This window comes from Macrotis lagotis, chromosome X, assembly GCF_037893015.1.
Source record: "Macrotis lagotis isolate mMagLag1 chromosome X, bilby.v1.9.chrom.fasta, whole genome shotgun sequence".
Classification (NCBI taxonomy): domain Eukaryota; kingdom Metazoa; phylum Chordata; class Mammalia; order Peramelemorphia; family Peramelidae; genus Macrotis; species Macrotis lagotis.
This window is the reverse complement of record NC_133666.1, coordinates 83,863,351-83,935,439: the sequence shown is the minus strand read 5'-3', so window position 1 is coordinate 83,935,439 and position 72,089 is coordinate 83,863,351.

The following is a 72,089-nucleotide window of genomic DNA, read 5'->3' as shown; positions in this document are numbered from 1 at the left end:
TTTTTTTGCAAGGCAATGGGGTTAAGTGGCTTGCCCAAGGCCACATAGCCAGGTAATAGTTAAGTGTCTGAGGCCGGATTTGAACCCACATACTCCTGATTCCAGGGCCGGTGCTCTATCCACTGCACCACCTAGCTGCCCACCTGCTCAATTCACTCTAGCAGGGCTAGAGCCTGGTTGGCCATTAGAAAGCAACCAGCACCCCCAACTGGCCGACTGGAGAGATTACACTCAGTGAGCCAAACCTCTAGCACCACCTACTGGCCAGCTGGAGATGTTGCACTCATTGAATAAAGCCTCTAGGGATCCCAGTACCAAACCTCTGTGAACCAGCCCCTCCCCAACACAAAGTCTTAGGAGAATTAAGAAAGGTCAGAGAAAGGGAGGAGGAGAAAAAGTGGAACTAACGGAAGGAAGGGAAGGATAAAGAGGAAAATGGGAGGGGGTGCATATAGGGGGGCAAACACACTGAAGGTGGCAGTATTCAGAAACAAAATACTAAGGAATATGGATAATGTGAAAAGGGGGGGAAATACAATCAGAGGGAAGATAGCACGGAGGTATGATTTCTCATCACATTCAATTTGGATCAATGTATACCATGGAAACAATGTAAAGACTGGCAAATTGCCTTCTGTGGGGGTGGGGGAGGGAAGGAAGATTAGGGGAGAAATTGTAAAACTCAAAATAAATAAAATCTTTAAAAAATAATACTCTTCAGTTGGGGAATGTTGAACAAACAATGGTTTGTGAATATTATTGGGTACTATTGCTCGGTAAGAAATCATGAGTAGTTTGTTTTCAGAAAAGCTTGGAAAATCTTCCATGAACTGATGCTAAGTGAAGAGAACAGAACCAGAAGTACATTATGCACATTACCAGCAACATTGTGAGCAGATCAACTACTATGGAAGCAACTTCTCTCGGCAGTTCAGTAATTAGGGACAATCCTGAGAGACCTGTCAAGGAAAATGACATGTACATTCCAAGAAGAAACTAGGGATTCTGAATGCAGAACAAAGCCAACTATGTTCATTTTTTAAAACTTCTTTTATGTTTTTTTCTTTTCCTCCTCAGGGTTTTTTTCCTTAGTTCTCATTCTTCTTAAACAACACTGTATGTATGGAAATATCTTAAAAATGATTGTTAACTGCTTTGGAGAAAGAGGAGGGAAGGGATAGTGGTAGAAAAATGTGGAACTCAAAATCTTGCAAAAGAATGAATGTTGAAAACTGAATGTAATTGGAAAATTTTAAAAAAGTGAACATAGGATTGATTCTTTGGTCTACATTCTACTTCTTCTGAATGAGGATGACATTTCCATCTCAAGTCTTTTAGAATTGCCTTTGATCCTTGTCCTACTGAGAGGAGCCAAGTCCAGCATAGGGGATCATCACACAGTGTTCCTCTCAATGTGCTCATTGTCTCCTGGTCCGGCTCACTTCATTCTGAGGACACTTTTAACCCTTCATTCCATCTAGACCTACATACCCATTGAGTCTACCGCCATATCTGTAGCCCTTCCAATGTTAGCAAACTAGACTCCAATCTACCCTCACCCCAATCTGAGATATCCCTGCTAGTCCAATGCTTTCCCTTTGGGCAGCCCCCGTAGTTCTCTCTTTATTCTCACACTAAAAGTTGAGGATTGGTCTGCTGAGAGAACCTCCCCCCACCACTTGCAACACACCCTGACCTGGGAACTAAACTGGGGAAGGGGAGGATAGACAGATCGATCTGTTGTGACCCAGGGTGACAGGGACCCTCCATGGGCAGGAGGCCTGGGCCTGGCCTGGGGCTGAGGATTTCTAGTTTCTTGTCTTCCTTGATCTGGAGCCTCATAGTGTGTGTGTGTGTGGGGGGGGGGGGTTAGGCTGGTTCTCTGACCTCTCTTCCCTCCCAGACATACACCCCCCCCAACCCTGAGGGTCTTCACATAGCCAACAGCCAATGGGAGCTGAGTTTGTATGAGTTGGACCTCGGTCCCTGAAACCCCCTCCCGCTGAGGGAAGATACGTAGTGATGTCAGCATCCACTCTGATGAGGCAGGAGCCTCCCAACCTCCCCTGCCACACCCCTCCTCCCCAGTTCTGGCAGCTTCTAGGGGCTTCAGCTCCCAGGACGATTCCCGATTGTGGCCATTTGGGAGCTGGGCAGGATGGGGGGAAATGACTCCAGGGTCCAGAGCCTGACATCCAGAGATCCCTTGCTGTCTGCCCAGAACTCCCTCTGTGCCCCTTCCTGAGCCACCCTTACCCCCTAGCCTCTACCCCCTACCTTCCCCTATAGCTTTGTGTATGCATTCTGATCAATAACAGCTAAAATATTTCCTCTGCATATTCATGGAAGAAAAGAAGTCTCCTTTCCCTCCCTCTTCCTTTATGTGACTACTGAATAACTCTCTTTACATTGAAATAGATATTTATATAGAGGAGAGATCTCAGTCTCATTAATTTTTATATATTTTCTTCATTCATCCAAGTGTATTTTTATACATCACTACAATCTCTTTCCTTAAAATTTGTACTTTATATTATACATTTATACTAATCCCGATGAATATATAGAGAATATATGACAATTTACATATAGGAAGACAGTATATATTCACATATATAAACATTCATGTTCTTTCTTTTCATTCCTAGGTATGAATACTGATTGATTCTTTCATAAATTCATGTATATGACATAGAGAAATCTCATCATAAACATTGCAATTATTTCCTCTATTCTTAGTATGAGTCCTCCCATATGTACTCTCTGAGTAGCCAAATTCCCTCTGTCTCTGTCTGTCTCTTTCTCTGTCTCTGTCTCTATCTCCATAGATGTTTACAAATATGTAAAAATCTTTGTTTGAATGTGCTTACATTCTCTGGCTTTGTTCACTGATGTGTTCTCCTACATGCACTCTGTATTTCTAAAAGTTTCCCCTGTATTTCTCCCTATGAGAGAACAGATGGAGACACCAGTCTATGTACACACAAAGTCTATCAGCATTATTATATAGGACCACATAGAGGAATCTGGATTAAATCAGTACTCATGAACGAATTACTCATTATAGGAATATAGAAAGACTTTATGGAAGTTCATATAGGCTAACATGAAGTGAGAATATAAGAATAATCTTATGTATGAGTCACAAGAGACAACATAGCATATTTATATGCACTGAATAAATTGTAACTCCTAAAACAGATGCACGTGACTACCTAGAGTGTATGGTGGGACCTATGTATATGTATATATATATATATATATATAATATGCATTTATATAGGTATATATGTATATGCATATATACATATATATATTCTTTTATATGGGAGGGACCATGTGCATTAAAACATAAACAGGAAGGGAGTATGGAGAAATATTCACTCATGAATCCATAAAGAGAACATATAAATACTCAGATTGTGGATATAGAGAAGAAGAGAGGAGGTGATTCCTCATACATGTGAAAATACACATGGAAGATAGGAATGGTCAACTCTGAGGAGATGTGTCCAGATCTTCCAACATCCCTTTCCATGAGATTGTCATTAGGAATTCTTCTTTTCAGCCTGCTTTGTCTTTGACCAACCTCTCCACTGCCTAAGTCAGTCAAACCTTTCTGCAGCCACTCTTTTGTCTTCTCGCCATGATTACTAATTGAAATCAACTAAACATTTTTAAAGGAATGATTGTACTAGAGTGTGCATAAGTATAGGAGTGTGTGTGTCTCTCTGTGTATTTTTCTGCCTTAACTGCCTTCTCACCCACTGTTGGATCATTGCAAACCCCTTAAAATCAGATTGGAATATGTTTAATGGAGACTACATTGTTCTGCCTTGTGTCTTCCTTTAGTTTCTATTAACTACAGTATTTGCTCTGCTCAGCTTGAACCTGTTGAAGAAGACTTCTTGATCTCCTGTAGAACTTGCTCTCCTCTATTTCTGGACAAACAGGTCGATTTGGCTCCTGCTTCTGGCCTCCTCAGGCTACTTGGAGAAGCAAGACCATCTGTGGGATAGAAGGGCACCAGGCTGATCTGTGCAGGTTGGGGGACAAGACATCTTTCCCTGGTGAATGGAGTTCCACTGACCTGCCCAGGGTGGGAAAGGAAAGGAAAGGGCACTTGAGCTTTGGTCAGGCCTTATTTGTACCTCCTTTTCCACTCTGGATAGCCCAAGCATGTCCCTGTGCACAACTGAAAATCTCCACTTCTGATCTCTGGATAATTTGTACCTTCCTGCCCCTCACTGAAATCTATTTCAACCAGCCCTTTTTTGATAACCCTCCATCCTCATCCCTCAAATATTAGAATAAGAACAATAGAGGAAATTATAGTGATCTAGAAAACATAAGGTGAGTTCTGCATTCTAGCTTATTTCATAAGAAAATACCCCTTTCAGAAACACAGCGTAATGGGAAGCAAGAAGGAATACTTTTCCCTTTCCTCAATGAAAGTAGAGAACACAGAGGTTACCATTCTCAACTACCTTTTAGCAAGATTGGGTGTGGTTGGGGTTCAGAAACTTCCGAAGCACCTAGCAAAGGCCCCATCCAATAAATCACTCCTCAGAGTAGTCAACCCTTTTCCTTTTGAATGTTCCAAATGTTTTCCTTTAGTATCAGAAACTCAGATTTGAAAGACTATTCAGAGGTGTGAAGAGGTTCAGTGTCCCCAGCCATCCTCTTTATCACCAGTAAGGGGTCAATCCAGGATGGACCTGGTGCCATTCAGTCTTGAAGCAATGAAAGTTCATTTCTTGTCATGACCTTGGCTCTCCATTGTTAATGACAAAGTCTTCCTGATCCTGCAAAAGGCCTTCACTCAGAACTTCTACCTCCACTAAATCATGTCCAATATCACTTTGGCTCTTTGTAGCTTATCTCTTTGAAAAGATTACCTACTGTCAGAGGGACCTCCACTTTCTCTCCTTTCACTCTCTTCTTTACTCCTTTCAATCTGAATTCAAACCTCATCATTCCATTGAAGCAATTATCTCCATTGTTACTCATGATTTCTTATTTCAAATCTTAGTTCACAAAGGGTGCTTTTTCTACACCCTTTCCCAATTTGCATTCTCTTTGACCCCTATGCAGTCTTTGACCACTATTGTTCACTTTCTGATCTTTCATATTCTCTTCTCTCTAGATTTTTAGACCACACCTTGCTCTCTCAACTGGTATTCATCTGACCTCTCTGACTTGTCCTGTTTCCTTTGCTGAATCTTCCTGCAGCTCACATCCTCCAACTGCAGGGGTCCTTCAAGAGCTGCCCTAGACCTTCTTCTCTTCTACCCTTTACTTCTTCATTTGCTAATCTCATCAACTCACATGGATTAAATAATCACCTCTATCATAATCATCCAATTTGTCTGTCATCCTCCAAAGTCACATCTTCTACTGCCGTTTAGACATCTCAGACTGATTTCCAGTACATATGTGAAGCTCAACCTGTTTACAACAGAATTCCTTATGTTTCCCCTAGCATGCCCTTCTTCTCTTTTATTGTTTAGGGCAGTATCATACTTCCAGTTCCTCACATTCACAACTTTGGAGTCGTCCTGGATCTCTCACACTTTCTCAAACCCTATATCCAATCCAATGCCAAGGCCTGGCAATTTTACCTTAGAGATTTCTCTCACACATTTCCCCCTCTCCCCTCTACTATAGGTCATCATCATCTCATACCTGGACTACACTTGCAGCAATCTGTTGATGGCCCCAAGTCCCTCAAGCCCCACTCCAAGTCACTCTCCCTTCAACCACCAAAGGGAATTTTCTAAAGCATAGGTATGATCATGTCAGGCATACTAAATAAACTCCAGTTGCTCCATATTTCTTCCAGGTTCAAATATAAAGTGTTCTGTCTGGCATTCTGAGCCCTTCATAACCTACCCCACTCTCCCTTTCACATATTATTTCACCTTACAGGTATTCTTCCATCCAGGGTCCCTAGCCTTTTCACTATTCCAGGTCTGGAGATTATCTCTGGCTGTGACCCATGGCTGAAATCTCACTTCTCCTCTCTAACTACTGAACTCCCTGGGTTTCCCTTCTGTTTCAAAATTCTAACCAATCTCCCTTCATTCTAGTACCTTCCCTCTTTCAATTATTTCCTATTTATTCTGTACATTTGTGTTTTGTGTATATTGGTTTTGTTTTCATGTAGTCTTTCCATTAGAGTGGAAGCTCTGTGAGAGAGAACTTGATTGATAATGAGGCCCCAGACTTGCTCCCTGATCTAGTTTCATTCAGGAGCTACAATTTTCTCCCTGCTCCACATTCGAGTCCCTTCTTGGAGGATCAGGGTCCCTTGTTTGAGAGTCTACTGTCCCAGGGCCCATCAACTTCAAGTAGTGCCTCATGGAAATGCCCAGCAGGTTGAAGAAATCAAGTCATCTTTCCCAAGAATTGAAACAAGTCCCCTGAGTCCAAAGGCTGGGGAAGGGGGAAGTGTGACCCCCATGGCTCGCTTTGCAGAAACAGTAACTGTGGACCCAAGACAGGCTCCACCAGGTGTCTGTGGGGGAGAAAGGAAGAAATCTAGCCCTGGAAGGCACTCTGAACCATCTTCCCCAAGTGTCTTTCCAGCAATTTCAATCATTAATGCATTCATCTTACAAATATTTTTGCTGTTTTTATCGATACCTTTTGTTTCTTCTGCAGATTCATTTTGGAATACATTCCTCCCACTTCCTCTGTCCAAAAAGTCATCCTACAAAACAGTTTTTAAGAAGGCAAAAATAGAGATAACAAAGAAGACAACGCTTTTCCTTTTAATCAAATGACTCAAGTTTATATTACTATAATGTACATAATGTATAATATTGGGTCTTGGAGTGGCATTCAGCTTATTCTCCTGACCATCAATGCAGAGAGATCAAGGAGCATCTTTTCACCACTTTGGATTTGTCTTACTGCCCAGGATGGAGTTTCTCTTCATGATCTGTGCTTAATCAATAATTATTGAATCCCATTCATTCTTGAAGTACTTTGTTAGGTATTTAGCCTAAAAAATGACTTAAAATGGGAATGTCCTCATAGCTAGAGATTTTATTTCTAACTTTATCCCACACAGAGTTTAAAAAACAGGTCTAGATTGACATATTTTCCAAAAGTCTCCATGTAGTTGTAAACCTTTAAAAATTTAGAATTTGATGTTGAGATCAAAATAATCCCAGCAAACCCTCTGGGTACACAAAGAAACTGGAACCAAATAATCCTGTTGGTTTCAGATAGGAATGAGTGAATGGTTCTGAGGCAAGACCTGGCTCCTGAACTAGAGTGGTCCCCCCCCCCAGGGACTATGGGAGTCAAGCAGTGTGGAAGAACACAGACCTCTGGGCACCAGTTGGGGAAAGCCTCCTCTTGGATGGGAGGGCTGGGATCTGGGCTGACCTCTCGATTCCCCTGCTCAAGCACCTGAGTGCTTGGGGGGTCTGGGCAGGTTCTTGGCATCTCTCACCTTTCAGACATCCCCTCACAGTCCTCAGGGTCCTCAGGGAGCCACCAGTTCAGCAGAGCTGAGTCTGAACAAGGTGTACCCCCCTCTGAGTTCCAATGACAGGTGAAGTCTGTGCCCACCTTGATGAGGTCAGTTGGGTTTTCATTGATGGGGAGGAAGGTGGAGATTATCAATACAACAGAGGCTGCACAAAGGGACTCTGTGAATCAAAATGGGAAAGGAAATCTGAATAGCCCCTTAACCAGAGCTCATGGCCCTTTCCTTTCCCATCCTGCATGGGTCAGTAGAGTGCTGTCCACCAGGGAAGGAGGGCTGCTTCCCCAACCTGATGAGATCAACTTCATGAACACTGACCTCTATGAATCTCTTCCTGCTGCAAAGAACCTAAAGAGACCAGAGACAGGAGTCAAATCCAACTGTCTGGCAAAGTGAGGCCAGAAATATCAGGGGCAACTTCACCAGGAATACTATAAACACTTAATCAATGGGACCTAAGGGAGAGGGCCAGAACTATAATTAATAGAATTGGGAAGGAAACCACAAGATAGAAAGGTTAAAACATACTCTAATCTGATTTATTCTAATGTGTTAGTAATAATGGAAGATGGGGAAGGAAGGAGGTTAGGATGTCCACACAAACTGACCTATTCACAGAGACACACAAAAATCATACACCCACACTCCTGAAACCCCATTGCAACCATTTCATAAGAGATTTTAATTGATATCAGTGAATGATCTTGATAAGGAGAGAAAAGGACGTCTCCAGGGTGGCTTCAGAAACATTTGATTGCAGAAGTGTGGAGTTGAGCAGAGAAGGGTAGGACAGATTGAGAACCTCAACTCCTAAGGAATATCTCCTGAAAAAAGATGTGTGAAAATCTGGACATATTTCCTCAGAGATAAGCATTCCTAAGCTCCATGTGTATTTTAACATATATAAAGAACCATCCCCTCTCTATATATATATCCTTAGATTTGAATAAATATAATAGTAATAACAATAATAATATACATATAGATTAATATATAGGTTCCCTCATATTTTCTTTATATTTTTTTTAGGTTTTTTTTGCAAGGCAAATGGAGTTAAGTGGCTTGCCCAAGGCCACACAGCTAGGTAATTATTAAGTGTCTGAGACCAGATTTGAACCCAGGTGCTCCTGACTCCAGAGCCGGTGCTTTATCCACTGCGCCACCTAGCCGCCCCTATTTTCTTTATATTCACACCTATATGTGAACAATCATGTATTCTTGGATATCAATATAATACATTGTCTCATTTAACACGCACAAATCAAATTTTCATTATATTCTCTCTATATGTTCCCATTTATGAACACAGATATAGCCTTTCTATATTTCTATATTAGTTTTTTATTTGTGAGGACTCACTCCCTTGATATTCCTACATGGAAAGGGGCCCATGTTCTCTGTTTAAATTACTCTATATGATCATCTATACTCTCTAAATGTATGGAGACTGGAGTCTTCTTATATTCTCTTATCAGGAGAGAAACAGGAGAATCCTATCAGGTGGACATGAAAAATATAGGAGAATATAGAGAGTGAATATAAACAAACACTTACACATGCATATTTGAACAGAGAGAATATGGGTCCTAACAGATGTCTAAAGAGTGAATAAGTGAGTGTTCATAAAGGAGGAATAGAGAGAATGATTGCTAATATAGAGGAAAAATAAATGGGTACAGAGGAAGAAAGTGAAAGAATCTGTGGATATGTACATGTGAATATATTTTCAGTCTTTATATATATATATGTTATTATATATTCTCTATTTATATATTTATACTTTATAGAAGAGCCTATAGTCATATATGAGTGTTCACAGATGAATATATAAAAACAAAATATATGAATTCTTCCCTCTATAAAGGATTGAATAGCTATATGTATAAATATATTTATATAATTTCATATATAACATTCCAAAGAGTCATTTAGTATTTACATAGATTTGAGAGGGGATGCAATTTGATGCACAGATAGTGATCTAGGGTTTGAATACTGAAAGAATTTCCTAAAGACTGATGACTCAGATTTATAAGGGACAAAAACGTTTTAATACATAGATACAAGGTCATTGCAAGCTGGCTTTATCCCTAGAGGATAAGCAATTGGGAGGAAAAGAACCTGGATTTCAAAAGGGATACAGGAGATGTCCAAGGAGCTGGGAAAAGTGTAGGGGTCAGCCCAGGCATAGTGAAAAGGATTATGTTAGAATGTTCAAGTATAACAAAGACTCATTTCTGGGGAACAGAGAGCTCCCAGTTTGTTATTGGATAAACTTTGTTGGACTCTAGCCTCTTCCTCCTTGTCCTTCTAGGACCTTCTCAGGGCATGTTGTGTTTCCAGACTAACCAGATAGCTGTTACCAATTCAAGGACGGTTACAGGGAGGCAGTTAACAATGTTACAAGAATAGAATTCCACATAATAAACAAATAGTTTGTTCCATAATCTACTTTTTATAAGGCAGAGCTTAAAGTCTAAGATTTAACAGTTTGAGGTAACATGACTCAGAATTTAACTATTTGACTCACCCTAGTATTTCCTTGTAATTAGAGGAGTAGTGAGAAAATGGAGGAATCTGACCTTCCATGAATATTAGTAGAGAGGAATATTTGAGTCCTCCTGTATAAGAAAAGACAAAGCCCAGTGGTTGTGAATAGGGGATAGAGGGCTTTGTCCCTGCCCCCTTTCCAGAATTTCCACGGTCAGAAAATCATACTAGTAGCTCGAGTCACTTGTAGCTGCAGTGCAGCAGGGGAAATGAGGCATGAAAGGTCTGTGGGAGAAAGGAAAAATGAGCAGGGTAGTGCATGAAAGAGGAAAAAAAGAATGAGATATATTATAGGGGAAGCATGATGACTGAAGGGAGACTGCTTAGTGGATGCCTAGTGATGGTCAGTGGAGGAATGGGTGGACTTGGGGGTTTGTAGACCCTTGACTCACCAAGGTGGGTGCTGACATCACTACCCATCTTCCCTCAGTGAGGGGCCCCCTTGCCCATGCACATCTCCCCAAGGTTGGTGGTTTCCTGAGAAATACCAGGGTTGGGAGGGGATATCTGAGAGGGTAAAGATACCAGGGAACCAAAACAAAGTTCCCCTGAGGTTCAGGTTCCTCAACATGGAAGACAAGGGACCAGGAAACCTAAGGGGTAGAGCTCAGGACTCCTGCCCATGGGTTGGACCATATCCCTAATTAGTCTCTATAATCTCAGGCCCTTCTCTCCTTTCCCCTTCCAAGGTCATTCCCTAAAAAATAGGGGAGGGGCTCCTCTACTTCAGGAAACTGATCCACCAAGAACCATGGGTTTTATTCCAATTTTTAGGTGAGTATAAAGGCAGAAATTGTTGAGTGGGGCTGCCCCAAGGGAAAGCACTGGACTAGCAGGGTATCTTAGCTAAGGGTGGGGTGGATTGGGGGCTACTTTGCTAACATTGGGAGGTCTATAGACATAGGGGTAGAGACTCAATGGACTTGTAGGTCTAGGTGGGATGAACAGTTAAAAGTGACCTCAAATTGAAGTGAGCAGGACCAGGAGACACTGAGCACATTGAGAGGAACACTGTGTGATGATCCCCTATGTCCGACTTGGCTCCTCTCAGCAGGTCAATGATCAAAGGCAATTCCAAAAGACGTGGGACAAAAATGCCATCATCCATATTCAGAGAGAGACCTATGGAGGCTAAATGCAGTCCAAAACATTCTATTTTTGCTTCTTCATTATTTGCTTTGTTTGTTTTCTTTCTCATGCTTTTTCTTCTTTTTTATGATTCTTCTTTCACAATATGACTAATAAGGATATATGTCTCATATCATTGTAAGTGTATTATCATTGTCTGATTACTCTATCCCATGGTGCAGCATGGGGAAGGGAAGGAGGTGAAAAATGTGGAATTCAAAATCTAACAGAATATGGATGATATAATTGGAAAAATACAATAAAACAAAAATAGAAGATTTTATAACTCATCAACTTCAACCTCTACATAGAGAGAAAAGGTAATTGAGTTCAAGAGGAGAGAAGGGTCATGGCCAAGGTCATGCAACCCAGTAAAAGGAGCAAACCCAGACCTTGAGCCAGGGCTTCATTTTCCTGCCAATCTGACTGGCTTCCATCTTGGTCTCTCCATTCTCTGTCAATTAAACTTCATGGTCTCAAGCTCCCTGAGAAGACTGTCCCCAGAAGTGGGACTCACTCTGCTCATTGTGCTTCCCAGTCTGATACAAAGCTGGGGCTGGGGCTAAGATTACCTTCCATTTAACCACACTGTCCTAACTAAAGACTCCCAGTTCTGAGGGGTAACAGCCCCCCACTTCTGGGGACAATTCATACATATGAAGACTGAAAATATATTTCCATCGATATATGCTCAGGTTGTTTCTCTTTCTTCTTATGTATGTGTCTTGGTTTTTTTTTTTGATGAATTTATATTTCTCATTTATCCATTCAACCTCCAAATTAACATTAGTAATCATTCTCTCTGTTCCTCTTATATGAGCATGCCCATCTTTATTCTCTAGTCATCTATGAATTCCCATATTCTCTCTGTTCACATTTATATTCTCCTGTATTTTTCCTGTACACCTAAAAGGATTCTCTTGCTCTTTTCCTGTCAGAAAATGTAAGAAGACTCTTGCCTACATATATGACTAGTATATCAATAGTCATATAGAGCTCATTGCTAATTAACAAGGGTACCCGTCTATATAGGAATAGGGAGTGAATAAGTCCACCCCAATAAAGACAGCATCTGTGCTCATGTATGGGAAATATGAATATAGGGAAAATTCAGGGGAACTACATATGCAAAAATGTATATATACATATATTATATATATGTATGTATTGTGAAATCAACATGAAATCATGGAGGAATATTCATAGAAATGCATGCATGATAATCACATATTATTACTTAAATAAAAGAATATGAAGAGAGAAGTGGCTTTATACATGTCAAAATGCACATGTAGAATAGGAAAGCTCATTAGAAAGAGATATGTCCAGATATCCCTACATTCTTCCCCAGGAGATATTTCTTAGGAGTTAAGTTTCTCAACTTCTTCTGCCCTTCTCTGCCCAATTTCTGCACTTCCAAGTCAGTCACATGTTTCTGAAGACCCTCTGGAGAGCCCCTTTAGTCTCTTTAACAAGATTACTCATTGTTATGAATTTAAAAATTTTATGAAATGATTGTAATAAGGCTTCACTTGTGTGGGTGTGCATAAGTGTAGGGACTTCTGTGTTTCTGTGTGTTTGTATGGGTCAGTGTCTATCTATGTTCTAACATCTTGTCCATTGCCTCTTTCATCATTGCTAACACATTCAAATAGATCATATTGGAGTGTGTTTTAATGTAGGTCACTTCTTTCTGTCTGGTGGTTTCCTTCCCAATTCTCTTTACTACAGTCTCTGCCCCAATCCCTTAGGTCCTATGAAGGAAGTGTTTATAGCATTCCTGGTGATGTTGCCTCTGATATTTCTGGTCTCACTTTGACAAACAGTTGGATTTGGCTCCTGATTCTGGTCTCTTCGGACTGTTTGCAGCAGGAAGAGATTCTTAGAGGTCAATGTCCATGAAGCTGATCTCATCAGGTTGGGGGAGCAGCCCTCCTTCCCTAGTGGACAGAGCCCCACTGACATATGCATAGTAGGAAAGAAAAGGGCCATGAGCTCTGACTTAGGGGTTATTCAGGACTCCTTTCCAATGCTAAATCCCAATGTCCAACTTCCACCCAGCCCACCTCACCAAGGAGTTCTTCATCCCTGCCTCTCCTAGGCTTGCCCCCCTGTGGTCTCCTCTTTGGTATTCCCATCATATCTGGCATGACCAAGGCACAGCTCTTCCCTCACTAGTTCAGGACATCTCTGAGGGCAGGAAGCAGGGACCTGACCTAGGCTAAGACCTCCAATTCTCAGAAAAATGGTTAAGAAGGGCTCTGAGTGAAGTACTTAGGGGTCTTCCCCCTTAATTCTTATATGGGAAAAATATTCAGGAAAGGGAAGACTTGGAATTGCTCAGGCTCACTCTGCTCACTGTGTATCCCAGACTGGCTCAAAGGTAGGGTTGGGGCTAAGATTGCCCTCCACTTAACCCCACTGTCCTAACCGGAGACTGAGAGAACTCCCAGTCCCCTTATTTCATAAATGGACAGAAAGTCTTGGAAAATGAGCAGGAGAAGAAGTGGGGGGGAGGAGAAAATGAATGGGAGAGGGTGTGGGAGAAGGTTGATGACTGAAGGGAGACTGTTGAGTGGGATGTCTTAGTGATAGCCAGTGGAGGAAGGGGTAGTTGGGAGTTAGGAGATGTCTGCCTCACCAAGGTGAGTACTATGACACCACCTATAATAGCTGATCAGTGCCCACCTTACTGAGGACCCCAGTGTTGGGAGGGAATATCTGAGAGAGGAGAGATACCAGGGGACCATCCCAAAGCCCTCCTGAAGCCCAGGCTCCTGAGCATTGAAGACAAGAGGCCAGGAGTCTAAACCTCCAACCTTCCCTTCAGTCTTTGTTAATCATTTTTACATATCAATCTACATAGAGGGGTTCCCTCATAATTCTCTCTGGAGTTGTATACACATCAGCAATCATGTATGAAGTGTGTATACTATCTACAGAAGGTAATATACTGTATTGTTTCTTTGGACTCCTATATACGAATATTTTTACATTCTCGCTATTTTTCCCATATATGAGTAGTTCCTTTCTATATTCTCTAAGACTTCAGTTATGATTCCTCATGTTGTTCATATTCCGATACAAATGAGTTCTCTCTGTCTATATTCCTATATATGTAACCCTCCTATATTCTCTCACAAGGATAGAAACAGTAGAATACTTTGGGAGTTGGGAGAGCCCTGATTCACCAAAGTGGGAGCTGATATCACCTTCCAATATCTCTCAATGGGGAGACTTCCTTGCCCAGGCACATATTCCCATGATTGCTGGTTCCCTGAAGACCCCCAGGGTTGAGAGGGAATATTTGAGAGGGGAGAGATATCAGAAGACCAGAAGAAAGACCGAGTAAGACTCAGGTTCCTTAGCTTGGAAGACAAATGTCCAGGAAACCTAAGGGGCGGAGGCCAGGACTCCTGCCCATGAGAGGGAACTTGTTCCCACTTGATCCCTACCAGAACTGGCCCCTCTCTCTCCCCCTCCCCAGGTCAGGCCCTGCAAAATGGGCGAGAAGGGCTCCTCTATTTCAGGAGGCTGGTCACAAAGAACCATAGGTTTTATTACAGTCTTTAGGATGAGAAAGAAGGCAGAACTTGTTGGTTGGGGGCTGCCCCAAGGAAATCATCATTGTTGTAGGGATATCTCAGATGGGGGGCATCGGGGGCTAGTTCATTAACACTGTTAGGGGAACAGATTTGGGAGTAGAGTCTCAATGGACTTGTAGGTCTAAATAGGGTGAAGGGTTAAAAGTGACAGAGTGAATTGAGAGGACCAGGAGACACAGAGAACATTGAGAGGAACATTGAGCAATGATCCCCTATACTGGACTTGGTTCCCCTCAACAGGTCAGTGGTCAAGGGCAATTCTAAAAGATTTGGGATGGAAATTCCATCCAAATTCAGAGAACTAGGGAGTCTGAAAGATCAGAGTAGAAAATTTTGACTTTTTGAGACAGATTTTGTTTGTTCTTCTTTCTCATGATTTTCCTCTTTGTTCTGATTTTTTTTCACAATATGACTAATATAAAAATATGCCAAACATTATACATGTATAACTTATATCTCATTACTGGATGTCATAGGGAGTGGGAAGGAAGGGAAGGATATTACAAAAGGTGGAACTCAAATTCTAACATAAAATAAATGTCAAAACCTATATTTTTAAATACACAGAAAATAATAAAATATAAAAATATAAAAATATAAAAAAAAGACTTCAGACTCATCAGGTCCAGCCACCACATTAGAGAAGAGGATAAGTGAGTCCTAAAGGAGCACAGGGACATGGTCAAGACAGCTAGTAAAAGTAGCAGATTCAGAATTTAAGGCCAGGTCTCCCCTTCCTGCTGGCTGATGAGTTTCTACTTTGGTCTCTCTCTCCTCTGACAGCCCGCTTTCAAGGGCCCAAGGCTTCTGGGAAGGGTCTCTCCAGAAGCAGTTGACAGCTTTCCCATAGAACTGGGGGTTGCAGAAGTCAGAAGATAGGACTGTGAGTTTAGGTGAAGACAAAAGCAGGTCTCTCCCCTTCTAGCCCCACCATTTAACCAGTCTGAGATTCACACTGTCAGAGTGAACCTGGGTAAATGCCAATGCCTTCTCTGAATGGGTTTCTATCATTTGTGAAAAAGGGGGGATATAATCCTCCAACCACTGCCACCTACTGCACTCATAGTCCTATTTGCACATTTTCTTGGGGAGGTGTTAGCCCAGCCAAGGTTGCTGTTTTTGTCCTCAGAAAACACAGAGACTAGTGGGGCAAAGGGATGACTTTGACCTGGGGGATATGTCGTATTGCTAACTAAAGAGTTGGATGGTGGAGAGAGACCTTTGTGACAGGGGAATCAGGAATGACTTGACCGAGGTGAGCAGTAGCTGAAGGTAAAATTGCAGACAGGAGCAGAGGTGAATCTTGGTGCCAATGCAGAAGGTGCAGGTTGGTGTCAGAAAGGTGCTGGGAGAGTCAGGGCAAGGAAAGAAGTGGAATACCCCCGAAATGAGCTCATGAGCCCTTTCCATTCCTACCCTGAGCAAGTCAGAGGATCTCTGCCTACCAGAGAAAGAGGACTTCCATCCCACCCTGAAGAGGTCAGTCTTGTGGACATTTGAAGATTTTCACCTGTTGCCAACACCTTGAAGACACTAGAGGTAAGAACCAATTCTGACTGTCAAAATCAGACAAGAAATATAGGAGAGCTGTTTCCTGAGGAGTGCTGTAAGCACTTCATCAACATTCCAGGAAGCTGGATATTTAAACCTCTATGTTATCTGCATAAAAGTAAAGTTACTGTGGGAAAACACAACATTTAAAAACACAATCTAGATCCAAACTCTTTCTAATTTGGTTTTTTCCAATGTGTTCTGCATTACTGAGCAGTGCATTGTTGGTGAATTGAAATGTTAATTGATGATAGTGCAACCCACACACACCAAATGCAATTTTCCTTGATATGAATCTTTATCTTATTGAGGGCATAAAGAGGTCTTAAGAAGCATTTTACTAATTTACTAAGACAAGTGAATTGACAATGAGGGACAAAAGAGATTTAGAACACAGCATTAGTTTTAGAATCTTAAGGGAAATGCTGGTGGAAGACTGGGGCATATCTCCAAAGATAGGAGTCTTCCCATTTTGTCATTTAGGAGTTCTCTCATTCTCTCTCTGTATTCTTATATAGGATTTACTGATACTCTCTATGTATTTGTATGTGCATATATTACTATAATCTCTTTTCCTATTCATATATTAGCACTCCAAATTTCTCTATATATTCCTTTTCTTTTAGTTTTTCAAGGCAGTGGGGTTAAATGGCTTGTCCAAGGCCACAAAGCCAGGTAATTAAGAGTCTGAGGCTGGATATGAACTCTGGCCCTCCTGACTCCAGGGTCGGTGCTCTATCCACTGCGTCACCTAGCCGCTCCTTCTCCATATATTCTTAACCATACTAGCAACCCTATATTCTCTATATTTTCATATATATGAAAGGACCAATTAGAGCCATTCCTATGTGAACAGAGAGAACACATGTGACTATAAATCTGTGAAAAGATAGAGAATGGAATTCCAAATGGAGAAATAATATATGAGCCATGTTAACAAATATATGACTCAAACCTGTGAACAAATAGAGAACATGTGAACCCACATATATGAACATAAGCAGAGGATATTTGAGCACTGGTGTTTAGTTGTGGCTCGCTTCACCTTGGGGCCCACAGAGCCGACCTCCCTCCCAGAGGGGAGCTGAGAATAAGGAGTCAAGCCACCACTGCCTTATGCCTCCAGTTCAATTTTATTACTGCGTAACTTTTACATATATATCGTTAGGTCTTCCTGGGTAGAACAAAGGAAAATGAGGGAATGGGGAAATGTGCAAAGCAGGGTCTACGTGCAGCATCTTGCGTTACAGGATAAGGGGGGAAGTTAGGAAGGAGGTGATAAAGCACAGCTGTGTCTAGTGCCCTTGGTCTGTGGGGCAGAATGTCCCGCTCCCAAGGACACCGGCAAACCTTATCTTTCAGGGCGGCATGCCAGCTCCTGAGACTGTCGAGGAGGCGGTTTACTTGGAAATGATTTGTGTCATGGCTGTTAGAATAGCCTGTGTTCCCACAAGGAATACCTAAAGAATGTTCTCCTATAGTGAAAACATGGAGGTGTCATCCCATTCTGCAAGCATCTAGATCTATTATTGTTTTCTTCTAGGGTTTATATTGGAATGTGTAAACCATTGACGAATGAAAGATAGGAATTCTTCATATTATCTACGTACATAAAGAATAGGTGAGTACTCAGACACAGGAATGACAAGGGCGGATGTTACAGAACCAACTCAGATTAATAGAAAGAGAAAATATTTGAATGTCCCTGGATAGGGTAGGGAAAGCCAATGTGTTGTGTAGGGTGTCAGGAACCCAGAAGGTCAGACAGAAGGAGGGACTGGCATATGGGCAGACTGGGGATCTGCTAGTCATAGAAAGATGCTGCGATGCATTGGAGAAGCTAGGGGGCAGGGAGAGGGGAAGATGAGCCCAAAGGGTGTGGGGGAGGGGGAAATTAGCAGGAGAAGGTCCAAAGAGGAGGGGGGAAATGAGCCCCAGTGGGGAAGTAGGGAGGGAGGAATGCTGATGGCAGAGATGAAGGTGACTGTAATGGGTGCTGGGGCCTGTAGAAGGAAGGGTGACCTTGGCTGGAGGCAGACTCTGAACTCAAGGTGGGTAGAAATGTCACCACCCAGTTGGGGGGACACCATGCTCAGCCTCATCTCTCTGAGACGCATGGCTGCCTCCTCAGGCACCTGAGGATGCGAGGGGATACCTGACAGTTGAGGGAAATAGGTGACCCTCAAAGTCCCTGAGCCTCAGTCTCCTGAGTAGGGGAGACAAGTAGCCTTAACAGAGTGCCCAAGCTCCCTCCCTGTCTATGAGTTGTAGTATAGACTTCATTTATTTAAACAATATGGATCATGCAATCTATTTATTTATTCATTGTTTATTTATTTATTTATTTGTTTGTTTGTTTAAAGAGATGGAGTTAAATGACTTGCCTAAGTTCACACAGCTAGGCAATTTTTAAGTGTCTGAGTCCAGATGTAAATTCAGGCATTCTTGGGGGGGGGGTTACAAGGCAAACGGGGTTAAGTGACTTGCCCAAGGCCACACAGCTAGGTAATTATTAAGTGTCTGAGACCGGATTTAAACCCAGGTATTCCTGGTTCCAGGGCTGGTGCTTTATCCACTACACCACCTAGCCACCCCTTACTCAGGCACTCTTTTCCCTAGCATTGATCCTCTATCCAATGCACCACCTAGCTGCCCCTGATCATTCAATTTTTACAGGTGGTTATATTCATGAGCAAGTACACCCCCCCCCAGATGAGCATATAAATTCTAAGAATGTCTTCCTCTAAAGCATGGAAGCATCATAAGAATAAATGACACACACACACATGCACACATATGTCCATATGTATCTCCATATACAATTCCCTTTAGAGCATTATGAAGAGTGTCACACAGTCACCATAGAGAGGAAAAGAGAATCAATCAAGACTCTAACCCTTCTGAGCATCTGCCCGGAAAATCTTTGCCCCCTACCAAGAATGCACACAGCCCGTGAATTGGAGGGATAGTCAGTTGGGGGTCTTAGCCATCAGCCTGGGTCCTGCTGTCTTCTGTCTATGCACTGCACCTTATTTGGCACAGTCTGGTAACCCAGTTGGGTGCAAGAGCCACTAGTAGCTGCAGTGGGAGAGGGAAAATGAGGGGAGGGGGAGTGGGGGAGGGTAAATGATCCAGAGAAGCTGTGGGGGAGGTCTTGGGACAGCAGGGTGGGGAGGTGGAGAAGGGTGACTACTGATGATCACTGGCAGGGATTGAGGTTTGGGCACCTCCTACCTCCCCCAGGTGTCCTTCTTTTCTCAGGAGGGGTTGGGAGGTCTGCCTAGTGAGTCCTCTGCCCCCACTGGTGCAGGCTCCCCAAGGAACACCAAGTTGCTGGGGGAGTAGGCCAGGGACCTGCTCATAGCCCCTGAGACCAGGCTCCTGAGAAAGGAAGAAAAGAGGCCAGAAACCCTCAAGTCCAGGCCCATTCCTCCTGTCCATGGAGGGTCCCTGTCCCCCTGAATCACAACAGACTATTCATCTCATTCCTCCCTCTCCTCAGCTCAGTCCCTATGACATGGGGTGGGGGTGGGGACTCTTTCTTAAAAGTCTGATTCAGCAAGATCCATGGGGTTTATTCCAATTTTTAGTATGAGAATAAAGGTCAGAATTTCTAAGTGGGGGGCTGACCCAAGGGAAAGCATTGGACTAGCAGGGATATCTCAGATTGGGGGGATTTGGGGACTAGATTGTTAACATTGGGAGGGGAACAGATATGGGAGTAGAGACTAATTGGACTTGTAGGTCTATATGAGAGGAAGGGTTAAAAGTGTCCTCAGAGTGAAGTGAGAGGACCAGGAGACATTGAGCACATTGAGAAGAATACTGTGTGATGATCCCCTATGATGGACTTGGCTCCTCTCAGCAGGTCAATGGTCAAAGGCAATTCCAAGAGACTTGGAATGGAAATGCCTCCTACCTTCAGAGAAAGAACTTTGGAGTCTGAAAGAAGACCTAAGCAGACTATTTTGACTTTTTGAAACTGATTTTGTTTGATCTTCTCTCTCATGATTTCCTCCTTTTGTTCTGATTCTTCTTTCAGAAAATGTCTAATGTGGATCCTGTTCAGCATGACTGCACATGCATAATCTCCATTTGTTTACTCTATATTATGGTTAGGGGTTGGGAAGGGCAAAAGGTAGAAAAAGGTGAAATTCAAAATCTGGCAGAAATAAATGTTGAAAACTATCTTGACATGTAATTGGAAAAAAGAATGTGAAATGAATAATGGGAGAATTTATCACTCCTCAAGTTCAACCTACACATAGAAAAAAAGGGGAAGTGAGTTCAAGTCGAGGGAAGGGACATGGGCAAGGTAACACAACCAAGAAAAGGAGTAGACCCAGACCTTGAGCCAGGGTCTCTCTTGCCTGCCAGGCTGACTGACTTCCATCTTGGTCTCCCCCTCCTTTAACTGTCAAGGTTCATAAGCACAAGCTCCCTGAGAAGACTGTCTTCAGAAGTTGGGGGGGCAGGATTGATTCAGAACTGGTAGTTCCCTCAGTCTTCATTTATACAGTGGAGTTAAGTGGATGGCAATCTTAGCCCTAACCCCACTTTGAACCAGGCTGGGAAACACACTGAGCAGAATGACCCTGGGCAATTTCAAGGCTTCCCTTAACCTGAAAATTTTGTCCATTTATGAAATAACGGGAATGACTACTAAGAACTTCACTCAGAACTCTCCTTGAAACTTTGTCTAGGACTTGGAGCTCTTAGCCTAGGTCAGGTCCCTGTTTCCTGCCCTCAGAGACATGCTGAACTAGTGAGGGAAGAGCTGTGCCTTGGTCATGCCAGATAGGATGGGAATACCAAAGAGGAGACCATGCAAGGCAAGGCCAGGAGAGGGAGGAATGAAGAACTCCTTGGAGGAGGTGGGCTTGGTGGAAGATGGGTTATCATTGATGGGGAGGATGGTAGAGATTACCAACACAACATAAACTGCAGAAGGGGCCTCTGGGATCAAGGCGGCAAAGGAAGCCCTATAAGCCCCTTATCTAGAGTTCATGACCCATTCTTTCCCTACTCTTCACAGGTCACTGGGGCTCTGCCCACCATGGTAGAAGGGTTTCTCCTCATCCTGTGGACATCTGCTTCATGGACATCTAACACTAAGACTCCTCCTGCTGAAGATCCTAAAAATCCAAACTCAATGATTTGTCAGAGGCCAGAGAAGCAACTTCTCCAGGAATGTCATAAACCCTTTCTCAGGAGGCCCCAGGTGATTGCGGCCAAGACTGTAGTTAATAGAATGGAAAAAGACACCAGCAGAGAGAAAGATGTGGCCAAAATTAAAATACACTCCAATCTGATCTATTCTAAGTTGTTAGCAATGATTGGGGGTGGGGGAGAGTAGGACACATACAGACCTAGATGCATACACAGAGCCACACAGGAACACCCAATCTCCTATCCTTATAAATACTCATATTCTAGAACCCCCAATACAAATATTTCATATAAACCTGATTGATATCAATGAGTAATCAAAATAAGGAGACTAAAGGAGATCTCCAGTGGACTTTCAGAACCATGGGATTGACTTGGAAGTGCAGAGATTGGGCAGAGAAGGGCAGGACAGGTGGAGAACCTCAACTCCTAAGGATTATCTTCTGGAAAAGAATGTGGGGGGATCTGGTCATATCTCCCCAGAGATGAACTTTTCTCTCCTCCATGTGTATTTTTACATGTCTAAAGAGTCATGTCTTCTCTCTCCATATCCTTAAATTTGAGTAATATTATATGATTTTATGTATTTATATGTATGGATATTCCTCCATACTTTCATGTGGATTTCATAATACATACTTATATATGTATGAATATATTTTTATGAATATAATTTTGTATATTTACCTAGGTTTGGGTTCTTTGAATTTCCTCTATATTCACACACATGCAGATATAGATATATATATATATATATATATATATATATATATATATATATGCAGGCGTATACACACAGTCACATACATGCACCCATATGTGCATGCGCACGTGCACATATATTTGTACACACATACATGTGCATGTACACACGTGCATGCACACACGTGCATGCACTTATACATGTGCACACATGTACACATACACATGCATATACATGTGTGTACATGAAAAGTCATGTATTCATGTATATTTGCAAGATTGTCTCTTTCAACTCATATATGTTTGATTTTTCATGTATTCTCCCTATATGTTCCCATACATGGGCACAGATATAGTCTTCCTTTATGAGGCCTCATTCACTCCCTACTCCTATATGAACAGGGTACCTTGCTATCCAGCTGTATTCTCTATATGACTCTTGATATACTCCAATTGTAAAACAAGACTCTTCTTATTTTCTCTGGCAGCGAGGGAGAGACACAAACACACACAAATATGAACAGAGAGAATGCGGGGACTCACAGATGACTTGAGATTGAAGATATGAAGATTTACTTAGAAAGAAAAAGGGAGAATGATTCCTAATGTTTCTTTGGAGATAGATGGTATTAATCACAAAAACAAATACATCTGTAAAACAAATCAGTATATGTACATAGAAAAAGAAATACCCTGAGTACATGTTGATGTAAATTTATTTTCTGTCTTTATATGTATAAGTTGTTATATATTCTCTATTTTATTTATAATTTATATGAGAGAATATGAGAGAATTTACAGATAAATATATAAAAACAAAATATATGAATTCTTTCCTCTATGAAGGATTGAATAATCATATAAATAATCTCATATACAACATTATAAAGAATCATTTAGTAGCCATATTGATTAAAGAGATGATGTATTTTGATGAAATCAGGTGGTGAGCTAGGGTTGGAATAATGACAGAATTTCATGAAAAGTGATGAGTCAGTTATAAGGGACAGATAAGGTTTAATACACAGGTACAAGGTCATTGCGAGCTGACTTTAGCCATTGAGCATAAGCAGCCAAAAAGAAAAGAGCCTGGACTTCCCCTGGGGTACAGAGGATGGCCTAAGTAATGGGAAAAGCATATAGGTCAGCACAGGTTTGGTGGGAAGGATGATGTCAAAATAATCAAGAATAACAAAGACTCATTTCTAGGGAACAGAGATCTCCCAGTTTGTTATAGGATATACTTAGTTGGGCTCTAGCCTCTTCCTCCTTGTCCTTCTAGCATCATCTCAGGACCTGTTGTATTTCCAGGATAGCCAGATAGCTGTTACCAATTCAAGGTCTGGTATGAGAAGGCAGATAACAATGTTACAAGAACAGAATTTCACATAAATAGTATCAAATAGTCTGTCCCATAAAGGACTTTTCCAAAGGCAGAGCATAAAGCATAATATTTAACAGTTTGTTGCAAAACCACTTCAGATTTAACTCTTTATTCTCAGCGTAGTACCACGTTGGCATCAGAGGAATAAAGAGGAAATGGAGGAATTCTCCCATACATGAATATTGATTTTAAAGAGGAATATTTGCATCCTTCTTGATAAAAATTCATGAAGCCCAGTGGTTTTGAAGAAAAAGCAGAGGTGCTTCTTCACAGACAACACTGGGTCTCTGGGCATCAGTCTGGTTTTCTGGGGTCCTCTCCTTCCCTGCCCAGCTCCCAGATAAACTACAGCCAGGATATCTATCTGGGAACTGGAACTACTTGTTTTGGTAGAAAAGAAAAGATTGGTAGAAAGAAAATCATTGAGAAAAGGGAAAATGAGCATGAGAAAAAATGGGGGATGGCAAAGTGAATGGGAGAGGGTTGGAGGTGAGGGATGATGGCTCAAAGGAGACTATTGAGTGAAGTATCTAGTGATAACCAGTGGAGGAACAGGTGCGCTTGGAGATTGGAAGACCCCTCTCACCAAGGTAGATGTTGACATCACCTCCCATCTTCCAAGAGAGGGGAGATGCCAAGGGACTGGGCCAAAGGCCCTTTGAGGTGCAGGCTCCTCAGCATGGAAGACAAATGGGCAGGAAACCTAAGTGGCATTAGGACACCCACGGACTCCTGTCCATGGGAGGGACCTTGTCCCCACTTGGTCCCTAACAGACTGAGCCCTTCCCTCCCCCCGCCAAGGTCAGTCCCTGGGAAATGCAGTAAAGACTCTTCTACTTCAGTAAGAACCATGAGTTCTATTCCAATCCTTAGGTTCGGAATAATGACAAAACTTGATGTTTGGGGGGCTGCCTCAGGGGAAAGCATTGGACTAGCAGGGATATCTCAGCTATAGCTATAGCTAACATTGGGAGGAGAACAGATATGGGGGTAGAGACTCAATGGACTTGTAGGTCTAGATGGGATGAAGGGTTAAAAGTGACCTCAGACTGAAGGCAACAGGACCAAGAGACACTGAGCACATTGAGAGGAACACTGTGTGATGTTCCCCTATGATGGATTTGGCTCTTCTCCACAGGTCAGTGGTCAAGAGCAATTCTAAAAGACTTGGACTGGGAATGTCTCCCACATTCAGAGAGAGAACTATGGAGTATGAATGTAAACTAAAGAATCTATTTTCATTTCTTTAAAATTTGTTTTGTTTGTTTTTCTTCCTCATATTTTCCCCTTTGTTTCTGACTCTTCTTTCTCAATATGTCAAATATCGAAACATGTTCAACATGATTTTACATGTATAGTCTCTGATTACTCTATATCATGGGGAGAGGTTGGGAAGGGAAAAAGGTAGGAAATTTTGGAATTCAAAATCTGACAGAATATGGATGATGAAAACTATCTTGACATGTAAATGGAAAAAATAAAATGAAACAAAAATGGGAGACTTTATAACTCATCAACCTCAACCTCCACATAGAGAAAAAGGTAATTGAGTTCAAGAGGAGGGAAGGGACATGGGCAAGGTCACACAGCCTGTAAAAGTAGCAGACCCAAACTTTAAGCCAGGGCTTCTCCTTACCTGCCAATCTGACTGTCTTTCATCTTGGTTTCTCCCTCCTCTGATAGTCAAGATTCATGAGCTCAAGCTCCCTGAGAAGAGTGTCCCTAGAAGTTTGGGGGCAGGTATCCCGCAAGACCTGGAAGTTCTCTCAGTCTTCAGTTAGGACTCTGGGTTTAAGTGGAGGGGCAATCTTAGCCTCTACCCCAGCTTTGAGCCAGTTTGGGCTAGACACTGAGCAGAGTGAGCCTGAGCAATTCCAAGCATTCCCTTTCCTGAATACTTTGTCCATTTATGAAATAAGGGCAATGAACCCTAAGAACTTCACTCAGAGCCCTGCTTGAAGCTTTGTCTGGGACTGGGAGGTCTTAGCCTAGGTCAGGTTCCTGTTTCCTGACCTCAGAGGTGTCCTCCTCTGGTGAATTAGAAGGTATGCCTTGGTCATTCCAGGTATGATGGTAACATCAAAGAGGAGACCAAAGGAAGCAAACCCAGGAGAGGCAGAGATCCACCACTCCTTGGTGGAGGTAAGCTAGGTGGCAGATGGGCTTTCATTGTTGGGGAGGAAGGTGATTACCAACCAGAGTAGAGGCTGCACAAGGTGATGCTGAGATTCATGATTGGAAAGGAAGCCTGAAAAACTCCTATGTCGGAGTTCATGGCCCATCCTTTGCTCACACTGCATAGAGTATTGGGACTCTGCCCAGCAGCAAAGGAGAACTACTGCCCCAACCTATTGAGATCACTTTCATGGGCATCTGGCACTAAGACTCTCTTCCTGCTGCAAAGAACCTGAAGAGATCAGAGACAGGAGTGAAATCCACCTGTTCATCAGAGGCCAGAGAAGCAACTTCTCTAAGAATACCATAAACCCTTTCTCAGGAGGCCCAAAGTGATTGAGACAAAGACTGTAGTTAATAGAATGGAAAAGGACACCACCAGACAGAAGGATGTGGGCAACATTACAACACACTCCAATCTGATCTCTTTTAATGTATTAGCAATGCTGGAAGATGTGGAGGGTAAGAGAGTAGGGCACACACAGACACACAGAAACACCCAAGCTCCTATACTTTTTTTTTAGGTTTTTTTTTTTTTGCAAGGCAGTGGGGTTAAGTGGCTTGCCCAAGGCCACACAGCTAGGTAATTATTAAGTGTCTGAGACCGGATTTGAACTCAGTTACTCCTGATTCCAGGGCCAGTGCTCTATCCACTGCACCACCTAGCCACCCCCCCAAGTTCCTATACTTAAAGAAACCCATCCTCCAGAACCCCTTCAGTAGAATCATTTCATAAAATATTTAATTGATATCAATGAGTAATCTAAATAAGGAGACTAAAGGAAATATCCAGAAGGCCATCAGGAGCATGTGGTTGACTTGGAAGTGCAGAGATTGGGCAGAGAATGGGCAGAACAGGTGGAGAACCTCAACTCCTAAGGAGTATCTCCTGGAAAAGGATGTGAGGAGCTCTGGTCATATCTCCTCAGAGATGAACTTTCCCTCTCCTCCCTGTGTATTTTGACAGGTATAAAGAATTACCTCTTCTTTCTCCACATCCTTAGATTTGAATACTAATATGTGGTTTTTTTGTATTTGTGTGTATGAATATTCTTTCATGCTTTCATGTTGATTTTATAATGCAAACGTCTATATGTAATTTTATATTTTGCATATTTCCCCCCAACTTCCCTATATTCACATAAATATGAGCAATCGTGTAGTTAATGTATATCAATATACTAGATTGCTTTTGACTCATATGTATGTATGATTTTTCATGTATTCTCCTCCTATGATCCCATACATGAGCACAGATATGGTTTTCATTTGTGTGGACTCATTCAATTCTATTCCTATATGAACAGGGTCCCTTGTTATCTAGTTTCATTCTCTATATGAGGTCGATATATTAGTCGTGTATATATATTCACATATGTAGACAAGAGTCTTCTTATATTCTCTGACAAGCAGATATGCAAGAGAATTGTTTCAATTGTACAGGGAAGATATAGGAGAATAAAGACGTGTATAGAGAAAATATGGAAACTCCTATATGGCTAGAGTAAAGATGTGAATGCATATAGAGGAGGAATAGAGAGAATGATTACTAATGTTTATTTGAAAGTAGAATGTACAAATCACAAAATTAAATTTATTGAAAAATATGTTAGTACATGTACATAGAAAGAAATCTGAGTACATGTCAATGGAAATATATTTTCAGTCTTCATATGTATGAGTTGTTATAAATTCTCTGTTTATTCATTTATATTTTATATGAGAGACTACATGAGAATTCCCAGATAAATATATAAAAATAAAATACATGAATTCATTCCTCTATTAAGGATTGAATAAAATTGAAAATATTCCCAAATACAGCATTATAAAGAGTCATTTAATACTCATATCAAAAATAAATCTGATGTACTTTGATGGGCTCAGGGGGTGAGTCAGGTTTGGTATAGTGAAATAATTTCATGAAGACTGATAACTAGGAGTTATAAGGGACAGATAAGTTTTAATACACAGGTACAAGGTCAATCTGTGCTGGCTTTATCACCAGAAGAAAAGCAGCTAGACGAAATATAACCTGGACTTCCCCTGAGGTACAGAGGCTGGCCTTAGGTGCTGGAAAAAGTGTAAGGGTCAGCCCAGGAATAGTGGAGAGGCTTGTGTCAGCGTGGTCCAGGATAACAAAGACTCGTTTCTGGGGAACAGAGAGCTCCCAGTCTGTTATCAGATATACTTTCTTGGCCTCTAGTCTCTTCCTCCTTTGTCCTTCTAGCATCTTTCTCAGGGCCTGTGGTATTTCCAGGATAGCCAGATAGCTGTTACCAGTCCAAGGTCTGGTACAGGGAGGCACGTAGCAATGTTACAAGAACAATTTCACATGATTAGTGTCAAATAGTTTGTCCCATAATGGACTTTTCCAAAGACAGAACATAAAGCATAATATTTAACAGTTTGTTGTTAAAAAAAACTCTGAATTTAACTCTTTGTTCTCAGCTTAGTATCTTGTTGGCATCAGATGAATACAGAGGGATTGGAGGAATCCTCCCAGACATGAATATTATTTTTACAGAGGAATATTTGAGTCCTCCTATGTGAGAATAAACAGAGTAGAGTGGTTTTGAAGAGAATGACAGAGAGGCATCTGCTCACTCAGCAGGGGGTCACTGGACATCAGTCCAGGTTCCTTGGGTCCTCTGCTTCTGTGCCCAACTCTTAGAAAGGTCACAATCAGGAAACCTAACTAGGGGCTGGATCCACTTGCATTGGTAATGCAGGAGGTGGCATGAGCCCCTGAAGGTCTTTGAGAGAAGAGAAAATGAACACAAGAAATAGTAGGGAAGAGGATAATAAATGGGAGAGGGTAAAGGGGAGGGATGATGCCTCAAGGGAGGCTGTTGAGTGGGGTGTTTAGTGATGGTCAATGGAGCAAGGAGGAGTTGGGGGTTGGGACAATCCTAGCTCATTGAGGTGGGCACTGAGTATACCACCCGTGATTGCTAATCAGGGGGTCTACCTTGCCCATCTTAATGAGGACTCCAGGGTTGGGAGGGAATATCTAAAAGGAAAGAGGCTTCGGTACCAGACCAAAGCCCCCCTGATGTCCAGACTCCTGAACTTGGAAGACAAGTACCCAGGAAACATAAGCCTAGGCCTCCATTCTTCCTTTCAGTCTTTTAATCTTTTTATATATCAATTGACGTATGTGGGTTCCTTATAATGCTCTGTAGAGTCACATATACATCAGTAAGCATGTATTCAGTATATATATATATATATATATATATATATATATATATATATAAAGAAACCATATTACCGCTTTTCACTCATACATTCTCTCTATATGGTCCCATATATGAACAGTTTTATAGCCTCCTCTATTCTCTAAGACAACTTCAGGTATGATTCTTCCTTTAGTTCATATTCCTATGCACCCTCCATACCCTCTGTCTATATTCATATATAGAGAGAGTCCTCATAAAAAATATATATATGTATATATATATATATATACATATATATGGAGAAAAGCAGTAGAATACTTTCAGATAATATAGAGAGGATTTCAAAGGATATCGAGAATGAATGAAGCTACACACACATGTAAACAGAAAGAATATAGGTATTCATAGATGAATAGAGAATAAAGATGTTAGTATTCTCTAAAAGTTGGAAGAGAGTGATTACTGATGTTTATATAGAGATAGAATTTATATATCAATAAAATGGATGCATAAAAATTATAAAGCAGTACATATACACAGAAATGACAAGAAAGACCCTGAGTGGTTTATACATTTAAATATATTTTCTGTCTTTACATTTATGATTTTTCATGCATTTATTACAAAAATGTGAAACATATTTTATAGCAGAAAGAGTCTATAATTATATATGTATGTGTACTTTTACAAAATTTTATAAAATATGTGAAAATGAGCTATGATTCTTTTCTTTATATAGAATTAAAATGATAATCAATATAGAAATTCATGTATATTGCTATAATTCATACCTATCAATACTAAAAGAAAGGAATAGATAATGAGAAAGTACTCCATTACACATAAACTCATATGATTAAATATGTCTTATTTTAGGATTTCTTTGGTGAGGCAATAGGGTTAAGTGACTTGCCCAAGGCCACACAGCTAGGTAATTATTAAGTGTCTGAGGCTGGATTTGAACTCAGGTACTCCTGACTGGAAGGGCCAGTGCTCTATCCACTGCGCAACCTAGCACTATATATATATATATATATATATATATTCTTATCCACATACATCCACATTCATATTCATATTCATTTACATATATATGTATATTTATGTATATAAAAGTTTTCATGATAAAGAATATACAAACCCCAGAGGTTTGGCACAAGGAAACAGAGGGCCTTTGGACAGAGAGCAGTGGGTCCCTGGGCATCAGCCCCATCCCTGCCCCCTTTCCAGAATGTCCACAGTCAGAAAATCCTACTGGTAGCTCGAGTCACTTGTAGCAGCAGGGGAAATGAGGCAGAAAAGGTCTGTGGGAGAAAGGAAAAATGAGCAGGAAAATGTGTGAAGAACGGGGCAAAGAATGGGATATGTTATAGGAGAGGCATGATGACTAAAGGGAGGCTGCTGAGTGGGTACCTAGTGATGGCCAGTGGAGGGATGGGTGGCTTAGAGGTTGAGAGACAACTACTTCAACAAGGTGGGTGCTGACATCACCACATATTTTTTGCTCAGAGGTGGGATGGTCCGCTTTCCCCAAGCTCATCTTAATATGGTTGATGGCTCCCTGAGGACCCCCAGGGTTGAGAGGGAATATCTGAGAAGAGAAAGATACCAAGGGACAAGACCAAAGGCCACTAAGGTCCAGACGCCTGAGCATGGAAGACAAGTGGTCAGGAAACCTAAGTGGCAGAGCCCAGGATTCCAGCCCATGGGAATGACCTTGTCCCCACTTGGTCACTACCAGACCTGGCCCTTCTCTCTTTCCACCTCCACAGGTCAGTCCATGTAAAATGTGGGAGGGGCTCCTCTACTTCAGGATGCCAGTCACCAAGGATCACGGACTTTATTCTTCATGTCTATAATAAAGTCAGAACTTATTGTGTGAGGACTGCCCCAAGGAAAAGCTTTGGATTTGCAGGGATTTCTCAGGGTGGTAGGGTGGATTGGAAACTAGTTTGCTTACATTGGGAGGGCTATAGATGTGGGGGTAGAGACTCAATGGACTTGTAGGTCTAGACGGAATGAAGGGTTAAAAGTGACCTCAGAGTGAAGTGAGCAGGACCAGGAAACACTGAGCACATTGAGAGGAACACTGTGTGATGATCCCCTATGATGGACTTGGCTCCTCTCAGCAGGTCAATTGTCAAGGGCAATTCCAAAAGACATGGGATGGAAATGCCTCCTACCTTCAGAGAAAGAACTTTGGAGGATGAAAGAAAGACTATTTTAACTTTATGCAACTGATTTTATTTGATCTTCTTTCTCATGATTTCCCTCTTTTGCTGTAATTCTTTCAAAACATGACTCTTATGAAAATATGTTAAACACTGTACAAGCATAACCGAAATAAGATTACTGGATGTCATAGGGAGAGGGAAGGAAGGGAAAGAGATACAAAAGTTGGAACTCAAATTCTAACACAAAGTGAATGTCAAAACCTATCTTTAAAAATACATGGAAAATAATAAAATATAAACAAATAAAAAAAGTCTTTAGACTCATCGGTTCCAGATGGCACATTAGGGGCAAGGATAAGTGAGTCCTAAAAGAGCATGGTCAAGACAGCTAGTAATAGTAGTAGATTCAGAACTTGAGGACAGGTCCCCCTTTCCTGATGACTGAAAAGGTTCCATCTGGGTCTCTCCCTCCTCTGACAGCCAGGTTTCATGGGTCCAGAATTACTGGGAAGGCTGTGCCAGGCAGTTGACATAGACCCAAGGGTTACAGGAGTCTGCAGATAGGACTGTGAGGTTAGGTGAAGACAAAAGCAAGTCTCTTCCCATCTCCCCCAACTTTGAACCAGTCTGGAATTCACACTATCAGAGTGAACCTGGGTAAATGCCAATGCCTTCTCCAAATGGGTTTCTTTCATTTGTGAAAAAGGGGGGATATAATCCTCCAACCACTGCCACCTACTACACTCAGAACTATTTGAACGTTTTCCTGGGGCCTGGATGTCTTAGCCCAAGCAAGGTTGCTGTTTTTGTCCTCAGAAAACACACAGACTAGTGGGGCAAAGGCATAACTTTGACCTGGGAAATGTGTCATAATGCTAATTGAAGAGGACAGTGGAGAGGGACCTTTGTGACATGGGAATCAGGAATGGCTTGCCAGAGGTGGGAAGTAGCTGAAGGTAAAACTGCAGATAGGAGCAGAGGTGAATCTTGGTGTCAATGCAGAAGGTGCAGGCTGGGTGTCAGAAAGGTGCTGGGAGAATCAGGGCAAGGAAAGAGGTGGAATGCCCCCAAATTGAGCTCATGTGCCCTTTCCTTTCCTACCCTGAGCATGTCAGAGGATCTCTGCCCACCAGAGAAAGAGGACTTCTATCCCACCCTGAAGAGGTCAGCCTTGTGGACATTTGAAGATTGGTGCCTGTTGCCAAAACCTTGAACAGACTAGGCACAGGAACCAATTCTGATTATCAAAATCAGACCCCAAATATAGGAGAGCTGTTTTCTGAGGAGTGCTGTAAACACTTGATCAATAGACCAGGAAGCTGGATATTTAAGCCCCTAGATTATTTGAGTAAATACAAAGTTAATATGGGAAAACACAACATTTAAAAATACAGCCTAGATCAAAGCTCTTTCCAATTTGATCTGTTCAAATATGTTCAGCATGATTGAACATGAATTGTTTGAGAATTATTATGTGATTTGATGATAGTTCAACCCTTACATAAAAAACAATCATTTCCTGTTTGGGGCCCTGCTGACTCATGGAGGAATGAAGAAAGTTAAAGAGTTACGTGACTGAAGACTGAATAATAAAAAGAAGAAATTGGACTCCGACAAGAAGGAAAAGAGAGTCTGATTTATTGAGCCATGCACAAGCTTATATATTGCAAAAATCACAAAGTCTCTTCTTTATCTAATCCCCTGAGCACATCGAGTACCACCCTTGTCCTCAGGCCATGCTGTGTGTACCAGCATAACAAGTGCGTCATAACCGCATAACTTCTTATCTTCTAGGAACAGAGTATGCTTAGAAAATAACTACTTAAGATTCCTGGGATGGAGAAACTAACCAAGCGAAAACCAGACTCCTGCCACTGAGAGCGTTTAATCAACCCTCATATTCAGAGACCCACTCTCCTGTGGTCCTCAACAATTTCACATGGAATTTTGCTTGATATGAATCTTTATCCTACTGAGGGGATCAAAGGATTCTTACAAAGCATTTTTACTAATTTACTAAGAGAAGAGAACTGGCAATGAAGGGTAAAAGAGGTTTAGAATGCAAAATCATTTTTTAAAATCTCATGGGAAATGCTAGTGGAAGATTGGGTCATATCTCCAAAAATATACGTATTCCTATATTGTCATTTTTTTGTACCATCATTCTCTCCCTGCATTCTTAAATAGAAATTATTAATACTCTCAATGTATTTATATATATATATATATATATATATATATATATATATATAGCTATGATCTCCTTTCCTATTCATATATAAGAACTCCAATTTTCTCCATATATTCTTAACTATATAAGCAACCCTATATTCTCTATATTTTCATATGTATATATGAAAGGACCAATTAGAGCTATTTCTATGTGAACAGAGAGAACATATGTGTCCACACATCCATGAAGAGATAGAGAATGGAATTACAAATGGAGAAATAATAAATTAGTCATGTTAGCAAATATATGAGGACTCAAACATGTGAATATATAGAGAACATGTGAACCCACATATATGAACATAAGCAGAGGATATATGAGCGCTGGTGTTTAGGAATACCTAAAGAATGTTCACCTATGGTGAGAACATGGAGGTGTCATCCCATTCTACAAACATGTAGATCTATTACTGTTTTCATCTAGGGTTTATATCAGAATGTGCGAACCATCACTGAATGAAAGATAGGAATTCTTCATATTATCTACTTACATAAAGAATAGGCTAGTACTCAGACACAGGAATGCCAAGGGTGAATGTTATAGAACCCACTCAGATGAATAGAATGAGAAAATATATGAATGTCCCTGGATAAGGTAGGGAAAGCCAATGTGTTTTGTAGGGTGTCAGGAACCAAGAAGGTCAGACAGAAGGAGGGACTGGCATATGGGCAGACTGGGGATCTGCTAGTCATAGAAAGCCGCTGGGACTCATTGGAGCAGCCGGGGTGGGACAGGGAGAGAGGAAGATGAGCCCAAAAAGTGTGGAGGAGGGGAAAATGAGCAGGAGAAGGTACAAAGAGGAGGGGGGAAATGAGGCCCAGAGGGGAAGGAAGGAGGGAGGGATGCTGATGGCAGAGATGAAGGTGACTGTAACAGGTGCTGGGGCCTGTGAAAGGAAGGGTGATCTTGGCTGGAGGCAGACTCCTAACTCAAGGTGGGCAAAAATGTCACCAGCCAGGTGGGGGGCACCATGCTCAGCCTTATCTCTCTGAGACTGGTGGCTGCCTGAGGACATGAGGGTCAGAGGGGATATGTGACAGTGGAAGGACCTGGGCAACCACAAAAGTCCCTGAGCCTCAGTCTCCTGTGCAGGGGAGACAAGTAACCTTAACAGAGGGCCCAACCTCCCCCCATATCTATGAGTTGGTGTATAGTCTTCATTCATTTAAACAATATGGATAATTCAATCTTTTCATTTATTTATCTATGCATTCATTCATTTAATTATTTATTTGTTTATTCATTTATTTATTTTGTCTATTCTTATTTATTTGTTTGTTCGTTTATTTGTTTGCTTGTTTGTTTGTTTGAAGTAATAGAGTTAAATGACTTGCCCAAGGTCATACAGCTAGGCAATTTTAAAGTGTCTGGGTCCAGATCTGAACTCAGGCATTCCTGACCCCAGCTCTATACAATGCACCACCTAGCTGCCCTCTGATCATTCAGTCTTTATAGGAGGCTATAGTCATGAGCAAGTGCCGCCCCCCAGATGAACATATAAAAATATATGAATGCTTTCCTCTAAGGGATGGAAGCATCATAAGAACAAATTATACACACACACACACACACACACACACACACACACACACACACACACACATATATATATATAGCCGTATGTATCTCCATATCCAATTCCCTTTAGAGCATTATGAAAAGCATCATGCAGCCCCCATAGAGAGAAAGAGAGTCAATCGAGAATCTAACCCTTCTGAGCATCAGCCCAGAAAACCTTTGACCCCACAAATGCCCATAGCCAGTGGTTTGGGGGAGCAGTCAGTCAGGGGGTCTCGGCCATCATCCTGGGTCCTGGTGTCTCCACTCTATACACCCCCTCTTATTTGACATAGTTTGGAACTTCACATGGGCACTGGAGTCAATTGTAGCTGCCATGGGGGAGGGGAAATGAGGAGAGGGGTAGTCAGGGAAGGGACAATGACCCAGAGAAACTGTGGGGTTGGGCTGAAGACAGTGGGGTGGTGGAGTGCACTGACTAGTGAGGGGCATTGGTGGAGATTGGGGGTTGGGCACCTCCTGCCTCCCCAATGTGGGCAGTGAAATCACGACCCATCTTCTCTCAACAGGGAGTGGGGTGTCTGCCTAGTGAGGTCTCTGCCCCCATTGGTACAGGTTCCCCAAGGACCACCAGGGTGTTAGGGGAGGAGGCTGGGGACACATCCAAAGCCCCTGAGACCAGGATCCTGAGCAAGGTAGACAAGAGGGTAGAAACCCTCAGGTCCAGGCCCATTCCTCCTTCCCATGGAGGGCCCAGGTTACCCTGGGTCACAACAGACCAGGCACCTCATTTCTCCCTCTCCCTAGCTCAGTCCCTATGACATGGGGTCGGGGTAGAGGACTCTTCCTTAAGATGCTGATCCTGCATGAACCATGGCTATTATTCCAATTTTTAGTATGAGAATAAAGGACAGAATATTCTAAGTGGGGGGCTGCCGCAAGGGAAAGCATTGGACTAGCAGGGATATCTCAGACCGTGGGGATTAGTAACATTGGGACAGGAACAGATGTGGGAGTAGAGACTAAATGGACTTGTATGTCTAGATGGGATGAAGGGTTAAAACTGAGAGGGCCAGGAAACACTGAGTACATTGATAGGAACACTGTGTGATGATCCCTTATGATGGACTTGACTCCTTTCACCAGGTCAAGGGCAGTTCCAAAAGACTGGGGATGGAAATGCCTCCTACCTTCAGAGAAAGAACTTTGGAGTCTGAAAGAAGACCTAAGCAGACTATTTTAACTTTTTGAAACTGATTTTGTTTTATCTTCTCTCTCATGATTTCCCCCCTTTTTGTGATTCTTCTTTCACAAAATGTCTAATATGGATCCTTGTTCAGCATGACTGCACATGCATAATCTCCATTTGTTTACTCTATAATATGGGGAGGGGTTGGGAAGGGGAAAATGTAGAAAAAGGTGAAATTCAAAATCTGACAGAAATAAATGTTGAAAACTATCTTCACATGTAACTAGAAAAAAGAAATTGAAATGAATAAAGGAAGAATTTATCACTCCTCAAGTTCAATCTACACACAGAGAAAAGGAGAAGTGATTTCAAGAGAAGGGAAGGGACATGGCCAAGGTCACAAAACCAGGAAAAGGAGCAGACCCAGATCTTTAGCCAGGGCCTCTCTTTTCTGCCAGGTTGATTGGCTTCCATCTTGGTCTCCCCCTCCTTTGACAGGTAACCTTCGTGTGCCCATGCTCCCTAAGAAGACTGTCCCCAGAATTTGAGGGGCACAATTCCCTCAGACTTGGAAGTTCTCTCAGTTTTTATGACTGGAGGGTTAAGTGGATGGCAATCTTAGCCCAAACCCCAGCTTTTAACCAGGCTGGGAATCTGAGCAGAAAGGACCTGGGCAATTCCAAGCTTTCCCTTAACCTGAAGATTTTGTCCATTTATGAAATAAGGGGAATGACTACTAAGAACTTCACTCAGAACTATCCTTGAAACTTTGGCTGGGACTTGGAGGTCTTAGCCTAGGTCAGGTTCCTGTTTCCTACCCTCAGAGATGTACTGAACAAGTGAGGGAACAGGTGTGCCTTGGTCATGCCAGATTAGGATGGGTATACCAAAGAGGAAACCACAAAAAGAAAGGTCAGGACAGACAAGGATGAAGAATTCCTTGGGGGGAGGTGGGCTGAGTGGGAGTTGGGTTTTCATTGATGGGGAGGAAGGGACAGATTACCATAACAACAAAAGCTGCAGAAGAGGACTCTGGCATCAGGGTGGGAAAGGAAGCCCTATAAACCCCTTGAGGCAGATTTCATGACCCATTCTTTTCCCACTCTGCACTGGTATTTGGGGCTCTGTCCTCTAGGGTAGAAGGGTTTCTCCCCATCCTGTTGACATCTGCTTCATGGACATGTAACACTAAGACTCCTATTGCTGAAGATCCTAAAGATCCCAACTCAATGGGTTGTCTGAGGCTAGAGAAGCAACTTCTCCAGAAATGCCATAAACCCTTTTCAGGAGGCCCAAAGTGATTGGGGAAAAGACTGTAGTTAATAGAATGGGAAAAGACACCACCAGAGAGAACGATGTGGCCAACATTACAACACACTGCAATCTGATCTATTCTTAGGTGTTAGTGATGATAGTCAATGGGGGGAGGGGGAAGAAAGTAGGATACATGCAGACCTAGATGCATACTCAGAGCCACACAGGAACACCCAAACTCCTATCCTTATAAACACCCATATTCCAGAAACCCAAGTACAATCATTTCATAAAAAATTTAATTTATATCAATGAGTAATTTAAATAAGGAGACTAAAGGAGATCTCTAGATGGTTTTCAGAAACATGTGATTGACTTAGAATTGCAGAGATTAGGTAGAGAAGGGCAGGACAAGTGGAGAACGCCAACTGCTAAGGAGTATCTCCTGAAAAAGCTTGTGGGGAGATCTAGTAATATCTCCTTAGTGATGAACTTTTCTCTCCTCCATGTGTATTTTGAAATGTCTAAAGAATCATCTCTTATATATGTATATATATATATATATATATATATATATATATATATATGTATGTATATTGCATATTTTCTTAGGTTTGGGTTCTTTGAATTTTCCCTATATTCATATATATAAATGAAAAGTAATATGTTCTTGTATACCAATAGATCAGATTGCTTCTTGCAAATTCTATATGTTTGATTTTTCATGTAATCTCCCTATCTATTCCCATATATGAGCACAGATGTAATCTTGATTTGTGTGGTGTCATTGACTCCCTGCTGCTACATGAACAGGTGCCCTTGTTATCTAGCTTCAATCTCTATATAACTCTTGATATATTCCAATTGTAACACAAGACTCTTCTTATTTTCTCTGGCAGGGAATATGGAGAGTGATATGTGGACACCTACAAACACTGATGTGAACAGAGAGAATATGGGAACTCACAGATGACTTGAGATTGAAGATATGAAAACTTACAGAGGAGGAAAAAGGGAGAATGATTCCTAATGGTTCTTTGGAGATAGATGGTATTAATCCCCAAAAGAAATACATCCAAAAAATGAGTCAGTATATGCACATAGAAATAGAAACACCCTGAGTACATGCTAATGTAAATATATTTGCTGTCTTTATATGTATGAGTTTTATATATTCTCTATTTTTTTCATTTATATTTTATTTGAGAGAATATATGAGAATACTTAGGTAAATATGTAAAAACAAAATACATGAATTCTTTCCTTTGTAAAGGATTGAATAATCATTTAAATAATCTCATATACAACATTATAAAGAGTCATTTATTATTCATATTGATTATTACTTTTTTGAACTCAAGTGGTGAGTTAGGGTTGGAATAATGAAAGGATTTAATGAAAAGTAATAAGTCAGTTTTAAGGGACAGATAAGTTTTTTGTTGTACTTAAAGATTTTATTTATTTTGAGTTTTACAATTTTTCCCCTAATCTTACTTCCCTCCCCCCACCCCCCACAGAAGGCAATTTGTCAGTCTTTACATTACTTCCATGGTATCCCCTTCCAATGGTATCCCCTTCCTGTGGGAGGCTATAGTCTGCTTCAGAATGCCACTCACCCAAGAACAATCAGTTTTTTTTCCAGTCTATGGTTTAGAATTAAGACTGAACTTGCTGATTGGGGGACGGCCCCAAGGTAAAGCACTGTAACAGCAGGGGTTTTCTCTGATAGAGTTGTGTTGGACTGGGGTCTACTTTGGTAACATTGGGAAGGGTACAGACATGGGAGTAGAGACTCAATAGACCTGTAGGTCTTGATGGGATGAAGGGTTGAAAGTGACCTCAGAGTTAACTGAAAGGACCAGGAAAACACTAAGCACATTGAAGGGAACACTGTGTGATGATCCCCTATGATAGACTTAGCTCCTCTCAACAGGTCAATGATCAAAGACAATTCTAAAAGACTTGGGATGGAAATGCCATCCATATTCAAAGAGAGAACTATGCAGTGTGAAAGAGAACCAAAGCAGTCTATGTTCACTTTCTGAACCTGATTTTGTGTGTTCTTCTTTCTCATGATTTTCCTTCTTTTCTTCCGATTGTTCACAATATGACTAATTCAGTCACAATACAATAAAAATATTGGACATGTATATTCTATATCAGATTACTGAATGTCATAGGGATGGGGAAGGAAAGGAAGGAAATTTTTAAAAAGGTGGAACTCAAATTCTAACATGAAATGAATGTCAAAACCTATCTTTATAAATAGAGGGAAAAGAATATAAAATAAACTAATATAAAAAAGTCTTCAGACTCATCAGGTTCAGCCACCACGTTAAAGAAAAGGGTATGTGAGTCCTAAAGGAGCACAGGGACATGGTCAAGACCACCAAAGAGCAGATTCAGAACTTGAGGCCAGGTCTCCATTTCCTGCTGGCTGACAAGGTTCCATCCTGGTCTCTCCCTCCTCTGACAGCCAAGCTTCATGTGGCCAAGGTTCCTGGAAAGGGTCTTCCTAGAAGCAGTTGACAGTTTTTTTCATAGAACTGGGGGTTGCAGTAGTCTGCACTTAGGATTGTGAGGTTAAGTAAATACCAATGCAAGTCTCTCCCCATCTTCCCCCCAACTTTAAGCCAGTCTGGGATTCACACTATCAGAGTGAACCTGGGTAAATGCCAATTCCTTCTCTGAATGGAATTCTTTCATTTGTGAAAAAGGGGGATAATCCCCCAACCACTGCCACCTACTGCACTCAGAGTCCTATTTGAATACTCTCCTGGGGCCTGGAGGTCTTAGCCCAGGCAAGGTTGCTGTTTTTGTCCTCAGAAAACACAGAGACTATTGGTGCAAAGGGATGACTTTGACCTGGGGGATATGTCGTATTGCTAACTAAAGAGTTGGATGGTGGAGAGAGACCTTTGTGACAGGGTAATCAGGAATGACTTGACCGAGGTGAGCAGTAGCTGAAGGTAAAATTGCAGACGGGAGCAGACTTCAATCTTGGTGTCAATGCAGAACGTGCAGACTGGGCATCAGAAAGGTGCTGAGAGATTCGATGCAAGCAGAAAGTGGAATACCCCAGAACTAAGCTCATGTGCCTTTTTCTGTTCCTACCAAGAGGATCTTTGCCCTCCAGAGAAAGAGGACTTCTACCCCACCCTAAAGAGCTCAGCCTTGTGGACATCTGAAGATTGATGCCTGTTGCCAACACCTTGAAGAGACTAGAAGTAGGAACCAATTCTGACTGTCAAAATCAGACCTGAAATATAGGAGAGCTGTTTACTGAGGAGTGCTGTAAACACTTCATCAACAATCTTAGCACCTAGATATTTAAACCTCTGGGTTATTTGAGTAAATATAACATTAATATGGGAAAACACAATATTTAAAGCCACAACCTACATTAAGAGCCATTCTCATTTCTTCTATTCCATTGTGTTGTTCATGATCAAACAGGGAATGTGAATTGATGACAGTTCAACCTTCCACACAAAATTCAATCATTTCATATTGAATTTTCCTTGATATAAATCTTGATCCTAGTGAGGGGATGAAAGGGAGAATCAACAATGTAATAAGAAATTTAATAAGAGAAGAGATATGGCAAAGAAGGGCAAAAGAGATTTAGAACATAGAATCATTTTAAAAATCTCACGGGAAATGCTGGTGGAGAACTGGGACATATCTCCAAAGATATGAGCCTTCTTATATTTTCACTTAAGAGTTTTTTCATTCTCTCTCTGTATTCGTATACAGGAGTTACTGATAATCTCTCTCTATATATATGTATAAATATTCCTATGATCTCTCTTCCTATTTATATAAGAGCACTCCAAATTTCTCTATATACTTGTAAATATATTAGCATTCCTATATCATTAAATTTTCATATGCATACGAAAGAGAGAAAACTAGTGCCACTCCTATGTGAATAGAGATGACAATTTTGCCTATCAGTGCACAGGTATGTGAAGAGATAGAATATCTTAGAACTTAAGTATGGTGAGAAATTATATGAGGAAATACAACAAATATATGAGGAATCAAACGTGTGACTATATAGAGAACATGTGAATCCATATATATGAACATAAGCTGAGGATATATGAGCACTAGTGTTTAGGAATACCTAAAGAATAAGCATTTAGATAATGTGAACCTGGAGGTGTCGCCCCATTCTGCATACATATAGATCTGTAACTTTATTCAAGTAGGATTTCTATAGGAATGTGTAAACCATCACTGAATGAAAGATAGGAATTCTTCATATCATCTACTTACATAAAGAATAGGGGAGTACTCAGACACAGGAATGCTGAGGGTGAATGTTAACGAACCCACTCAGATGAATAGAAAGAGAAAATATTTGAATGTTCCTGGATAGGATAGAGAAAGCCAATGTGTCTTGTAGGGAGTCAGGAACACAGAAGGTCAGACAGAAGGAGGGACTGGCATATGGGCAGACTGGGGATCTGCTAGTCATAGAAAGCTGCTGGGGCCCACTGGAGCAGCTTGGGGGCAGGGAGAAAGGAAGATGAGCTAAAAGGGTGTGGGGGAGGGGGAAATTAGCAGGAGAAGGTCCAAAGAGGAGAGGGAAATGGGCCCTAGACAAGGGGGAAATGAACCCTAGAGGAGAGGGAGGGAGGGATGCTGATGGCAGAGATGTGGGGGAATGCAATGCCTGCTAAGACCTATTAATGGGGAAGGGGATGGAAGGGGAAACCTTGGCAGAAGGGGTCACCTGCCTCTTCACAGGGGGCGGTAGCTTCCTTACCTATCAGGGTAGTTGAAGGGGCATCATGCTCAGCCTCATCTCTCTTGGACAGGTGGCTGTCTGAGGATCCCAATGGTGGGAGGGGATATCTGAAAGAGGGGGTACATAGGGGACCCCAAAGCTCCCTGAGCCTCAGTCTCCTGAGCAGGAGAGGCAAGTGGCTAGGAAACACAGCATCCAATCTGCCCCCCCAAATCCCTGAGTGGGTGATGGGTAGTAGGTGAGGGGACAATGACCCAGAGAAGCTGTAGGGGAGGGCTGGGGATGGTGGGTGGGCAAGGTAGTGGGGTGACTATTGAGGGGTATTGGGGAGTTAGGTTTTGGAAAGCTCCTGCCCCCCAAGGTAGGTGGTAAAGCCACTACCCATCTTCTCTCAGCAGGGGGACTGGTGTCTTCCCAGTGATTCCTCTGCCTTTCTTGGAGCTGGCTCCCTGAGTAGCCCCAGGGTGAGTGGGGAGGAGACCATCACAAAGCCCCTGAGGCCCAGATTCCTGAGCATGGAAGACAAGAGACCAGGAACCCCAAGCTCTAGGGCCTGGCTGCCTGCCCATGGAGAGCCCCTGTCCCTCTAGGCCACAATAGGTCCAGCCCCTCTTTCCTCCCCTATGCTATCCCTCAGGAGGTCGATCCAGCAAGAACCATGGGTTTTATTCCAATTTTTAGCATGAGAAATAAGGTCAGAACTTTCTAAGTTGGGCACTGCCCCAAGGGAAAGCATTCGACTAAGAGAGATATCTCATATTGAGGGGATTGGGGGCTAGTTTGTTAACATTGGGAGCAGAATAGATACAGGAGTAGAGACTCAATGGACTTGTAGGTCTAGATGGGATGAAGTGTTAAAAGTGACCTCAAAGTGAAGTGAGCAGGACCAGGAGACACTGAGCACATTGAGAGGAACACTGTGTGATGATCCCCTATGATGGACTTGGCTCCTCTTGAAAGGTCAATAGTCAAGGGCAGCGCTAAAAGACTTAGAATGGAACTGTCTCCCAACTTCAGGGAAGGAACTATGGAGTGAATGCATTCCAAAGCATCCTATTTTCACTTCTTCAAAATTTGTTTCTTTTTCTTTCTCATTTCCCTCCTTTTTTATGATTTTTCATTTGCAATATGACTAATATAGATATATCTTTAACATTTTTCTATATGCATTATCTATTTCTGACTACTCTAATTCATGGGAAGGAGTTGGAAAGGGAAAGAGCTAGAAAAATGTGGAATTCTTAATCTGACAGAATATGGATGATGAAAACTATCTTTTCATATAATTGGAAAAAATAAAATACATCCTCCACATTAGAGAAAAGGGTGAGTCCAAGAGGAGGACAGGGTCATGGCCAAGGTAACACAGCCTGTAAAAGGAGCAGACCCAGACCTTGAGCCAGGGCTCCTCTTGCCTGCCAATCTGACTGGCTTGCATCTTGGTCTCTCACCCCTCTGACAGTCAAGCTTCATGAGCCCAAGCTCTCTGAGAAGATTGTCCCCAGAAATTGGCAGGCAAGTACCCCTCAGAACTGGGAGTTCTCAGTCTGTAGTTAGGACAGTGGGGTTAAGTGGAGGGCAATCTTAGCCCCAACCCTACCTTTGAGCCAGTCTGGGATGCCCAGTGACCAGAGTGAGCCCGAGCAATTCCAAGTCTTCCCTTTCCTGAATATTTTTCCCGTATATGAATTAAGGGGAAAGACCCCTAAGTACTTCACTCAGAGCCCTTCTTAACCATTTTTCTGAGAATTGGAGGTCTTAGCCTAGTTCAGGTCCCTGTTTCCTGCCTTCAGAGATGTCCTGAACTAGTGAAGTAGAAGGTATGCCTTGGTCATGCCAGATATGATGGCAACACCAAAGAGGAGACCACAGGAAGCAAAATCAGGAGACGCAGGGATCAAGAACTCTTAGGTGGAGGTGGGCTGGGTGGCATTTGGGCTTTCAGTGGTGGGGAGAAAGGTTATTACAAACAGAGCAGAGTCTGCACAAGGGGGCTTTGAGATTAGGGTGGGAAATGAAGCTCTAATAACCTCTAAGTTCATGGTCCATTCTTTTCCCAACCTGCACAGGTCAGTGGGACTCTGTTCACTAGGGAACGAAGACTGCTCCCCCAACCTGTTGAGATCAGCTTTATGGACATTTGACAACAAGACTTTCTTCCTGCTGCAAAGAACCTGAAGAGATCAGAGACTGGAGCCAAATAAAACTGTTTGATAGAGACCAGAAATATCAGAGGCAATTTCATCATGAAAGTCATAAACACTTCCTTAAAGGGGCCAAAGTGATTGGGGCAAAGTCTGTAGTTAATAAAATGGTAAAGGAAACAATCAGACAGAAAGATGTGGCCAACATTAAAACACACTCCAATCTGAACTATTTGAATGTATTAGCAATGATGGAAAATAGAGAAGGAAAGAGCTTGGGACACAAACAGACACTGATGTATAAACAGAGTCACACAGAAGCACCCAAGCTCCTACACTTAAACATATCCACACAGCTGCATCCCCACTACAATCATTTCATAAAAATTTAATTGTTATCAATGAGTGATCTTGATAAGACAACTAAAGAGGTTCTCCAGAGGGTCTTCAGAAACATGTGATTGACTAGGCATGTGGGGAGATTGATCAGAGATGGGTAGAAGAAGTTGATAACCTCAACTCTTAAGGATTATCTCTTGGAAAAGCATGTGGGGAGATCTGGACATACCTCCTCAGAGATGAGCTTTCCTCTCCTCCATGTGTATGTTGAAATGTATAAAGAATAATCTCTTCTCTCTGCATATCCTTTGATTTGAGTAGTAATATGTGATTTTTATGTATTCATTTGTATGAGTGTTCCATACTTTCTTGTTGATTTCATAAGACACACTTTTATAGATGCTTGCATACATTTTTACATATTTATCTCTACATGGGTTCCCCCAATTTTCTCTTCATTCACATATATGAACAATCATATATTTATGTATATCAATCTCTTTCAACTCATATATATGGACCATTTTTCATGTATTGTCCCATACATGAGCACAGATTTAGTTTTCATTTGTGAGGGCTCATTCACTCCCTATTCCTACATGGACAGGGGTCCTTGTTATCTAGCTACAATCTCTACATGACTACCAATATACATAGACAAGATTTTTCTTATATTCTCTGACAAAGAGAGAAGCAAGAGAATCCTTCCAAATATATAGGGAAAACTGCTCATTTGGAGTCAATGAATAAATAAGAAAAAGAAATTTATCAGAAAATAAATTAATTCATATACATAGGATGAAAGAGAAACAACCTGAGTTCATGTCGATGTAAATATATTTTCACTTTTCATATGTATGAGTTATTATATATTCTCTATTTATTCATTTTTATCTTATATGAGAGACTGTATGAGAATTCCCAGATACATATATAAAAACAAAATATCTGAATTCTTTCTTCAATAAGGGATTTAATAATGATAAATAATCTCATTCATATAGCATTATAGGATCATTTAATATTCAATCAATTGTAGATATGGTATAGATCTTGATGGGCTTACAGGATGAGATAGCTTTGCAATAGTGAAAGAATTTCCTGAAGACTGATAACCTGGAGTTATAAGGGACAGATAAGTTTTAATACCCAGGTACAAGGTCAGTCTATGTGACTTTATCCCTAGAGAATACGCAGCTAGCAGGAAAAGAGCCTGGACATCCACAGGGGGGCAGGGGATGGTTTAGGATTAACAAAGATTCATTTGTAGAGAACAGAGAGCTCCCAGTTTGTTATCACATATACTTTGTTGGACCTTAGCCTCTTCCTCCTTGTCCTTCTAAGATCATTCTCAGAACTTGTGTTATTTCCAGGATGGCCACATAGCTGTTACCAATTCAAATCTGGTATAGTGAGGCTGTTAGCAATGTTACAAGAATATAATTTTACATGAATAGTGTCAAATAGTTTGTCCCATAACATACTTTTCATAAGACAGAGCATAAGATCTAACAGTTTTAGGGAAAAAAACCCCCAAATTTAACTATTTATTCTCCACCTACTATCTCCTTTGCATGAGAAGAATAGAGAGGGAATGGAGGAATCCTGAATATCATTTTTACAGTGGAATATTTGTGTCTTTCTGGAAAAGAATATACAAAGTGGTCTGCATAGACAACATTGGTGGCTGGGCATCAGTCCTAGTCCCTGCAGTCCTCTTCTTGCCTGCCCAACTCCCAAGAAAAGTCACAATCAGGAAACCCCATTGGGAGCTGGAGCCACTTGTATTGGTGATCAGGGAGGTGATCTGTATGTCCAGGTGATCTGGACATGATATCCAGAAGGTCTTAAGCAAAGGAAAAATGAGCAGGAGAAGTGGGGGAGGGAAAAGTGAGTGGGAGAGGGATGATGACTGTTTAGTGGGATGTCTTAATGATAGCCAGTGGAGGAAGGGGTGGTTGGGAGTTAGGAGAAGTCTGCCTCACCAAGGTGAGTACTATGACACCACCCATAATTGCTGATCAGCGCCCACCTTACTGAGGACCCCAGTGTTGGGAGGGAATATCTGAGAGAGGAGAGATACCAGGGGACCATCCCAAAGCCCTCCTGAAGCCCAGGCTCCTGAGCATTGAAGACAAGAGGCCAGGAGTCTAGACCTCCAACCTTCCCTTCAGTCTTTGTTAATCTTTTTTACATATCAATCTACATAGATGGGTTCCCCCTCATAATTCTCTCTGGAGTTGTATACATATCAGCAATCATGTATGAAGTGTGTATACTATCTACAGAAGGTAATATACTGTATTGTTTCTTTGGACTCCTATATACGAATATTCATACATTCTCGCTATTTTCCCTTATATGAGTAGTTCTACAGCCTTTCTGTATTCTCTAAGACTTCAGTTATGATACCTCATGTTGTTCATATTCCTATGCAAATGAGTTCTCTCTGTCTATATTCCTATATATGTAACCCTCCTATATTCTCTCACAAGGACAGAAGCAGCAGAATACTTTCAGATAACATAGAGAGGATTTAAAAGAATGTAAAAAATGGGGGGCAGCTAAGTGGCACAGTGGATAAAACACCGGTTCTAGAGTCAGGAGGACCTGAGTTCAAATATGGCCTCAGTCACTTAATAATTGCCTAGCTATGTGGCCTTGGGCAAGTCATTTTACCCCATTGTATTAAATAAATGAAATTAAAAATAAAAAAGAATATCAAGAGTGAATACAGCTATATACATATGTCAACAGAGAGAATGGGGGAACTCATATTCATAGATGAATAGTGAACATGTTAGTATTCATATAAGTAGAAAGAAAAAGAATGAGTACTGGTGTTTATATAGACATAATTTATAAATAAATTTAAAAGATTTATAAAAATAATAAATGAGTACATGTGTGTAAGAATGAAGGGAAAGAACTTGAGCATGTATACACATATTAGCATTTTTTCTGCCTTTACTTCTATGAGTTTTTATACATTATATGGTTGTTATAAGACTATGAATTATAATTTACATCAGAGAGATTCTAGAGTTATAGATATAAAGGAGTATTTATATATAAATTTGGAAAATATGTAAAAATGAGTTATGATTCTTTCCTCTATAGAGGATTGTAAAATCATAATAAATATGAAAATGTATATACATTAACATGATTCAAATCTATCAATACTGAGAATAGAGAGAGAATGAAAGAGTTCTCCTTTACACATACACATATATGATTTTATATATATTTTCTTAACCACAAGTATATATATATATATATATATATACATACATAAATCCAAATACATACATATAAATAATATATATATGAAAGCTTTCATGGATAAGAATACACAGAGTCCAGAGGTTTGGTACAAGGAGACAGGGCCTTTGGACAGAGAGCAGGGGGTCCCTGGACATCAGCCCCATCCCTGGGGTCCTCTCCCTCCCCGCCCCCTTTCCAGAATGTCCACAGTCAGAAAATCCTTCTAGTAGCTCAAGTCACTTGTAGCTACAGTGCAGCAGGGGAAATGGGGCAGAAAAGGTCTGTGGGAGAAAGGAAAAATGAGCAGGGTAGTGTGTGAAAGAGGAGAAAAAGAATGGGATAGGGTGTGGGGGTGGCCTGATGACTGAAGGGAGACTGCTGAGTGAGTGCCTAGTGATGGCCTGTGGAGGAACAGGTGGCTTGGAGGTTGGAAAACCCCTGCCTCACCAAGTTGGGTGCTGACATCACCATACATCTTCACTCAGGGGGTGGGAGGGTCCACCTTGCCCAGGTTCATCTCCCCATGGTTGATGGCTTCCTGAAGAACCCAAGTGTTGGAAGGGAATATCTGAGAGAGGAAAGATATCAGGGGACCAGACCAAAGAATGACTAAGACCCTGGCTCCTTAGCATAGAACATAAATGACTAGGAAACCTAAGTGGCAGGGCTCAGGGCTCCTGCCCACGAGAGGGACCTTGTTCCCACTTGATCACTACTAGACCTGGCCCTTCTCTCCTCCCACCTCCACAGGTCAGTCCATTTGAAATGTGGGAGGGGATCCTCTGTTTCAGGATGGCAGTAACCAAGAACCATGGGTTTTATTCTTTAGGTTTAGAATAAAGGCAGAATTTGCTGGGGGGGGGGGGGGCGGCCGCAAGGAAAAACTATGGACTTGCAAAGATTTCTCAGCTAGGGGTGGAGTGGATCAGAGTCTAGTTTGCTAACATTGAGAGGGCTATAGATATGGGGGTAAAGACTCAATGGGTATGTAGTTCTAGATGGAATAAAGGGTTAAAAGTGACCTCAAATTTAACTTAGCAGGACCAGGAGACACTGAGCACATTAAGAGGAACACTGTGTGATGATCCCTTATGATGGACTTGGCTCCTCTCAGCAGGACAATGATCAAAGGCAAGTCTAAAAGACTTGAGATGTAAATGCCTCCTACCTTCAGAGAAGGAACTACGGAGTCTGAATGTACTCCAAAACGTCCTATTTTCACTCTTTCAAAATTTGTCTTGTTTCTTTCTCTTTCTGATTTTTCCTCTTTTTTCTGATTCTTCTTTCATAATATGACTAATATGTATATATATTCAACATAATTGTACATGTATTTCATATATATATACATATATATCTGATTACTCTGTGTCACAGAGAGGGTTGGGAAGGGAAGGAGGAAGAAAAAATGTAGATTCAAAATCTGACAAAATATGGATGTTGAAATCTGTCTTTACATGTAATTGGAAACAATAAAATGAAATGTAAAAATGAGACTTTATAACTCATCAAATGCAACCCACACATTAAAGAAAAGGGTAACTGAGTGGAAGAGGAGGGCAGGGTCATGGCCAAGGTCACACAGCTAGTAAAAGGAGCAGACCCAGACCTTGAGCCAGGGGCTCTTTTGCCTGCTATACTGGCTGGTTTATATCATGGTCTCTCCATCCTCTGACAACCAAGATTCATGGGCTCAAGGTCCCTGAGAAGACTGTCCTTAGAAGTTGTGGCAGGTTCCCCTCAGAACTAGGGGTTCTCTCAGTCTTTACTTGGGACTGTGTGGTTAAGTGAAGGGTAAACCTAGCTCCAACCCCAACTTTGGGTCAGTACAGGAGACACAGTGAGCAGAGTGAGCCTGAACAATTCCAAGCCTTCTTCAGTGAATGTTTTGTCCAGTTGTGAAATAGAAATGATCTGTGAGTACTTCACTCAGATCTCTAATTGACCATTTTTCTGATACTTGGAGGTCTTGGCCTAGATCAGTTCCCTATTTCCTGCCCTCAAAGTTGTTCTCCTTTTGTGAGATAAGAGGTGTGCCTTGGTCATATCAGGTATGATGGGAATACCAAAGAGGAGACCACAAGAGGCAAGGCCAGGACAGGCAGGGATCTAGAACTCCTTGGTGGAGGTGAGTTGGGTGGCAGTTGGACTTTCATTAATGGGTAAGAAGGTAGAGATTACCACAACACAGAGGCTGCACAAGTGTGCTCTGGGATTCAGGATTGGAATAGAAACCCAAATAACCCCTAAGCCAGAGTTCAGGACCCATTCTTTTCCAATTCTGCATAGGTCAGTGGGACTTTTGCCCACCAAGGAAGAAGTATTTCTCCCCCCCCCCCAGCCTGCTGAGATGAACTTCGTGGGCATCTATCGCTAAAACTTTCTTCTTGCTTCACACAGGCTAAAGAGGCTAGAGGCAAGATTCAAATCCAACTGCTTGTCAAAGTGAGTCCAGAGGTGCAACTTCACCAGGAATGCCATGAGCACTTCTTCAATACAGTTAAAGTAATTGGGGCAATGTCTGTAGTTAATAGAATGGGAAAGGAAACTGTCAGACAGAAAGATGTGGCCAACATTAAAACACCCTCCAATATGAATTATTTGAATGGGTTAGTAATGATGGAAGAGGATGTGGACAAGATGTTAGAACACACAGAGACACACAGAGACACACAGAAACACCCAAGCTCCTACCCTTATACACACTCACACTCCTATAGCCCCAGTATAATCATTTCATAAAAGATTGTAATTGATATCAATGAGTCTTCTTATTAGGAAGACAAAAGAGGATTTCCAGGAGGCTTTCGAAAACATTTGATTCATGTAGGAAGTGCAGAGATTGGGCAGAGAAGGGTAAAACAGGTTGAGAACCTCAACTTATATAGAAATTCCCCTAGAAAAGGATGTGCGGAGGTCCAGCATGCCTACTTAGAGATAAGTATTCCTATCCTCCATGAATAATTTGAAATGTATAAAGTATCACCTCTTCTCTTTCCATATCCTTAGATTTGAGTAATAATATGTCATTTTTATATATGCATATCTAGGAATATTCCTCCATGCTTCCATGTTGGTTTCATAATACATACATACATAGGTATGTGTAGATATTTTGCATATTAATCAGTATGTAGGTTTGCACATATTTTCACATATATATATATGAACAATCATGTATTCATGTATATTAGTACTAGATCACCTCTTTTGTCTCCTATATATCTGATTTTTGATGTAGTCTCCCTATATATTCGCATACATGAGCACAGATATAGTCTTCATTTGTGTGGATTCCTTCACTCCCCTTGTTATCTAGCTGCAATCTCTATATGATTATCAATATACTTTAATTGTACATAGACAAGATTCTTCTTATATTCTTTTAACAGGACAGAAGCAGAATCCTTTCAGGTGTACACAGAAAATATAGGAGAATATGGAGAATGAATGCAAGCAGACACCTATATACACAGATGTGAATTGAGAGAATATGGGGACTCATAGATGACTAGAGAGTGTAGATGTGAACACTCATATAGGAGGAATAAAGAGAATGATTACTAATCTTTATATGAAGATAAAATATATAAATCACAAAAATAAATTTGTAGAAAATAGAAATCAGTCAGACTGGCTAGTTTATATCTTGGTCTCTCCCTCTTCTGACAACCAAGCTTCACGGGTCCAAGGTCCCTGAGAAGACTGTCCCCAGAAGTTGGGGGCAGGTTCCCCTTGGAACTGGAGATTCTCTCAGTCTTTACTTAGGACCGTGTGGTTAAATGAATGGTAAACCTAACTCCAAACTCTGCTTTGGGTCAGTATGGGATACACAGTGAGCAGAGTGAGGCTGAACAATTCCAAGCCTTCTTCAGTGAATGTTTTGTCCAGTTGTGGACAACTTCCTATATGGACAACTTCCTCTGTACAGTAAGAAAGAGAAACCATCTAAATACATGTCGATGTAAATTTATTTTCAGTCCTATGTATGAGCTGTTATATAGTCTCTATTTATTCATTTATACTTTATAGGAGAGAGAAAATATGAAAATTCACAGATAAATATATAAAAACAAAATACATGAATTATTTCTTTATAAATGATTGAATAATCATACATTATATATATATGTATGGAATTCCATATATAGCATCATAAAGACAGTCATTTAGTATTCATATTGATTATAGAGGACTTATAGAAACAATCAATGAGTACATGTCCTTAAGAAGAGAAAGAACCTGATTAATTTCATATATATGAATGTTTTCTGTTTTTACATTTAAGTTTTCATATATTACATATTTACTTACACATATATGAATTATACTTCATAACAGAGAGATTATATATACTTATGCATAATTATATAAAATTTATATGAATGAGTTGTTTCTTCTATGTAGGATTGTATAATCATAATAAATATAAAATCCCATATATATCATTATAAATGAAATCATTGAATATTGAAAGAGAAGAATAAAAAGAGAGAATGGAAGAGTACTTCCCTTACATATGGTTATATATTCTTATCCATGAACATATATGTATACATATATATATATGTACATTGAATGTTTCTATAAGTCCATTAAATGATTTATAAGTTTTATCTCTATATGAGCATCAATGATCATTCTTTCTTCCTACTTATATGAACACTAAGATGTTCACTTTCTCTTCATCTATGAGTTGCCATATTCTCTCTGTTCACATATGTGTGTAGCTGTATTCTCTCTATATATTCTCTGAAGTATTCCACTGCTTCCCTCCCTGGGAAGGTTCCATCCATAGGAATATCAGCAGACAGTATTCATATGTATAGGAATATGGACTAAATGAGTAATCATAAATGAAGTACACTTAGAGAATAAAGAAAGGCTATATAAGTGTTCATATATGGGAAAATATAAAGAGAACATAGGAATATTGATGTACATAAGGGTCAAAAGAGATAATATAGTATATCTATATACCCTGATTGCTGATGTATATGTGACTCCAGAGAGAATTATGAGGGAACCCACATGTGTCAACTGATATATAAAAAAGATTTATGAATATTGAAAGGAAGGATGGAATCTTAGGGTCTGAGGATTTTGTTTCCTGGTCACTTGTCTTCAATGCTCAGGAGCCTAGACTCCAGGGGGGCGTTGAAGTGGTTCCCTGGCATCTCTCCCTTCTCGGATATCTCCTCCCAACCCTGGGGTCCTCATTAAGGTGGGCAAGGTAGATCCCCGTTTAGCAATTATGGGTAGTGTTTTTAGAGCTCATCTTGGTGAGGAGTAATACATACATGTTCATATTAATATGCATATATAAAAGCCCTCATGTTTAAAAACATATAAAGCCCAGTGCTTTGGCACAAGAGTACAGAGGGACTATTGGAAAAAGGTGGGTCCCTGGGCACCAGCTCCATCCTGGGGTCCTCTCTCTTCCTGCCCAGATCCCAGAATGGCCACAATCAGGGAACTCCACTGAAAGCTCCAGTCATTTGTAGCAGTGGTGGGGGAGTGGAAATGAAGCTGGAAATTTGCATAGGAGGACAAATGAGCAGGAGAGCAAGTGGGGAAATGGAAAAGGAGCCTGAGAGCCTCTTTTGGAAGAAGGGAAAATGCTCTCGATCAGGTCTATGGTGGAGGGGTGCTGACTCCAGGGAGTGGTGAGTGGGATGTTTGATGGCACTTGGCATTGGGTATTGGCATACTCCTACCTGGTCAAGATGCCCTGGTACTCAACAGGGGGCCACCTTGTTGAGACTCAGCTCTTCTTGCCTGGTACCTCCCACCAGGCTTGGGAGTGAATATCTGAAAGACCAGAGATGCCATGGTCAAGCCCAGACCCCCCTGAGGCTCAGGTGCTTGAGCAGGGGAATCAGGATGTCAGCCCAGATCCCAGTCTTCCTGCCCAAGAGGCAGTTTTCCCCAACTGGTGCCCAGGGTTCTTTGTCCTTCCACACTGCTGGACTCCCACAGTCCCTGGGAGAGGGACTGGGGACTACTGATTCAGGAGTCAAGTCCATTGTGTGGGCACAGCAAATCATATTTGTCCAGCCCATAGTTCAGGGCCTGGCTTGTCCCAGTCAGTGATCAGCCTTCATAGAACACCTACTATGTGACAGACCAAAGCTGAAATTTGATATATGGGTTTTCCTTCTCTCAGAAGCATTCACTCATTCTTGTCATTACACATTAGAATAGATCAGATTGGGATGTCTTTTAACGTAAGCCTCACCTTTCTGTCTCATGATTTCCTTCCCAATTCCCATGAGGCTATGGAGGAAGTGTTTATAACATTCTTGGTGAAGTTGCCTCTCTGATATTTTGGACCTCATTTTGACAAACACTTGGATTTGGCTCCTGCTTCTGGTCTCTTCAGGCTGTGTGTTCCTTTTATTGGCTGTGTGGCCTTGACCATGCCCTGCCCACTTCTTGGACTTAGTTAAATTTTATCTTTATTCCCAATCCCATGTAAGGAGAGCTTTCAACATTCATTTTCTGTGAGACGATGAGTTCCACATTTTTCTACCTCCCTCCCTTCCCTTTGGATGACAACGGGTATTGGTTATACTTTGTACAGTCATGTTGACCATACTTTCATCTAAGTCATATTGTAGCAGAAAAAAGGGGAAAAAGCCTGTGGAAGAAAGCAAAACCAATTTTTAAAAAGTGAAAATTGTCTTCTTTGGTCTGCAGACCCTACAATTCTCTCTGAAGGTGGATGACACTTCCATCCCAAGTCTCTTAGAATTGTCTCTGATCATTTGTCCTGATGAGAGGAGCTATGTCCATCATAGGGGATCATGACACAATGTTCCTCTCAGTGTGCTTAAGGTTCTCCTGGTCCCGCTCATTTCACTGAGGTCTCTTAACTTTCCAACCCATCTAGATCTACATACCCATTGAGCCTCTACTCCCTTATCTCTACTAGCTCCATTGTTAGCAAACTAAACCCAATACTCCCCAGTCTGAGAAATCCCTGCCAGTCCAGTGATTTTCCTTGGGGTAGCCCCCAACCAGAAAGTTTTGCCTTTATTCTAACCCTCAGACTTATTAAAATCCATGGTTCTTGTGGACTGGCCTCCTAAAGTAGAGTAGTCCCTCCCTCATCTCACAAGGACTGTTTGACCTGGGGAGTTGGAAGGAGAGAAAGGATCTCATCTGGTAGGGAACAAGTGGGGACAAGGTCCCTCACATGGGTAGGAGTACTATTATCTTGGTTTGAGGTTTCCTGATCACTTGTCTTCTGTGCTCAGGAACAGGGCCTCAAGGGTTTGTGAGCATTTCAGTCTTCCTCCCCTCTAAGATATGGTCCTCAGAAAGCCCAAGAGCTAATGGAAGCTGAGACTGGGCAACATGGAGCCATCTGTCTCCTCTGGAACCCACACCCCCTCCCACTGAATGAAGATTGGTAATGAAGTAAGTACTCACCTAGGGGAAGCAGAAGTCTCCCTACCTCCACTCCATCCTTCCTCCACTGGCCATCACTAGTCACCCCACTCTATGATCTCCCCACAATCATCCCTCCCCAACAATACCACTCTGCCTTATTTTTCATCCCCCACCACAGCTACAAGTGACTTTATCTCCCAGATAGGTTTCCTGATTGAGGCCACTAAGGGAAGAGGCAGAGAGGGAGAGGACCCCCAGGAATGGAACTGATGTCAAGAGAACCCTTGCTGTCTGTGCAGATCTCCTTCTGTCCCCTCCTTCAAAACCATTGACTTTGTTCATTCTTTTCCATAAGGACTCGAAGGTTTCCCCTCTATATTCATATAAGGAAAGAAGCCAACATTCCCTCTGTCTTCCTTTATGTGACTACTGAATGACTCTCTTTATATTGAGATGGAGGAGAGAACTCAGTATTATTCATTTTCAAATATTCTCTTCACTCATCCAAGTATATTATTATACATCACTATAATCTCTCCTTAAGATTTTTACATTATTCTCCAAATTTATATTAATCTAAATGAATATATAGAGAATATATAACAATTCACATATATGAAGACAGTATATGTTCACATATATAAGCACTCATAATTTTTCTCTTAATTCCTAGTTATAAGTACTGACATTCATTTTATAAATTCATTTTTATGATAGATTTCCATCTTATAAACACTTGCAATTATTTTCTCTGTTCCCATGTATGACTCCTTCCATATTTACTCTCTTCATCTATTTGAGAAATCAAATTCTCTTTCTTTGTATATCTCTATATTTTTACATTTATATAAATATGTGTGCTTACATTCTCTGATTTTAATCACTGATGTGTTCTACTATGTGCACTCTATATTTCTAAAAGTATTCCCTTTATCTCTTCCTATGAGAGAACAGATGGAGACACCAGTCTATGTACACACAAAGTCTATCAGTATTATAATATAGGACCACATAGAGGAATCTGGATTGAATCAGTACTTATGATTGAATTATTCGTTATAGGAATATAGAAAGACTTTATGGAAGTTCATATAGGCTAATATGGAGTGAGAATATAAGAATAATCTTAGGTATAAGTGACAAAAGACAAGATATCATATTTACATACACTGAATAAATCATAGCTCCTAAAATAGATGCATGTGACTACCTAGAATGTATGGTGGGACCTATGTATATGTGTGTATATATATATATATATATATATATATATATATATATATATATATATTCTTTTATATGGGAGGGACCATGTGCATTAAAACATAAACAGGAAGGGAGTATGGAGAAATATTCACTCATGAATCCATAAAGAGAACATATAAATACTCAGATTGTGGATATAGAGAAGAAGAGAGGAGGTGATTCCTCATACATGTGAAAATACACATGGAAGATAGGAATGGTCAACTCTGAGGAGATGTGTCCAGATCTTCCAACATCCCTTTCCATGAGATTGTCATTAGGAATTCTTCTTTTCAGCCTGCTTTGTCTTTGACCAACCTCTCCACTGCCTAAGTCAGTCAAACCTTTCTGCAGCCACTCTTTTGTCTTCTCGCCATGATTACTAATTGAAATCAACTAAACATTTTTAAAGGAATGATTGTACTAGAGTGTGCATAAGTATAGGAGTGTGTGTGTCTCTCTGTGTATTTTTCTGCCTTAACTGCCTTCTCACCCACTGTTGGATCATTGCAAACCCCTTAAAATCAGATTGGAATATGTTTAATGGAGACTACATTGTTCTGCCTTGTGTCTTCCTTTAGTTTCTATTAACTACAGTATTTGCTCTGCTCAGCTTGAACCTGTTGAAGAAGACTTCTTGATCTCCTGTAGAACTTGCTCTCCTCTATTTCTGGACAAACAGGTCGATTTGGCTCCTGCTTCTGGCCTCCTCAGGCTACTTGGAGAAGCAAGACCATCTGTGGGATAGAAGGGCACCAGGCTGATCTGTGCAGGTTGGGGGACAAGACATCTTTCCCTGGTGAATGGAGTTCCACTGACCTGCCCAGGGTGGGAAAGGAAAGGAAAGGGCACTTGAGCTTTGGTCAGGCCTTATTTGTACCTCCTTTTCCACTCTGGATAGCCCAAGCATGTCCCTGTGCACAACTGAAAATCTCCACTTCTGATCTCTGGATAATTTGTACCTTCCTGCCCCTCACTGAAATCTATTTCAACCAGCCCTTTTTTGATAACCCTCCATCCTCATCCCTCAAATATTAGAATGAGAAAAATAGAGAAAATTAGAGTGATCTAGAAAACAGAGGGTGAGTTCTGCATTCTAGCTTATTTCATAAGAAAATACCCCTTTCAGAAACACAGAGTAATGGGCAGCAAGAAGGAGCACTTTTTTTGTAAAGGCTTTATTTATTTTGAGTTTTACAATTTTTTACCTAATCTTTTTTGAATGATTTTATTTATTTTGAGTTTCATAATCTTTCCCCCAATCTGACTTCCTTCCTCCACCCACCACAGAAAGCAATTTGCCAGTCTTTACATATTTTCCATGGTATACACTGATTCAAATTGAATGTGATGAGAGAGAAATCTTGTCCTTAAGAAAGAAATGTAAAGTATAAGAGGTAGCAAAATCAGACAATAAGATACCAAGTTTTACTCCTAAATTAAAGGTCATAGTCCTTGGTCTTTGTTCAAACTCCACAGTTCTTTCTCTGGATATAGATGGTATTCTCCATTGCAGAGAGTCCTAAATCGTCCCCATGTTGCTGTTAGGGTGTACATTGTTTTTCTTGTTCTGCTCATCTCACTCACCATCAGTTCATGCAAATCCCTCCAGGCTTCCCTGAATTCCCATCCCTTCTGGTTTCTAATAAAACAATAGTGTTCCATGACATACATATACCAGTTTGCTAAACCATTCCCCAACTGACAGAGATTTACTTGATTTCCAATTCTTTGCCACAACAAACAGGGCTGCTATGAATATTTTTGTACAAGTGATGTTTTTACCCTTTTTCATCATCTCTTCAGGGTATAGACCCAGTAGTGGTTTTGCAAGATCGTGGGTATGCACATTTTTGTTGCCCTTTGGGTATAGTTCCAGACTGCTCTGCAGAAAGGTTGGATGAGTTCACAACTCCACCAACAATGTAATAGTGTCCCAGATTTCTCACAACCAAGAAGGAACACTTCTCTCAACTACCTTTTAGCAAGATTGGGTGTGGTTGGGGTTCAGAAATTTCCAAAGGCCTCACCCAATAAATCACTTATCAGAGTAGTCATCCCTTTCCTTTTGAACATTCCAAAAGTTTTCCTTTAATGTCAGAAACTCAGATTTGAAAGATAATTCAGAGGTGTGAAGAGGTTCAGCCTCCCCAGCCATCTCCTTTATCACCAGTTAGGGGTCAATGGAGGATGGACCTGGTGCTATTCAGTCTTGAAGCAATGGAAGTTCATTTCCTGTCATGACCTTGGCTCTCCATTGTTAATGACAAAGTCTTCCTGATCCTGCAACAGGCCTTCACTCACTATTTCTGCCTCCACTAAATCATGTCCAATATCACTTCTGCTCTTTGTAGCTAATCTCCTTTTCCTTCCTACTTATATGAATATTATCTTGTTCCCTTGCTTTTCATCTTTGAGTATCCATATTTTCTGTTCCCATATATGTTGCTGTATACATTCTCTGTCTTCTTCTAAATCCTCTCTATGTTATCTGAAAGTATTCTACTACTTCTGACACTATGGGAGAATATAGGAAGGTGCCATGTATAGGAATATAGACAGAGAGAACTCATATGAATAGGAATATGAACAACAAGAGGAATCATTACTGAAGTTGACTTGGAGAATACAAAAAGGCAATATAACTGTTAATACAGGGGAAAATATAGAGAGAATGTATGAATGTTCATATATAGGAGTCCAAAGAGACAATACAGTCTATTTACATACATTTAATACATAATTGCTAAGGTTTGTGTGACTCTAGAGAGCATTACCAAGGAACCCACATATGTCGATTGATATATAAAAGATTAACAAATATTGAAAGAAGCATGGAATTCTAGGCTTCTGGAGTTTATGTTACCTGATCATTTTTCTTCAAAGCTCAAGAGCCTGTGTTTCAGGGGGCATTTGAACTGGTCCCTTGGTATCTTTCCCCTCCCAGATATCCTCTCCCATCCCTGGGGTCCTCAGTGAGGTAGAGAACATTCACCCTCCAGTGATTGAATATAGGTTGTACCTTCAATGCCCACCTTGGTGAGGTAGTAATTTCCTAGTCTCCAGGTCCACCTGTTCCTCCACTAACCATCACTAGACATCCCACTTAATAGTCTCCCTTGAGCCACCCTCCCTCTCCCACACCCTCTCCTAGTTACTTTCCCCTCCCCCACCGCTCCTGCTCATTTTCCCTCCTCTCAAAGACTTTCTGGGGCTCATGTCACTTCCCTGATCATCAATACTAGTGATTCAAGCTCCCAAAGGGGTTTCTTGTCTGTGGCCTATGTAGAAACTGGGCAGGGAGGCAGAGGACCCTGGGCTGCCTGTGGAGATCTCCCTCTGACCCCTATTTAAAACCACTGGTCTTCATTTAGTCTAATCCAGTAGGACTCAAATATTCCTCTGTAAAAATAATATCCATATATGGGAGGATTCCTCTTTCCCTCTCCATTCCCTGATGCTAATAAAATACTAAACTGAGAACAAATAGTTAAATTTGGAGTTTTGTTTTTTTTTTAACAATAAACTGGGGCGGCTAGGTGGCGCAGTGGATAAAGCACCGCTCTGGAGTCAGGAGTACCTGGGTTCAAATCCAACCTCAGACACTTAATAATTACCTAGCTGTGTGGCCTTGGGCAAGCCACTTAACCCCATTTGCCTTGCAAAAACATAAAAAACAGTAAATTGTTAAATATTATGTTTTAAGCTCTTCCTTAGGAAAAGTCGATTAAAGAAGAAGCTATTTGTCACCATTCATGTGCAATTGTGCTCTTGTAGCATTTTAACAGCCTCCCTGTACCAGACCTTGGATTGGTAACAGCTATCTGGCTATCCTGGAAATACCACAGACCCTGAGAAGATCCTAGAAGAGCAAGGAGGAAGAGGCTAGAGCCCACCAAAGTATATTTGATACCAAACTGGGAGCTCTCTGTTCCCGAGATGAGCCTTTGCTATACTGGACCATGCTGACATTAACCTCTCCACTATGCCTGAGGCAATCCCTACACTTTTCCCAGCACCTAGGCCATGCTCTTTATCCCAGGGGAAGTCCAAGATCTTTTCCTACTAGCTGTTTATTCTCTATGGATAAAGCCAGCATAGTTTGACCTTCTACCTGTATATTAAAAGTTATCTGGCCCTTATAATTCTGAGTCGTCAGTCTTCATGAAATCCTTTCACTATTCCAAAATTAGCCTGCCACCTAAGCTTTGAAGCACCTCACCTCTATAATTGATGTGAATATTAAATGAAAATTTTAATAATGCTATATATTGAGTTAGTTATATTATTATTCAATCCTTTATAGAGGAAAGAATTCACATATTTTGTTTTTATATATTTATAACGGAATTCTCACCGTCTTTCATATAAAATGTAAAGGAATAGAGATATAGAATAACTCATATATATGAAGACTGAAAACATATTTACATCAACATATACTCAGGTTGTTAATTTTCCTTCCTATGAACATGCACTAAATTTGTTTTTGATAAATTTATTTTTATGATTTATACATTCTACCTCCACAAAAACATTAGGAATTATTCTCTCTATTTCTCTTATATGAACTTTTACGTCTTCACTCTCAAGTCTCTAGGAGTTCCCACATTCTTTCTGTTCATATCTATATTTTCCTATATTTTCCCCCATATACGTGAAAGGATTCTCTTGTTTTTTTTTCTGTCATAAAATATAAGAAGACTCTTCCACTGATTAGAATAAATCAAAAATCATATAGAGAATGTGGTTAGATAACAAGGGTACCTGTCCATGTGGGAATAGGGAGTGAATGAGGTCTCACAAATGAGGACTACATCTGTGCTCATATATGGGAACATATAGGGAGAATACATGAAATATCAAACATACATATGAGATGAAACAGGCAATCTAGTATATTGATATACATGAATATATGATTGATCAAATATATATACATATGTGAATATAGAGAAAATTTGGGGGAACTCATGTATTAATAGGCAAAAATTGTTTACATACCTATATAAATGCATATTATAGAAACAATATTGAAGCATGGATGCATATTTATACATATGTATATATAAAAATCACATATTATTGCTCAAATCTAAGGATATGATCAGAGAAGGGGTGATGTTTTATACCTGTCAATATACACATAGAGGATAGGAAAGCTCATCTCTAAGGAGATATGTTCAGTCCTCCCCACATCCATTTCCAGGTCATTTTTCTTGGGAGTTGAGGTTCTCAACCTATTCTACCCTTCTCTGCCTAACCTCCACACTTTACACATTAATCAAATTCTTCTAAAGGCCCCCTAGAGATCCCCTTTTGTTTCCTTTATAAACTTATTCATTTATATCAATTAAATTTTTATGAAATGATTGTACTGGAGGTTCAGGAGTATGGGTGTGTAGAAATATAGGAGCTTGGGTGTTTCTGTGTGACTCCATGTATGGCTCAGGTTCTATGTGTCCTAATTTCTTTCCCTTCTCATCTTCCATTGTTACTGACACATTAGAACAGATTGGACTGTGCTGTAATGTTAGTCACATCTTTCTGTCTGGGGGAGTCCTTTCCCATTCTATTAACTACAGTCTTTGTCTCAATCACTTCGGGCCTCCTGAGATAGGATTTATTGCATTCCTGGAGAAGTTGCTTCTCTGTCCTCTGACAAACATGTAGATTTTATTCCTGTCTCTAATCTCTTCAGATTCTTTGCAGGAAGAAGAGTCTTAGTGCTTGATGCCCATGGGAGCAGCCCTCTTTCACTGGTGGGTAGAGTCCCATTACACAATGCAGGGTAGAAAAAAGAAGGGCCAAAAACTCTGATTTAGGATTTTTAGGCTTCCTTTCCAATCCTGAATCCCAGTGTCACCTTGCGCAGCCTCTACTCTGTTGGTAATCTCTCCCTTGCTCCCCATCAATGAAAGCCCACCTGCCACTCTGCCCACCTCCACCTAGGAGTTCTTCATCCCTGCCTGTCCTGGCCTTGCCTTTTGTGGTCTCTTCTTTGGTATTCCCATCCTATCTGGCATGACCAAGGCACAGCTCTTCCCTCACTAGTTCAGCACGTCTCTGAGGGCAGGAAACAGGGACCTGACCTAGGCTAAGAGCTCCAGGTCCCAGACAAAGGTTCAAGGAGAGTTCTGAGGGTAGTTCTTAGTAGTCATTCCCCTTATTTCATAAATGGACAAAATCTTCAGGAAAGGGAAGGCTTGGAATGGCTCAGGTTCACTCTGCTCAGTGTTTATCCCAGACTGGCTCCAAGCTGAGATTTGAGCTAAGATTGCCCTCCACTTAACCCCACAGTCAGGAAAACTGAGAGAACTTCCAGGTCTGAGGGGAACCTACCCCTCAACTTCTGGGGACAGTCTTCTCAGGGAACTTGGAACCATGAAGTTTGACTGTCAGAGGAGGGAGAAACCAAGATGGAAGTCAGTCAGAATGGCAGGCAAGAGAAGCCCTGGCTCAAGGTCAGGGTCTGCTCCTTTTGCATTCTGTGTGACCTTGGCCATGTCCCTTCCTTCCTCTTGAATTCACTTAACTATTTTTCTATGTCGAGGTTGAAGGTAATGAGTTATAAAGTCTCATTTCATTCATTTCACTATATTTTTCCAATTAAATGTAAAGATAATTTTCAACATCCATCTCTGTCAGATTTTTAATTCTACATTTTTCTACCTTTGTCTTTCCCAACCCCTCCTCATAATATAGAGTAAATAGATGTTGATTATACATGTGCAGTCATGTTGTACATGTATCTATATTAAGACATATTGTGAAAGAAGAATTAGAAACAAAGGGTAAAACATGAGAAAGAAAAACAGAAAAAAAATTTGAAGATGTGAAAATAGAATTCTTTAGTTTACATTCAGACTCCATAGTTCTTTCTCTGAAGGTGGGAGACATTACCTTCCCAAGTCTTTTGGAATTGCCCTTGGCCATTGACCTGTTGAGAGGAGCCAAGTCCATCATAGGGGATCATCACACAGTGTTTCCCTCAATGTGCTCAGGGTCTCCTGATCCTCTCGCTTAACTCTGAGGTCACTTTTAACCCTTCATTTCATCTAGACATGCAAGTCAATTGATTCTCTACTCCCATATCTGTACCCTTCCCAATGTTAACAGTGTTATCCCAGACTGTTAACAAAGTAGTCCCCAATTCACCACACCCCTAGCAAAGAAATCCCATGGTAGTCCAGTGCTTTGCTTTGGAGCAGTCAGTCCCCCAACCAGCAAGTTCAGGCTTTATTCTAAACCTAAAGACTGGAATAAAACCCATGGTTCTTGGGTGACTGGCATCCTGAAGTAGAGAATCTCCTCTGACATTTCAAAAGGATTGACCTGGGAAAGGGAAAGAGGGAAGGGCCCAGTCTGGTAGGGACCAAGTTGGGCCAAGGTCCTTCCCATGGGCAAGAGTCCTGGGTGCTGCCACTTTCAGTTTTCCTGGCCACTTGTCTTCCATGTTGAGGAGCCTGCTCCTCAGAGGGCCTTTGGTCTAGTTCCATAGTATTTCTGCCCTTGGGGTTCTCAGGGAGCCACCAACCATGGGGAGATGAGCCTGGTGAAGGAAGGCCCCCAACACCACCACTGAGAGAAGATGAGTGGTGATGTCAGCTTCTTCCTTCATAAGGCAGGGGTTCCCCAAACTCCAAGCCTACTACCTTTTTTTCTACTGGTCATCATTAGGCACCCCACTCAGTCATCTCCCTTAAACCATCATCCCTCCCCCACACCCTCTCTCATTCATTTTCCCATCCTGTACTTCTTTTCTTGCTCATTTTCCCCTTCTCTCAATGACCCTCTGGGTCTTATGTCACCTCCCTGAATGTCAATACAAGTAGTTCCAGTTCCCAGACAGATACCCTGGCTGTGATTTATCTGGGAGCTGGGCAGGGAAGGAGAGGACCCCAGGGACCCATACTGATACCCAGAGACCCGGTGTTATCTGTGCAGAAGCCCCTCTACCCTTTTATCAAAATCATTGGGTTCGTGTATTCCTATCCAGGAGGACTCAAATATTTCTCTGTAGAATTAATAGTCATGTATGGGAGAATTCCTCCATTTCCTCTTTATTCCTCTGATGCCAATGAGATACTAGGCTGAGAACAAAGAGTTAAATCCATAGTATTTGTACAATAAACTGTTAAATCTTATGCTTTTTGCACTGATTTTGTAAAATTCCATTAAGGGCTACACTATTTGACACTATTCATGTAAAATTCTATTCCTGTAGCATTAATAACTGCCTCCCTGTACCAGACCTTGAATGGGTAACAGCTATGTGGCTATCCTTGAAATACCACAGGTCCCGAGAAGATGCTAGAAGGACAAGGAGGAAGAGGCCAGAGCCCAACAAAGTATGTTAGAAAACAAACTGGGAGCTCTCTGTTCCCCAGAAAAGAGTCTTTGTTATTCTTGATTATCCTGCTATCATCCTTCTCACTAAGCTTGTGCTGACCCCTATGCTTTTTCCAGCACCTACTTCATCCTCTGTACCCCAGGCTAAGTCCAGGATCTTTCCCTTCTGGCTGCTAATTCTCAATGGCTCAAGTCAGCTTGCAGTGACCAATGACCTTGTACCTGTGTATTAACACTTATCTGTCCCTTATAACTGACTCATCACTTCTCATGAAATCCTTTCATTATTCTACCCCTTGCTCACCACCTGAGTCCATCAAAATACAACATCTCTTTAATCAATATGAATAATAAATGACTCTTTATAATGTTGTATATGAAATTATTTATATGATTATTCAATCCTTCATAGAGGAAAGAATTCATATATTTTGTTTTTTATATATTTACCTGTAAAATCTCACATATTTTCTCATATAAAATATAAATAAAAAAGAGAATATATAACAACTCATACATATAAAGACAGTAAATATATTTACATCAAGATGCACTCAGGGTGTTTCTCTTTCTATGCACATATACTGATTTATTTTTTGGATGAATTTGTTTTTGTTAATAATACTATCTCCAAAAAATATTAGAAATCATTCACACTTTTTCTTCCTATGTAAGTTTCCATATCTTCAATCTCAAGTCATTTGTGAGTTCCCATATTCTCTCTTCACATCTCTGCATGTAGGTGTCTACTTATCTTCATTTTCTATATCCTCTTATATTTTCCCTGTACACCAAAAAGAATTCTTTTGCTTCTTTCCCTGATGGAAAAAAAATGTGATGAGACATGTATACAATTAGAGTATAAAAAAAGTATATAGGTATTGTAGCTAGATAACAAGGGCACCTGTCCATGTAGGAATAGGAAGTGAATGACTTTTCACAAATGAAGACAATATCCTGCTCATGTATGGGAATATATAGGTAGAATACATGAAAAATCAAACATATATAAGTTGAAACAGGCAATTTGGTATATTGATATAAATGAATATATAACTTTTCATGTAGATATGTGAATATAGGGGAAATTACAGGAACTCAAATATAGGTAAATATGCAAAATGTATATATACATTTATAAGTATGTATTATGAAATCAACATAAAAGTATGGAGAAAAATACATACATATGAATACATAAAATCACAAATTATTATTCAACTCTAAGAATATGGAGAGAGAAGAGATGATTCTTTATACATGTCAAAATACACATGGAGGACAGGAAAGTTCGTCTCTGAGGAGATATGTCCAGATTTCTTCACATCCTTTTCCAAGAGATCCTCCTTATGAGTTGAGGTTCTCCACCTGTCCTGCACTTCTCTACCCAATCTCTGCACTGCCAAGTCAATCACATGTTTCTGAAGGCCCCCTTGAGATCTCCTTTATTCTCCTTATTTGTATTACTCAATGAGACCAAATAAATTTTTTATGAAATGATTGTACTGGGGGTTCTGGAGAAGGGGAGTTTATAAATATTGGAGCTTGGGTGCTTCTGTATGACTGTGTATGGGTCAGGGTCTGTGTGTGTCCTAACCTCTTTCCCACCCCATCTTCCAGCATTACTAACAGATTAGAATAGATCATATTGGAGTGTAACAGGGCCACATCTTTCTGTTTGGTGGTGTTCTTTCCCATTTTATTAGATACAGTCTTTGCCCCAATCACTTTGGGCCTCCTGAGAAATGGTTAATATCATTCCTGGAGAAGTTTGTTTCTCTGACCTATGGCAAACCATTGAATTTGGATCTTCCGAATATTCAGCAGAAAGAGTCTTAGTGTTAAATGTCCATGAAGTTGATGTCAAAAGGATGCGGAGAATTCATTCTACCCTGATGTGCAGAGCCCCACCGACCTGTGCAGAGTGGGGAAAGAATGGGTCGTGAACTCTGGTTATGGGGTTTATAGGGCTTCCTTTCCCATCCTGATCCCAGAGCATTCTTCTGCAGCTTTTGTTGTGTTGCTAATCTTTCCCTTGCTCCCCATCAATGAAAACCCACCTGCCACTCAGCCCACCTACACCAAGGAGTTCTTGATTCCTGCCTCTCTTGACCTTGCCTCTTGTGGTGTCCTCTTTGGCATTCTCATCATATCTGGCATGACCAAGGCACAACTCTAACTTAGTTCAGCGCATCTCTGAGATCAGGGAACAGGAACCTGACCTAGGCTAAGATCTCCAAGTCCCAGACAAAGGTTCAAGGAGAGTTCTGAGTGAAGTTCTTAGTAGTCATTCCCCTTATTTCATAAATGGACAAAATATTCATGAAAGGGAAGGTTTGGAATTCCTCAAGCTCACTCTGCTCATGGTGTAGGCCAGACTGGCTCAAAGTTGGGGTTGAGGCAAAGATTGCCCTCCACTTAACCCCATTGTTCTACCTGCAGACTAAGAGAACTTCCAGTTCTGAGGGAATCCTGTTTCCCCAACTTCTGAGGAGTCTTCTCAGGGAGCTTGGGCTCATGGAACTTGGCTTTCAGAGGAGGGGGAGAGCAAGATGGAAGCCAGTCAAACACTGCTTCAAGGTCTGGGTCTGTTCCTTTTACCTTGGCCATGTCTCTTCCCTGTTCTTGAACTCACTTTCCCTTTTCTCTATGTGTAGGTTGAACTAGAGGAGTTATAAATTCTCTTTTTATTCATTTTACTTTATTTTTTTCAAATACTTGTCAAGAGAGTTTTCATCAACCATATTCTGTCAGATTTTGAATTTCACATTTTTTCTACCTTTTGCCCTTCTCAACCTCTCCCCAAAATATAGAGTAAATAGATGTGGATTATGCATGCACAATCATGTTGAACATGGATCCATAATGGATATTTTGTGAAAGAAGAATCAGGAAAAAAGGGGAAAAACATGAGAAAGAAAAACAAACAAAACAAATTTTGAAGAAGTGAAAAAATAAGAATCTTTGGTCTGTATTCAGACTCCATAGTTCCATTTCTGAAAGTAGGAGACATTTCCATCCCAAGACTTTTAGAATTTCCCTTGACCATTGACCTGCTCAGAGGAGCTAAGTCCAGCATAGGAGATCATCACACAGTGTTCCTCTCAATGTGCTCAGTGTCTCCTGGTCCTGTTCCCTTCAGTCTGAGGTCATTTTTAACCCTTCATCCCATCTAGACCTACAGGTTCATTGAGTCGCTACTCCCATATCTGTTCCCATCCTAATGTTAACCAGCTAGTCCCCAAATCCCCCCAATCTGAGATATCCCTGCTAGTCCAATGCTTTCCCTTGGGGCAGCCCCCCACTTAGAATAATCTGAACTTTATTTTCATGCTAAAAATTGGAATAAACCCCATGGATCTTGCTGGATTGGTCTTCTAAGTAAGAGTCCCCCACATCCCATGTCATAGGGACCAAACTGAGGAGAGGGAGGAATGAGGTGCCTAGTCTGTTGTTATCCAGGGGGACAGGGACTCTCCATGGACAGAAGAAGTGGGCCTGGACTTGAGGGTGCCTGGCCTCTTGTCTTCCATGCTCAGAAAGTTGGTCTCAGGGCCTTTGAGCAGGTCCCTGGCATACTCCCCCACCAACTTGGTGATCCTTGGGGAGCCTGAACCAATGGGGGCAGAGGTCTCATTAGGCCAGAAGAAGGGCACCTGGGGGAGGTAGGAGGTAGCCAAACCTCAATCCCTGCCAATGATACTTAATAGTCACCCCAATCCACCTCCCTGTCCTGCTGTCCTAAGCGCTCCACCACAGCTTCTTTGGGTCATTGTCCGCTCCCCCACTCCCCCTCTCCTCATGTTCCCTCTCCCACGGCAACTGCTAGTGGCTAGAGCCCCCAGTTGGGTTACCAAACTGTGCCAAATAAGGTGGGTACATAGAGAGAAGACACCAAGACCCAGGCTGATGGCTAAGACCCCCAACTGACTGTCCCTCCAAACCACTGGCTGTGGGCATTCTTTGTAGGGGGCAAGATTTTCTGGGCAGATTCTCAGAAGGGTTAGAGTCTTGATTGACTCTCTTTTCCTCTCTATGGGGACTGTGAGATGCTCTTCATAATGCTCTAAAAGGAATTGTATATGGAGATACATACGGACGTGTGTGTGTGTGTGTGTGTGTGTGTGTGTGTGTGTCATTTGTTCTTATGATGCTTCCATCCTTAAGAGGAAAGCATTCTTAGATTTTGTATGCTCATCTGGGGGGGGGGGTTGGGATACTTGCTCATGACTATAGCCTCCTGTAAAAATTGAATGAACAGGGGCAGCTTGGTGGTGCATTGGATAGAGCACCAGTGCTGGGGTCAAGAATGCCTGAGTTTATATCTGGACTCAGACACTTAAAAATTGCCTAGCTGTGTGAACTTGGGCAAGTCATTTAACTCCATTGCTTTAAATAAATAAATAAACAATCAAACAAATAAATAAATGGATTGAATGATCCATATTGTTTAAATGAAAGAAGACTATAATCCAGTATACTACAACTCATAGACAGGGAGGGATCTTGGGCACTCTGTTAAGGCTACTTGTCTCCCCTGCTCAGGAGACTGAGGCTCAAGGACTTTGAGGGTCACCTTCCACTGTCAGATAACCCCTCACACCCTCAGGTCCTCCGGCAGCCATGCATCTCACAGAGATGAGGCTGAGCATGGTGCCCCCCCCCAACTGGGTGGTGACATTTCTGCCCACTGTGAGTTCAGAGCCTGCCTCCAGCCAAGGTCACCCTTCCTTCCACAGGCCCCAGCACCCATTACAGTCACCTTCATCTCTGCCATCAGCATCCCTCCCTCCCTCCTTCCCCTCTGGGGCTCATTTCCCCCCTCCTCTTTGGACCTTCTCCTGCTAATTTCCCCCTCACCCACACCCTTTGGGCTCATCTTCCCCTCTCCCTGCCCCCTAGCTTCTCCAATGCATCCCAGCATCTTTCTATGACTAGCAGATCCCCAGTCTGCCCATATGCCAGTCCCTACTTCTGTCTGACATTCTGGGTTCCTGACACCCTACACAACACATTGGCTTTCCCTACACTCTCCACGGACATTCAAATATTTTCTCTTTCTATTCATCTGAGTTGGTTCTGTAACATCCGTCCTTGGCATTCCTGTGTCTGAGTACTTGCCTATTCTTTATGTAAGTAGATAATATGAAGAATTCCTATCTTTCATTCAGCGATAGTTTACACATTCCAATATAAACCCTAGATGAAAACAGTAATAGATCTAGATGCTTGCAGAATGGGATGACACCTCCATGTTTTCACTATAGGAGAACATTCTTTAGGTATTCCTTGTGGGAACACAGGCTATTCTAACAGCCATGACACAAATCATTTCCAAGTAAACCGCCTCCTCGACAGTCTCAGGAGCTGGCATGCCGCCTTGGAAGATAAGGCGTGCCGGAGTCCTTGGGAGCAGGACATTCCGCCCCACAGACCAAGGGCACTAGACACAGCTGTGCTTTATCACCTCCTTCCTAACTTCCCCCCTTATCCTGTAACGCAAGATGCTGCACGTAGACCCTGCTTTGCACATTTCCCCATTCCCTCATTTTCCTTTGTTCTACCCAAGAAGACCTAACAGTATATATGTAGAAGGTAAGCAGTAATAAAATTGAACTGGAGGCATAAGGCAGTGGTGGCTTGACTCCTTATTCTCAGCTCCCCTCTGGGAGGGAGGTCGGCGCTGTGGGACCCAAGGTGAACCAAGCCACAACTAAACACCAGTGCTCATATATTCTCTGCTTATGTTCATATATGTGGTTTCACATGTTCTCTATTTGTTCACAGGTTTGAATCCTTATATATTGGTTAACACAGCTCATGTATTATTTCTCCATTTGTAATTCCATTCTCTATCTCTTTTCTCTTTAAAGATTTGTAGGCACATGTGTTCTCTTTATTCATATAGGAATGGCTCTAATTGGTCCTTTTAAATATACATATGAAAATATAGAGAATATAAGGTTGCTAATATAGTTAAGAATATATGGAGCAAGGGTGGTTAGGTGATGCAGTGGATAGACCACTGGCTCTGGAGTCAGGAGGACCTGAGCTCAAATCCAGCCTCAGACTCTTAATAATTACCTGGCTTTCTGGCCTTGGGCAAGCCATTTAACCCCATTGCCTTACAAAAACTAAACAAAAAAGAATATATAGAGAAATTTGGAGGGCTCATATAGGAATAGGAAAAGTGATCATAGTAATATATGCACATATAAATACATAGAGAGTATCAGTAACTCCTATATAAGAATACAGAGAGAGAATGAGAGAATTCCTAAATGACAATAAGGGAAGACTCCTATCTTTGGAGATATGTCCCAGTCTTCGAAAAGCATTTCCCTTCATATTCTAAACATAATGCTATTTTCTAAACCTCTTTTACCCCTCATTGTCAGTTCTCTTGACTTAGTAAATTAGTAAAATGCTTCTTAGGACCTCTTTATGCCCTCAATAGGATAAAGATTCATATCAAGGAAAATTCAATATGGAAATAATTGCATTTGGTGTGGGGGGGGTTGCACTATCATCAATTCTCATTTCAATTCACCAACAATGCACTGCTCAGTAATGCAGAACACACAGGGAAAAGAACAAATTAGAAAGAGTTTGGATCTAGGTTGTGTTATTAAAAGTTGTGTTTAAGCATATTAACTTTGTATTTAGTGAAATAACCTAGAGGTTTAAATATCCAGCTTCTTGGACTACTGATGAAATGTTTATAGCACTCCTCAGGAAACAGCTCTCCTATATTTCGGGTCTGATTTTGACAATCAGAATTGGAACCTACCTCTACTATCTTGAAGGAAGAAGCTGACATCATAACCCATCTTCCCTCAGTGGAGTGGGGGATCTTCGAGGTGTTGGCAAAAGGCAACCAATCTTCAAATTTCCACAAGGCTAACCTCTTCAGGGTGGGGTAGAAGTCCTCTTTCTCTGGTGGGCAGAGATCCTCTAACATGCTCAGGGTAGGAAAGGAAAGGGCACATGAGCTCAGTTCGGGGGTATTTCACTTATTTCCTTGCCCTGACTCTCCCAGCACCTTTCTGACACCCAGCCTGCACCTTCTGCATTGACACCAAGATTGGCCTCTGCTCCTGTCTGCAATTTTACGTTCAGCTACTGCCCACCTTGGTCAAGTTATTCCTGATTCCCCTGTCACAAAGGGCCCTCTCCACTGGACTGCTCTTTAGTTAGCAATACAGCATATTCCCCCAGGTCAAAGTCATCCCTTTACCCCAATAGTCTCTGTTGTTTTCTGAGAACAAAAACAGCAATC